The following is a 72,089-nucleotide window of genomic DNA, read 5'->3' on the forward strand; positions in this document are numbered from 1 at the left end:
TTTGTATTAAAATTTCATAATTCATGTTTTGTGTTTAATGTTTATGTTTAGTCAAAATTTTGAATAAATGTGATTATATTCTGCATAAAGATTATTTTAGTATGTTGTGCACCACTGAGTCCTAGTACTCAGCGATGACTTTTATTGCTATCGCAGATACAGAGACTAAAGGAGCAGCAGACTGAGCTGATAAGGTGTGAAGAGCTATCAGCTTAAAGTCTTCGGGTATAATTTATACCCTAACTGTAAATATTTCTTTTGATGTATATATTGCACATAAATGTATGGACATGTAAATGGGTCTACAAAAATTTGTATGAAGTTGGTAATAAAGTTTAGTTGTATTTCTTTTGATGTAAATTTTGTAAGAATGTATATAAATTATTTTGTCCCTAATTAAAAATGAGTGCAACTATTTTATTTAATTTGAATGAAATGGATTGCTAATATTTTGATGATCATTGAATAGTGGATTTGAAAATTGAAAGTTGATAAATGTGTTGAGAAATTGATTGGGATTGAGTATGAAATTGGAGTAGTGGTTGAGAAAAATTTTTAGAAGTGCTTTTTACAGGTATTTGAAGAACGGTTTTCTCAAAATACAGAGGAAACTCTGTCAAAATTTTTATAGAAATTGCAGAAAATTTAAATGGACAAAAATTTTTACTAGTATTTAAATTTGAATAAATGGTTTTTAATTCCTACCAAAATGCTCACCACTCATCAAAAATAAGAAAATTATTTTAAAATCCCTTGTAGGGTACTTAATAAGTTATCGGTAGGTGAAGTTCGGTAGTTCATTAGGTATTCTACGGGATCATGTTATGCCTTACGGAGGAGTAAGGTGTGACATTATGGGTTTTAAGATCTGTACAAACGATGTAGCCCTATGTCGAAGCTTTCCAACCATATAAATTTTAGGTCATTTTAACCTGTTTTGAGTGAGTTATGGCCAAAATACTGACTGCTGTTCAAATGGTCAATTTTCAGGTTTGCAAAGTCACTAATCCGGATTTGGTTAGTTTTCATGTCATTTTCTGGAAAGAATTTAGGTAGGCTTTCTTCATGAAAGTTGGCACATTTTGTGCTTAGTTTCACCTTCAATTGGCCTTATACCAATTAGAGTCACACAATTCCATTTATAGCCTAAAATACGTACTTCCCTTAACACATTTTTGAAGGATCAACCAATCACATATTCAACTAACCATACTTCACTTCGCAAACCTAATTCTGCATTTGTATCATACCACAACCATTCATTACTTTACATTATAGTCACTTTGGGCAGAATATAACCAAATGGCAATGCACCATTTACACTTCCATTTCACAATATCCAATTCTAAACAATATATCCACATAATACTCCTAACCAATACATATAACTTCCATCATCAAATTACATATATATTTACTACTATATCATATACATATGCTGCCACTTTTAGTACCATAATTCAACAAAATTTTCATGAATTTAAACACTTCCAATCTTCATCATGAGGCTACCTAAGTAACACATATACATCAAACTTCCATTTTAACTTTTGAAACCTACAATTCAAACTATATACATGGTAAATCAACTCCTATACATTTAAGCACTTAAATCAACACCTCAAAACACCATTTACATGAAGAAATAATTCATTAACATTGATATTCCATGGCTACTGAAAATGGTACTGATGTGAAACCTCAAGCAATCGGTAACTTGAAAACCCACATTCAAGAATTAAAGGAACAATATGGAAAGCACCAAATCAAGATGTATGAATTTGATTCTTTGAACCAGCACGATCAGATTGCTGTGTAATTCAAAGAAAATATCAAAAATGGGATTCTTGACCTAATTCATATGGAGAATGAATAAACCAAGAATATTATGCATATTAGACCTTGCAAGATAGAACTCTCAGCAAGCTAATGAGCTTCACAAGAACAAAGGCAATAGCCAATTTACTCACTAATGGAGCAGAAACAATCTTTCATTAATATTCAAAGTGTGTCCTCCACTCTCTCATTACACTTGTATTTATAGTCTCTTAGCTCTAAAGCTAAAGATAAAAATATCCCTACTTTAATAACAGCTGCAAGGAGCTTTAAGTCCAAACAAAAATTAATCTATCAAAAGATTGAAAACTCCTAACAAAAAGCAAATTTAATATAGCAGCAAATAAGGGCATTTAAGTCCAAAAGAGAGGTGGTTATAATAGTAAGGAATATTCTTTAAAAAAGGTGCCAGCAAATGCATGTACATGGTTTGGATCTGGTGCATGCATATCCGCAGGTTATTCCATATAACCTAATGCTCCACATGACACTTGGTCACTTTCAAGCTTAATTTTCACCAAATTTAATCATTTATAATTTTCTTCATGCCATTCCAACTTATAATCCTTGCTCCTTAAGATTTCACAAATTAAATTCTGAAGTGATTTAGCTCTAGCTCTAGTAATTGGACCTTGGATGACATCCTTTAGCGTGGATGTAGCTTGATTCTCATCATTTCCCTCTGCTTCAAAAGGATTCATCCTTGAATCTGTTCCTGCATCAACACAAGGAGATAAATCAGCAACATTAAAGGTGGCACTGACATTATACTCATCGAGCAAGTTTATTTTGTAGGCATTATCATTAATTTTGGTCAGCACTTGGAAAGGTCCATCACATCTTGGTTGTAATTTTGATTTCCTTAGAGAGGGAAACCTTTCTTTACGCAAGTGAACCCATACGCAATCTCTAGGTTGAAATGTAACTTTCTTCCTTCCTTTGTTGGCTTGACTAGCATATTTTTCATTTTCTTTTCCATTTGAAGCTTTGCTTGTTCATGGATTTTCTTCACCAATTCTGCTTTTCTTTTTCCATCTAAACTAGCAAGCTCGTTCACAGGCAAAGGTAAAAGATCCAAAGGAGTTGAAGGATTGAAACCATACACAATTTCAAATGGAGAATAGCCAATAGAAGAATGCACATTTCTGTTGTATGCAAATTCAACAAGTGGAATGCAATCTTCCCATGACTTCAAATTTTGCTTAACCACAGCACTCAAAAGAGTAGTTAGTGTCCTATCTACTACTTCAGTTTGACCATCGGTTTGTAGGTAACAAGTGGTGGAAAATAACAACTTGGTGCCCAATTTTCCCCACAAAACCTTCCAAAAGTGACTAAGGAATTTAACATCCCTATCACTAACTAAACTCTTAGGTATGCCATGCAACCTAACAATATCTCTAAAGAATAAATTTGCAACATTTGTAGCATCATCAGTTTTATTGCATGGAATAAAATGTGCCATTTTTAAAAACCTATCAACAACAACAAAAATTGAATCATGGCCTTGTTTAGACCTAGGTAATCCTAACACAAAATCCATAGACAAATGAACCCAAGGATCACTAGGGGTAGGTAAAGGTGTATACAAACCTTGTGGCAAAACTCTAGATTTAGCCTTAGCACACACAATGCACCTAATACATACTCTTTCAACATCTCTTTTCATATTCGACCAATAAAAATGTTCCTTTAACACATCTAAAGTTTTGGCAACACCAAAATGACCCATTAATCCACCAGCAAGAGACTCATTTACAAGTAATTCACGCATGGAACTCTTAGGCACACACAATATATTTTCTCTAAACAAATATCCATCATGCTTATAAAACTTCTCAAAAGCATTCTTTTCACAAGCTGCATGCACTCTAGCAAAGTCATCATCTTCAGCATATAATTCTTTCACATATTCGAATCCCAATAACTTTGCATCAAGAAGGTTATACCTTCGAGATAAGGCATCAGCCACCACATTTTCTTTCCCATGTTTATATTGAATCACATATGGGAAGGTCTCAAGGAACTCAACCCATTTTGCATGACATCTACTCAACTTCTTTTGCCCCTTGATATGCTTCAATGACCATGATCTGTGTGGATGACAAATTGCTTTGGCCAAAGGTAATGTTGCCACGTTTCCAAGGGATGTACCAATGCATACAACTCCTTGTCATAAGTAGAATAGTTCAAAGCTACTCCATTAAGCTTCTCACCAAAGTATGCTATTGGTCTTTTATCCTGCATTAAAATGGCTCCAATACCTATACCTGATGCATCACACTCAATCTCAAAAGTCTTAGAAAAATTAGGCAAAGCTAACACAGGAGTGGAACATAACATGTCTTTAATTTTGTAAAAAGCATCATCTTGTTTCTATTCCCAAACAAAATTAACATTCTTTTTGACAAGATCATTCAATGGTGCTGCAATGGTACTGAAATTCTTAATAAATCTTCTATAGAAACTAGCTAGTCCATGGAAACTACGTACTTCAGATGCAGACTCTGGAATGGGCCAGTATTTAATAACTCTAATTTTTTATCATCGACTTCAACACTATTAGCACTAGGGACAAATCTTAAAAAGACAACCTTTTCCATGCAAAATAAACATTTCTTCAAGTTAGTATATAATTTTTCCTTTCTTAACACATCGAATACAGCTCTTAAATGATGCATATGCTCATTCATGTCTCTACTGTAAACCAATATATCATCAAAATAAATAACAACAAATTTTCCAATAAAAGCACGCAACACATGATTCATCAATCTCATAAAAGTGCTAGGAGCATTAGTTAGCCCAAAAGGCATCACTAACCACTCATATAGTCCATGTTTTATTTTAAATGCAGTCTTCTATTCATCATCTAGTTTCATGCGAATTTGATGATATCCGCTTTTCAAGTAAATTTTGGTAAAAACACAAGCACCATAAAGTTCATCCAACATATCATCCAATCTAGGTATAGGGTGGCGATATTTTACAGTGATTTTGTTGACCGCCCTACAATCCACACACATGCACCATGTGCCATCTTTCTTTGCTACCAAAAGTACGGGTACAGCACAAGGGCTTATACTTTTTCTCATATAACCCTTAGCTAGCAATTCCTTAACTTGCCTTTGTAATTCTTTGGTTTCTTCAGGGTTAGTTCTATAGGCTGGATGGTTGGGAATAACTACTCCAGGTACAAAATCAATCTAGTGCTCAATCCCTCGAATAGGTGGTAGTCCAATTGGCATCTCTTCGGGTAGCACATTCTCATATTCCTGCAAAAGGGAGACAACAACACTAGGCAAATTGGGGTCAAGGTCAGATGTGGATAAACAAGAGTCCTTAAACACAATTAATAACATTTGCTTGTTGGCAAACATGGCATTCCTCACATCTCTTCCTTTAGCATACAAGCTTAATTTTCTCTCCCCTCTTTCCACACAACTCTCCTTTTGCGCCGAAGATTCACCTTTTTCAAGAACTCTTGGAATGTTTTCTTTACTCTCTTTTCTTTCCTCACAACCACCCTTGTCTTGCTCACTCACAATATTTTCACTCAATTTCTTTTCACTCCTTCTTTTCTTCTCTACTCTCTTTTCGGCCACTCTTGATTTTACCTCACCCATTGCTTGCTTAAGCCTTGTTTGGTCTTCATAAATCTGTTTTGGTGTCATAGGTGCCAAAATGATTTTCCTTCCATTCATTTCAAAAGAATACCTATTTTTATAGCCATCGTGGATCACCTTTCTATCAAATTACCATGGTCGGCCAAGTAATAAATGGCCAGCTTGCATTGGAACCACGTAACACATAACTTCACCTTGATACTTTCCTATTGCAAAGGAAATCAGCACTTGTTTTGTTACTTTCACCTTACTGCATTCATTTAACCACTGCAATTTATACGGTCTAGGGTGTTTCAATGTCCTCAACCCTAATCTCTGCACCAAAATAGTACTAGCAACATTGGCACAACTTCCCCCATTAATGATGACACTACAAGCTTTGTCTTGGATAAGACACCTTGCATGGAAAATTGTTTCTCTTTGTAATTCATCACCAACATCCTCCTTTACTTGAGTATTTAATGCTCTCATAATCACTAGAGCACTTCCTTCAGCAGCATATTCTACCTCTGCATCCTCCTCCCCTGAAGATGTAGAATCACTCACAATTTCCTCTTCCATTTCTATCTCACCATTTTCTCTCATGACCATACTCTCTTATTAGGGCATTGAGAAGCTATGTGTCCACTGTCCAAACACCTAAAACACTTCACATCTCTATTTCGGGTAGTAGTTGCAATCTCCTCTCCTTTACTTTTTATAAATTTCTTCTCCACCTTCTTTTCCTTTTCCTCATTTTTCTTATATTTGCTAATAGCCTTTTCCCTATCCTCCTTCTTCCAGTTAGACTTCCAAGATGAAGTACCTGCGTTTCCTCCAAATTTTGACTTGCTTTTAAGTTGCCTTTCTACCTTTATAGCCATGTGGACCATATCCTTTAACTCAACAAAGTGATGTAACTCAACAATATGAGCAATCTCCTTGTTTAGCCCATTCAAGAATCTAGCTATGGTGGCTTCTCTATCCTCCTCTACATTTGCTCTAATCATAGCAATTTCCATTTCTTTATGATAATTTTCAACACTTTTAGAACCTTGAGTCAATCTTTGTAACCTATAATGTAGCTATCTATAGTAATGACTAGGAACAAATCTCCTTCTCATTATAGTTTTCATCTCACCCCAGGTTGCAATTGATTGCTCATAATTTCTCTTTCTACTAATCAACACTTGATCCCACCATACCCAAGCATAATCAGTAAATTCTACTGCTGCTAACTTTACTTTCTTCTCCTCTAAATAGTGATGACAATCAAAGACAGCTTCTACCTTTCTTTCCCATTCTAGATACACATCCGGATCATTTTTCCCTTGGAAAAAAGGGATGCTCATTTTAATACTTTTGATATTGTCATCTACCCTATTCCTCTCTCTTTTCTCTCTTCTTATCCTCCTATCCCCATTCCTCCTATCTTCAGCTCTTCTCTCATACCTACCCCTCCTAGGTCTTTCAACCTCAAAATCATAATTATCAACCTCATCTTCATCCGATTCAACTACTGGAGGTACAAGATCCCTCCTATTTGGCCTTCTCTCATTTTTCCTATCTCTTTGCTCCAATCTTTCCAACCTATCTATGATTCCATTACACACAACATTCATTCTTTCAAATTGTTGTCTAACAGCATGCATGTAGAATGGATTTTCACCTTCCCCCTCACTACCATCACCCCTTCTAGACATATTTTTAGACTTGTAAGAAAATGGTTAGTGTAAAGAAAACACCTCACTCACTCCCTTATGTGTTTTCACTTAATAGGGGACACTCCACTCGTGTTTAACTCAACAAGGCTTTTCCCCTCTTATGAACTCACCACTCTGTGCCTTTTACCTCTCTTGGCTATGTCCACAAGTTCTTATCAACTCAAGTAACTCAAACCAAGACTGTACTCATAAAAATTTAACACACAATAAAATTCTTGAATGTGACAGATCAAAACGAGTAATCAAGAAAGTAATAATGTGACTCAAGAAGTCAAGAAAAGAAAAGCTCAAGTATGGAAATGTAATACAATAAGGAATCAATAAAGAAGACACCAAAATAAAAGAGTAGTAAGCTAGAAAAGAGACAACCTAAAAAAGAGATATCAGGCTTTAGTTAGACAAGAGACAACCTAAAAAAGAGATATCAAGCTTAAATATCCAAGTTTGCCATCAACTTATCACAATTACCAGCAGTTCACACAATACACCAAGAATTGCGTAAATTTAGGATCACCAAGTAAACGAGTGTATTTTGATCTGAAATTGAGTAGGCAAATGCAACCCAATACTGACTAATTGCTGCTAGAATTTCAGGCTTTTCTTGATAGGTTTACTATGTAATCCAAATTTAAACGTGTCTGCCGCAAAATTTTGGTTCCCCACACAAATGAGTAAATTTTGAGCTGAGATTTAATTTGATAATAGCTCAAATGTGGCACAAATAACTTGTAAATTTTCAAGAATTTCTAGGCTGATTTGCTATGTGAACTTAATTTGATCAAGTTTGTCGCAAAATTTTGGTTCGCCACACAAATGGTTGAATTTTAAGCTGAAATTTAATTTGGGAACTACTGAAATGGGGTGTAAAGACCCGGTAAATTTTGAAAAATTTTTGGGTATATTTGCTATGTGAACTTAATTTGATCGATTTTGATACAAAATTTTGGTTCCCCGCACAAACGGTTGAATTTTAAGCTAAAATTTAATTTGGAAACTACTGAAGTGGGGTATAAACACCCTATAAATTTTAAGGAATTTCTGGATCTATTTGCTATGTGAACATAATTTGATCGGGTCAGCTGCAAAATTTTGATTTAACAGGCAAACAATATCAAACAACCCCCAAAATTTACACCAAGTGTCTTAAACACACCCAAATAATGTTGGTATAGTTTCAGGCCAAATAGCTAAGCCAAGCTCAATGACCCAAATAAGCTCTCATGCTTGATATCAAAATGAAGGAAGCAAAATAGATAGCTAGAATAATGGCTTTAGCTTGATTAACCCAAAACCTTAAGACAAACTCAACAAAACAAATTTTTAAACAAACAGATCATACTAAACCCCAAGAACCAATTTCGGTTAAGCATACAATGAACAAAAATGTGAATAACAGAAACACAATAAGAAGCAAATTAAGGTTTAGCAAGAAAGAACTAGGTGTAAGATGAAGAAGTAGAAGCAAATATGGAACTAGAGCCAAATAGCAAATATGAAAAAGGTAACAAACACAAAGTAAGCACAAAGAATAAGAAGGAAACAGAGAATCTACCTTGTTTGGACATCCCTTTGCTCTGATACCAAAACTGATGTGAACCCTCAAGCAATTGGTAACTTGAAAACCCACATTCAAGAATTAAAGGAACAATATGGAAAGCACAAAATCAAGATATATGAATTTGATTCTTTGAACCAGCACAATCAAATTGCTATGTAATTCAAAGAAAACATCAGAAATGGGATTCTTGACCTAATTCATATGGAGAATTAATAAACCAAGAATATTATGCACATTAAATCTTGTAAGATAGAAATCTCAGCAAGCTAATGAGCTTCACAAGAATAAAGGCAACAACCAATTTACTCACTAATGGAGCAGAAACAATCTTTCATTAATATTCAAAGTGTGTCCTCCACTCTCTCATTACACTTGTATTTATAGTCTCTTGGCTCCAAAGCTAAAGACAAAAATATCCCTACTTTAGTAACAGCTGCAAGGAGCTTTAAGTCCAAACAAAAATTAATCTACCAAAAGACTAAAAACTCCTAACAAAAAGGAAATTTAATACAGCAGCAAATAAGGGCATTTAAGTCCAAAAGAGAGGTGGTTATACAACAAGGAATATTCTTTCAAAAAGGTGCTAGCAGATGAATATACATGGGTTGGATCTGGTGCATGCATGTCCACAGGTTATTCCATGTATGTCACACCCTACTCCTCTGTAAGATGTAACATGATCCCGTAGTACACCTAATGAATTACCGTACTTCGCCTACCGATAACCCATTAGATATACTACAAGGGATTTTAAAACAATTTTCGTGAAATTTAAATCATCGATTAAAATCTAGTGTTATAAAATTTTTTTCAAAATTTCGGCAAAGTGCCAGCTGTGTTTTGAGAAAACAGTTCTTCAAACCTGAAAAGGAAAACACTCCCAATATGTTTTCTCAAATACAACTCCAATAAACTTTATTTCACCTCCAATTCAAATCTCAATAATCAAATCATAAAAGAAACATTTCATTAATTACAAAACTCAAAAATTAATATTACAAAACTATACAGGTAAATGAAATCTCAAATTTATATTACAATGATTTGCATTTAATTACATACCAAAATATTTTACAAGAGTTTTTATATAACTGCTCAAATAATTTACATACATATTATTACATGCATACATCAAAACCTATGCACATGGGTATACCTATGATATACCTAGAGCTGATCTGAATGTGTCTTCAAAGAAGCTTACTCAATTGCTCTATGCTTTTTTCACCTGCGACAACATACAAAGCTATCGCTGAGTGGTGAACTCAGTGGTGCATAACTATAATTTAAAACATAGTACAATATACATTGACAAAATTTACAGCAAATAATTTGAAAATCTGAATACTCATCAAATTCCAAAACTCAAAATATTCATTGCCAATAACATAAATCATTTGTATAAAATAACTTTGATCATGAATTTCAATTTATCAAATTACAACTAAACATTTAAGGTAATTCCAACAATTTATGGAAATAAAGATTAATTCAAATAAAATTAATTGTACATAAATCCCATTTGAAATCGAAATTCTTTACTATTCAATAACCATTCTTTATCTCGAAAATCATTCTTTATCTCAAAAGTCATTTTTTATCTCAAAAGCCATTCTTTATCTCAAAAACCATTCTTTATCTCATTAACTATGCAAGACTAATTTGAAAGGGCCATCTTCGGGGTGATTCTAACTCCCTATGGTCAGGGAGGTTGAATCAGATTCTAACTCCCTATGGTCGGGGAGGTCAAATCATCGTGCACAGTACACATCACAATAATGAATCTTCCGAAAGGGCTATAACATTAAAAAAAAAAAAAAAAAAAAAACTTAGATCTAATCTCTAATAAGAGGAGAATCTAAGCCTGTGCACGTACCCTGGTAATCAAAACACAACTAACTCTATTGTCTTCTCAACAAATAAGAGAGACGGGTAATAACCTAGTCAAGCATCTATAATGAGATATAAAACAATATCAGAATCCTTTTAGTGAGCATAAATCATAATACAATTCGATTCAAAGTCAATTCCAATATCCAATAATTTTTATGATCATCACAATTCAAATAATAAATTTGCATTTTTCCATGCAAATTGTCCATCACAATTCAAAACATGTTCTATCACAATTTTCCAAAACATAATTTATTCAATGCACAACAATGCTTAATACTTATGGAAATACCATTTCACAAAGCTAAATTCATACATTCTATAACAATTTCAATAATCATTGAATTAAATCCAATGCTTGTTAAAAATAATACATAAGAAAAATATGTTATTTAAGCATATGAAATATTTAGAACAAAATCAGTTAAAAACTAGTTGTGCACAAACCTGATTTGAGTCGCTCCTAGGTCTTGACTCAATGTTCTTTATGCTTCTCAATATCCTTATCAGCTGAAACACACAATTTAAAGTATTTCAGTACTCAGTTAAATTGTTTCTAACAATAAAATCCAATATCTAAATTTTCTTGGTACTATTCTCTTCAATTCATTTCATTAGTCAACCTATAATGTTGACCTTTGATGTACTCTAACTGAGTCAATTCTAATGTTACCAATATGTCACATTTTATAGCCCTTTAGTATTGGTATATGTTACCAAATTTATTTTCAAGTGTATTGCATTTTATTGCAATTTATCGGATATCGGTGCACGCAGGGCAAAATTTGAGTTCATTCTGAGTTGTGCAGACTAAGATATGGTCAATTTACCAATGCTGGACATAATGCACTAAAATGATAGGCTTAGGTCATTTTTTGGTCATTTTCACTTCGGCCAGTTTTAGTACCCGAACTTGTGCCAGCTATTTGGCTTAGTTTTGGACATTTTTGGGCTTTGGTATCTTCATAAGAATTTTAGATCTATGTCTAAACTATTCATAGTAAAAAGTTTAGGTTATTTGGACCTGTTTTGAGTAAGTTATGGTCAAAATATTTACTACTGCCCAAATGGTCAATTTTCAGGCTTTCAAGTCACTAATCCGGATTTGGTCATTTTTCAAGTCACCTTCTAGGCAGAATTTAGGTAAGCTTCCTTCATGAAAATTGACACTTTTTGTGCCTACTTTCACCTCCAATTAGTCTCATACCAATTGAAGTCACATAATTCCATTTACAACCTAAAATGTATATTGTCTTTACTAACCATACTTTGCATTGAAAATTGGCACTTCTAATGAACACCATTCACATTTCATTTTGGTCAATTGTCCAACCACAACTCAATTTGTCAATTTTTCCAGCAACAACTCAGTTTAATGAAATGAAATGTCCAACAATACTCAATTCACTAGAACATCCAGCAGTTATTCTATTTAAGTAAACATCCATTACACTCAATTCAATGAAATCAATATCCAACTCTTATACAAACTTCAAACCCTAATCCATTAATCAAAACCACTAATGTACATTCCATTAACTCATAATCAACATTAATATACATGAAATTAAAGCTCTCTTACATACATCAAAACTGCCCAATTGTACATATATTTCAAATTGCCATATTTAATTCACAACCTCACTTCAAATACCTAATTCAAGCATACGCATAACATTAAATTACCAATACATGTAATTGGCCTAATTAACTTCACTACCTATCAATTTAGTATAAGAAGAGCTCAAAATCTTTGACTCTCATGGCTTCCAAAAATTGAAAGTCCCACAACTCAACCATTTCTTCCATAAATCAACTCACCACAACACCAACATAAACTTTAACAAAGAAATAAAGAAAAATGGGACATGTACCTCAAATGGAACTTGTCAAACCTCTTCAAATCTCTCCTTTTTTGCTCCCAAAATGCTGCCCAAGATGTGTACTCCAATTTTAATGAAGGAACTTTAACAAATGGAAGCTTGGATCATGGTGAGAGAGAGCTCAAAGGTGGATGTTAATGGTGGATTTTGGGAAGAAATTTCATTCGGCCAAATGAAGTTATTTTGAGGAAGAACAAGATTCATGAAGTGTTAGTGGAAAAATCTGTCTTTATATAGTTTATATAATCCCACTTAGTGCTCCACTCATCCTAATTAAACATTATAATAACTAAGGTTTCCATTAATTGCAATTATGGCCTTAAATTCCCTTAAATTACATTTTATCTTTAATTTCATTTTCATTAAATTTTCAAAATGTAATACCACTTATTTTCATTGACATTTAGGTCAAAAGTCAACTCTAGGTGTTAATTGACCAAAATGCCCCTCCTCGGGTTGTACTCCCAATTTTTCGGTAACACCGATTTTTGTTGGTTTCTCGATTTCTCGTTTTTCTTTATACTAATTAGTTAATTTTTTTGACATTTCTAATGTCATTTACACTTCAATAGATGTTTATTTAAGTCTTAAAAATATTTCCTAGGGTTCCCCGTGGTCTAGGGCTAGTCAACGGTCCTCGCTGTAACTTCCCGGCGCGGTCACCCATCGCTACGGGGTTGGCTCGTTTAACCTAGTCACATTTCATTGCTCTTATTTTTCCTTTGTTTTTCTTGTATTTTCCTCTATTGTATTTCATCATTTCATGTCTTCTCACTAACATTTAAGTATAGTTCCAGGCATTTTAGTTGTTCGGACTGACACTGGTCATCGGAATAGTAGAACGCACTACCGAACATAGGGGTGTTACAATGTAACCTAATGCTCCACATGACACCTGGTCACTTCCAAGCTTAATTTTCATCAAATTTAATCCTTTATAATTTTCTTCATGCCATTCCAGCTTATAATCCTTTCTCTTTAAGATTTCACAAATTAAATTCTGAAGTGATTTAGCTCTAGCTCTAGTAATTGGACCTTGGATGAAATCCTTTGGCATGGATGTAGCTTGATTCTCATCAAGTACCTTCCAATAACTTATTAAAACCTCAAAGTTTCTTCACAAATCAACTCACCATAACACCCACACAAACTTTAACAAAGAAAGGATGAAGAAATGGTTACTTACCTCCTATGGACTTCCTCAAAACTCCACTAAATCTCTTCTTTCTTGTTCCCAAAATGTTGCCCAAGGTGTGTGTGCAAGCTTTAATGAAGAAACTGAAGAAACGGAAGCGTGAAAAACACAAGTTTATACCATTGAATTCAAAAATTTTCACCTAGGGTCACATGCATCATGCAAGATTTATTTTTATCTATTTGATTTCAATGATAAACAACATATTAAAACTCTTTTAATATGTTTTTGGATCTGTATTTTCCATTTAAGATTTTAAAATTAATCAGATTAATTTTAGAATCCTAGATTAAATCAAGAACGATTACACTAACCTCTTGATGCAATCGCAATGCCTGGCGCCTTTGATATTCGTCTTCAGGATACCAGATGTTGTCCCTCTAGCTTGTCCACACCAAGAACACCTATGGTAGCCCTTGAACAGCTTCTAAAGCCTTTTCTATTAATTAGAAATTCAAGTTCTGCCTTTTAAGAGATTAGAGATGTAAACAGGACACTAGAAACAATTTCTAGTGTTCTTAATTCAAGAGATTGATGGCTAATCTCTTTGAATTAATGAGAGATGAAGAAGAATAGAGGGAGGGCTGCAAAATGGCGTGACCAAGGAGTGTGGCTGCTAGTTATATTTTATTTTCTCATAACAACACTTAAATAGCTAGGTTAACACATTAAACCCTTGCCACATGTCACCCTTTGATTAGCTCTAGGTTTAAGTGACCCAATCACATTGTGCCAAGTGTCAAACCTATATGTAATCTTGATTTTAATCATCTTACATGATTAAAAAACATTTGGCAAGCTTATATGTTATGCTATGTGTCACCATCTCATGGTGCCACGTGTCACACTGCAAAATGACCAAAATGCCCCTGTGTCTTAATTTTGAGTTTTCAACCCAAAATAATTATTTTTCTTCTTCTAATTAATTTATATCAAATATAAATTAATTAATTAATCTTTATTAATTAATTTCTCATTAATTAAATTCATATTTAAACACTTTAAATATAAATTTAACTTATATTATACATCCAATAATCTAGATTTGGTTTCAAGTCATGCTAGGGACTTTGCAAACTAATTGCAAACCAAACCTATTTAATTAATCAATTAAACTCTTTAATTAATTAATTAAATCATATTTAATTAGGTGATAACTTGTGTATGTGTGTGACTTACTAGGCTCATCACTAATTAGCAATGAGACATGATATCAACTCTTAATATCATCAGAACTCTTTCTTACCATAAATGATTTCTCTAAATCATTTTATGAACCTCATAGACCATGGTTAACACCTAGCATAGCATGCCATGGCCACCCAATTAGTAATAAGGTTTACCTTAAATGAACCTATAATCATATGTTACCATGCACTAGAATCTCTCTGTTACAAAATCCCAACTCAAGCTGGAGTCATGGTTTATGTCAAACTCCATTTGCTATGAATATTATGTTCTCTTTTAATTCCAGTTCTTGATCAAAAAGATTTTCTCATCAGAAACTCTTTTCTGAATAAATCTATCTGTCCTGGCCAGGAATGTAACACCCTCTCGATAACCACTCCGTACATCCTACTGTTTCGGTGACCGGTGTCGGTCCGGACAGCTAGAACGTCCGGAAAAATATTTAAACTAAAGTCAGGAACCCTAATTAACTCAAATATTAATAAGAAAAATTTAGTAAAAATTTTAGAAATAAAATACAATCGAAACAACGAGCCTATGCCCAAGCGATGGGTCACCGGAGGGAAGTTGCGGTTCTCGCAACGAGGAGCCCTAGACCCGGGGGAAAAATTATAAAATAATTTTTAGGACTCCAGAGAAGGGTAATTGAGGTTCCCATGGCATTAGAATGCCAAGAAAATACCTAGAAAAATTTTTCAATCAGATGCACGATTTTGACCCGTTAAGCCAAACGGAGGGCATTTTGGTCATTTCGCCTTCCGAGGTGATTTTTGGCCGACTTGTCCAGTTGAGTAAATAATTAATATGACATAAAATATGAAGAAATATTGCTAGAAATTAAATTGAAAATGAGTAGTGGAGGAAAGAAAAGAAAAATGCAACAAATGCAAATTATGACCTCAAAGTGATGTCATTAAGGAAATGTGGACCAATCACAAATAAGCCATCCTTTGACTAACAAGTTAAAGAGATAAATGAAGACTAATGAGGACCAAAAATCAGCTGCTCTTCTTCTCCTTCTTCTCCACCAAAAACGTGAACCCTTCCTTCCACCCTCCATTGGAGCTCAATCAAGCAAGCTTGATTTCCTACCTTGTCTCACCATAAAATCCTAACCTAGCTTCACTAAAACTTGCCCTAGCACCTTGCTAAAGCCTTTGGCAGCCAAGAAAAGCCAAGAAAGTGAAGGAATTTCTTGGGAAAATTCTGCCCAAACAAGGTTAGTGCATATATACAATTAAAGCTTTTTAAATTCTATGTTAGAGACTTGGAATAAGTAGGAATTTATAACTAAAATGAATGAAATCTATGTCTATCCATGCCCTAAGTTTTGGCAGCCCTATTGAATGAAAAGGTATGAGTGTTTTGATGGACTTAAAGTGGACTAGATATCAAGATTAAACTATGTATGCATGTGATTATTGAAAGAGATAGTTAATTAAAGCATGTTGTGAAAAATTCATATGGAAATTAGGGTTTGGAAAGGTGAAAGTGTGAATTGGCTTAGGAAATTGTTAGGGCACATTGTAATGGTCAATTAGTGACCATTTTAGATATGTTGACCATAAATGGGACTGAAAAATGCTATGGCAAAGTGAGGTGAAATCGCCTATGGACAGAAAGATAGGACTGAAAGTTCAGTCCCTTTGCACTGCCATAACTTGGGCTGTGCTTGTCCAATTGATGTTTGGCCAATTGGACATGAAACTAGGCTTATAATGGCACATTTTTGCTGAAGAAACCATGCCCGAAAGACCAAAGCAAAAGGGTCAAAACTCAGCCACAATCCGAACCACAATCGCTCTGCAGAATTTGACCAAATGAAGCCATAAGTCACTGTATATTTGGTCAATTGGTCTGAAATTTTTACAGCAACAAGTTAAGACATAGACAAACAACTTTCATGAAGGAACCTACCCCAAATTATGGCCAGAACCCAGTCAACCAAGTGACTCAAGTCACTTTGTTCATGCAATCGTAGATATGGTAAAATTCTGCAGACTGCATATCCGAACAGCCTGGGTTTTTGAGCCATATCTGGAGCTACAAAACTCCAAATGGAGTGATTCAAAAAAGGAAATTCAACTAGACAAAATAAGGAACAACTTTTATGTTTTACATTTCTTCAAATTCCAAGAGTAACAGTGTCCAATGGAACAGTGAAGTTATGGTACAAAATCTGAAAAATCTGCTCCTTTGGTTTAATGCTTAGAAATGGTAAAAACACTTAATGCCAACAAGTTTTAAACACCAAATGTGGTATGTTGGGAGTGCCAAAGTTGATGTACACATTTTTATTCTAAAAGTCAACATTTTTGTTGACCAATGATGAATAGTAACACCAAAAAAAAAATTGAAATTCACAATTGACAAATTTAAGAGTTTCAAATGCCCTAGTATACCTAACAAGATTGGTTTGGATAGTTTGGCATGCCAATAGGGTTCAGTTAGCGATCGCACATGGCAAAAATGCCATTTTGTGATTTCATGGCTTTTAGCCATTCTGACTTTGCATTGAGACTTGGCCTTGTGCCTGATATTATTTACAGCTTGTTAGCTGTTCTGTTGCACACCGGGAGATGCATATGTGACCGATGGTGTGACGGCCCGAGGTACTAGGTACCCAGCGCCAGTTTACCTGTTATCCAGTCCAGTCGTCTAGTGTAGGTTACTTGGGGCAACCAAATGAATAAAAGTGAACAGAGTTAATGAATTAATGAATATACCAAAATCAAACAAAGAAAGCATACACTTTGCATACACATTTATTTTCTTGCCAATTTCTTCTATTATATTATTGCACCACTAAGCATTATTGCTTAGCGCGTTGCTTTTGCCACGCGTAGGTACTGGAGATTCCGACCGTGAGCCCAGTAGACCACAGACTGGGTGAGTCCATCTGATAGTTCTGCTCAGTGTCCGTGTCACCTCACTACCTACAGTGCATCGGTAGGGCACTAGGTGTCATTTTGTCATTTTGATATTTTGTAGCAGATTTGTATTTTCTCATAAATACTTGAACTCATGTAATATATTTTGATGTTTATGTAAATAATGAAAGTTATGACTATGAATGCAAGATTTGAGCATGTATTTATTTCTTGTATATGAGAAATGGATGTTGAGAAATGAAAAGGTTGTTGAAACCTGAAACTGAAAAATTGTTCAAATCTTGATATTGAGTTTTGTGATGATATTGAAGTTGAGAATGAATGAATTTGTTTATTGGAAGTGTTTTTAACGAGTTCAAGAACGGTTTTCTCCATTTTTAGCCGGTACTCCGCCGGATTTTCTTTAAAATTTTCGGAACCTTAAATGAATAATACTTTTGATAAATGGCTTAAACAAATTGTATTTCATAAATTATATGCAAAAGTATGATATAAATTAATTGAGGAATATTAGAGTGTGCCGGTACACCGTGTGGCATTACTTACTCTGTATATCTTGTACGGGTAAGGGGTGTCACATTTAGTGGTATCAGAGCACGGTTTAGGCGTTTCTGGGCCTAGATTGAGTCCATACAATGCATTGCATTTGTAAGAGTCGAGGTGACACTAACGCAGATCTGTTTATCTTTCTTATTTTGAATAGGATATGGATCCTTCATCTCAGAGGGCAGTCGAGGAGGAAGTGGAGAGTCATGCTCCACCGTAGTACCGAGACTGGGGCATGAGAGAATCGCTCACTTGACTCAAGCAGAGCCTGCTCAGCCTCCACAGGCCATGTTCCAACAAATGGCCGACTTCTTTAGGCAGATGGCTGGGGTAATGCCAGCACCACCACCACCACCACCACCAGCTCCACAGCAGAAATCACACCTGGAAAGGTTAAGGAAGTTTGGAGCTGTGGACTTCTATGGCAAGAGAGAAGATGACTCTGTTGCAGCCGAGAATTGGTTGAACAGAACGAGCAGAGTACTAAAACAACTTCACTGCACTCCAGAGCAAAACCTGGAAGCTGCCATCTCTTTACTGCAAGACGATGCTTATGAGTGGTGGGACACTGTGTCCAGTGAAGTGCAGCCAGAAGCTGTAACTTGGGACTTCTTCCTCTCTGAGTTCAAGAAGAAATATGTGGGTACTGTATACCTAGAAGAGAGAAGAAGGGAATTCATTAATCTGAGGCAAAGGCAGTTGTCAGTGGCCGAGTATGAGAAGGAGTTTGTTCGATTAAGCCGTTATGGAAGGGAGATAGTCCCTAATGAAGCTGAAAGATGTAAGAGATTTGAAGAGGGACTAAATGACAACATCAAGATCCAGCTCACTGCCTTGGGAATCACAGAATTTACCAAGTTAGTGGAAGCTGCAATAAAGGTGGAAAAAGTAAGAATTAGTGAGTGGACTAGAAGGGAGAGACAGCAGAAGAGGGGACCGGGTCAGTCTAGTTCAGCTCCTGCATCAGGGAAGAAGTTCAAGGGTCCTCCTGCACAGAGTTCGGGTCAGCCACAGGCCGTGGTCACCTCAGGGCCCAGGCCACAGTTCACCCCTAGGAGAGGTCAGTCCACACCATCAGTGGGCAGCTCTCCAGGGATGGGGTTCAGGGGACCAGCCCCGGCATCTTCTGCATGTCCACACTGTCAGAAATGGCATAAGGGGGAGTGTTGGAGAATGACTGGTGCTTGCTTGAGGTGTGGGTCAACAAAGCATCAGTTGAGAAACTGTCCACGCAGAACCATTACAGCTGCTCCAACACAAGCGCATGCACTGCTCTGCACCACCAAGGGGTAGAAGGTCTGGTAAATCTGAAGTTGTGGGACCATCACAGAGGCCTGCATCTGAGCCAGCAGAGAGGCCAGATAACAGGCCACCTGCCAGAAATTATGCCCTGAGAGCTCAGGAGGAGCAAAATGCCCCGGACGTCATCAGGGGTACGTTCTCCCTCTACAATACTCCTGTGCATGCATTGGTCGATCCAGGATCCACTCATTCATACATCTGCATCAATCTACCCGTAGAAAGGGGGATACTGGTTGGGGAAAGTGACCAAGACATTCTGGTCACTAATCCATTGGGTCACAGTGTGGTAGTGAACAAGGTATACAAGGGTTGCCCGTTAAGGATTCAGGGGTATGAATTCTTGGCAGACCTGATTGAGTTACCCTTCCATGAGTTTGACGTGATTTTGGGAATGGACCGTTGTCACGCCATCGTGCAATAGTTGATTGCAAATTGAAGAGGATTTCTAAAAACTTCGTGAGGGTAATGAGATCACGCTTGTGGGGAAAGGATGATTTCTTGTCCAATGTCATCTCACCATCAAAGAAGAATGATGAGAAAAGGTCGTGAAGCCTACCTAGCACATGTGGTGGATACTAGGCGTGCTAAGCCAAACCCGAGTGACATACCCACAGTGAGAGACTTCCTGCAGGTATTTCCTGAAGAGTTACCTAGTTTGCCACCAGAAAGGGAAGTCGAATTTGCTATTGAGACACTGCCGGGTACAGCACCCATTTCCATTGCTCCTTATAGGATGGCACCCACTGAATTGAGGGAGTTGAAAACTCAGTTGCAAGAGTTGCTTGATAAGGGGTTCATACGCCCCAGTGTGTCACCATGGGGAGCTCCAGTGCTGTTTGTAAAGAAGAAGGATGGGACTTTGAGGCTATGTATTGATTACCGGCAGTTGAATAAAGTGACTGTGAAGAACAAGTATCCGTTGCCTAGAATTGATGATCTGTTTGATCAGTTGAAGGGAGCAGGAGTATTTTCTAAGATTGATCTCAGATCAGGGTATCATCAGTTGAGGGTGAAGGATGTAGATGTGCCCAAGACTGCATTCAGGACCCGATACGGGCATTATGAGTTTATAGTGATGCCCTTTGGCCTAACAAATGCACCAGCAGCATTCATGGACCTTATGAACCGTATCTTTCATCCACACTTAGATCGGTTCGTAGTGGTCTTTATTGATGATATTTTGGTGTATTCCAAGACTAGGGAAGAACATGATGAGCATTTGAGGATTGTTCTGCAAACCCTGAAAGAAAAGGAGTTGTATGCTAAGTTGTCCAAGTGTGACTTTGGTGAGTGAAATTGCATTCCTTGGACACATAGTGTCACCGATGGGATTAGGTGGATCCCAAGAAAATAGAAGCGATGATGGAATGGAAGCCTCCGTAAATACAACCGAGGTCGAAGCTTCTTGGGGCTAGCTGGGTATTACGTAAGATTTGTGAAGGATTTTCCTAATAGCCGCTCCAATGACCAAGTTGTTACACAAGAATGTCAGATTTGACTGGAATGACAAGTGTCACACAAGTTTTGAGAAATTGAAGGCTATGTTGACAGAGGCACCAGCAGCACACAAACAAGGTCGTGAAGGACTTTGTGGTCTATAGTGATGCCTCACATAATGGGTTAAGGTGTGTATTAATGCAAGAGGGGAAGGTGGTCGCCTATGCCTCCAGGCAGTTGAGGCCACACGAATGTAACTACCCTACCCATGATCTAGAGCTTGCAGAATTATCTTCGTGATCAAGATATGGAGGCATTACTTGTATGGTGAAAAGTGCTACATTTACACAGACCACAAGAGCCTGAAATATTTGCCAACCCAGAAGGAGCTCAACCTTAGACAGAGGCGATGGATTGAGTTCCTGAAGGACTATGACTGTGTAATTGATTACCATCCTGGGAAGGCAAATGTAGTTGCTGATGCTTTGAGCAGGAAATCCATGACAGCCTTGAGATCATTGAATGCCCGTCTATCTTTGGTTCGTGATGGAGCTATCTTGGCTGAGTTGCAAGTGAGGCCAAACCTGCTACAGCAGATTTTAGATAGGCAAAAGGCAGATGAAAAGTTAATGGCTATTATGAGCAAGATCCCAGGGGGAAAAGCAGTTGACTATGGGGTGAAAGCAGATGGGTGTCTGTATTACAAAGGAAGACTGTGTGTACCAGATGATGGGGAATTGAAGACCAGTATTCTAAAAGAGGCACACACGGTGTATATGCTATGCACCTGTGAAGTACAAAGATGTATCATGATCCAAACTCCAGATTGGTGGCACGGCATGAAGAGAGATATCGGTGACTATGTGACTAAATGCTTGACATGTCGCAAGTCAAGGCGAACATCAAGTTCCATCGGGTTTGCTACACCAATACGCATACCGAATGGAAATGGGATCGGTCACCATGGATTTTGTAAGTGGTCCGCCTCTCACCCGGAGGAAACATGATGCAGATGGGTAATAGTGGATAGATTGACAAAGTCAAGACACTTTCTCGCGATTAGGACCGACTACTCACTAGAGAGGTTAGCGGTGTATATCGGTGAGATAGTTAGATCGCATGGAATCCCACTTTCCATCATATCGATCGAGACCCAAGGTTTACATCGAGATTTTGGAAGAAATTGCATGAATCCTTGGGTACACAACTCCATTTCAAAGATAAAGATTCCATCCTCGCACGGATGGGCAATCGAAAAGAGTAATCCGTAAACAATTGAAACCCATGAAATTGATACAAATATTGAACTGAAATGATAACAATAACGTGAAATACTTGTCGTGTCCTTGAGGATATCTTTGAGGAGTTGTGTCATTGAGTTTGAGGAAGTTGGGATAGATACCTCCCAATGGCAGAATTTGCATACAACAATAGCTACCAAGCTAGTATTCAAATGGCCCCTTATGAAGCACTGTATGGGAGAAAATGTAGAACTCAAGTGTGCTGGACTGAATTGGGAGAAGACAAACTGGTAGGGCTGACACTGTGAAACAGCCGAGGAAAAAGTGAAAATAATCAAAGCCAACTTGAAGGTTGCCTCAGACAGACAGAAATCTTATGTCGACCTGAAGAGAAAAGAAATAGAATATGTGGTTGGCGACAAAGTATTCCTCAAGGTGTCACCATGGAAGAAGGTATTGAGGTTTGGAAGAAAAGGTAAGTTGAGCCCTAGGTTCATTGGCCCATATGGAGTCATTGAACGTGTGGGTCCAGTGGCCTATAGGCTAGCTTTACCACCAGAGCTGGACAAGATCCACAATGTGTTCCATGTATCCATGCTCGTAAGATACCGCTGCACCCTTCACATGTCATCTCCAGAGAAGAAATTGAAATACAACCGGATTTGACATATGAAAAAGAACCTCTATGAATCTTGGCTCGGGAAGTGAAAGAGTTGAGGAACAAACAGATTCCACTGGTGAAAGTGCTTTGGAGGCACCACAACACCGAGGAGGCAACTTGGGAAAGTGAAGAAACGATGAGGCAACAGTTCCCTCAACTGTTTGCATCAGGTAAATTTCGAGGACGAAATTTAAATTAGAGGGGAAGAGTTGTAACACCCTCCCGATAACCACTCCGTCCATCCTACTGTTCCGGTGACCGGTGTCGGTCCGGACAGCTAGAACGTCCGGAAAAATATTTAAACTAAAGTCAGGAACCCTAATTAACTCAAATATTAATAAGAAAAATTTAGTAAAAATTTTAGAAATAAAATACAACTGAGTCAAACGAGCCGGTGCCCAAGCGATGGGTCACCGGAGGGAAGTTGCGGTTCTCGCAACGAGGAGCCCTAGACCCGGGGGAAAAATTATAAAATAATTTTTAGGACTCCAGAGAAGGGTAATTGAGGTTCCCATGGCATTAGAATGCCAAGAAAATACCTAGAAAAATTTTTCAATCGGTACAGACGATTTTGACCCGTTAAGCCAAACGGAGGGCATTTTGGTCATTTCGCCTTCCGAGGTGATTTTTGGCCGACTTGTCCAGTTGAGTAAATAATTAATATGACATAAAATATGAAGAAATATTGCTAGAAATTAAATTGAAAATGAGTAGTGGAGGAAAGAAAAGAAAAATGCAACAAATGCAAATTATGACCTCAAAGTGATGTCATTAAGGAAATGTGGACCAATCACAAATAAGCCATCCTTTGACTAACAAGTTAAAGAGATAAATGAAGACTAATGAGGACCAAAAATCAGCTGCTCTTCTTCTCCTTCTTCTCCACCAAAAACGTGAACCCTTCCTTCCACCCTCCATGGAGCTCAATCAAGCAAGCTTGATTTCCTACCTTGTCTCACCATAAAATCATAACCTAGCTTCACTAAAACTTGCCCTAGCACCTTGCTAAAGCCTTTGGCAGCCAAGAAAAGCCAAGAAAGTGAAGGAATTGCTTAGGAAAATTCTGCCCAAACAAGGTTAGTGCATATATACAATTAAAGCTTTTTAAATTCTATGTTAGAGACTTGGAATAAGTAGGAATTTATAACTAAAATGAACGAAATCTATGTCTATCCATGCCCTAAGTTTTGGCAGCCCTATTGAATGAAAAGGTATGAGTGTTTTGATGGACTTAAAGTGGACTAGATATCAAGATTAAACTATGTATGCATGTGATTATTGAAAGAGATAGTTAATTAAAGCATGTTGTGAAAAATTCATATGGAAATTAGGGTTTGGAAAGGTGAAAGTGTGAATTGGCTTAGGAAATTGTTAGGGCACATTGTAATGGTCAATTAGTGACCATTTTAGATATGTTGACTATAAATGGGACTGAAAAATGCTATGGCAAAGTGAGGTGAAATCTGCCCTATGGACAGCAGCATAGGGACTGAAATTTCAGTCCCTTTGCACTGCCATAACTTGGGCTGTGCTTGTCCAATTGATGTTTGGCCAATTGGACATGAAACTAGGCTTATAATGGCACATTTTTGCTGAAGAAACCATGCCCGAAAGACCAAAGCAAAAGGGTCAAAACTCAGCCACAATCCGGAACCCTGAAACTGCCTCTGCAGAATTTGACCAAATGAACAGTAACTGTTCATTTGGCCATAAGTCACTGTATATTTGGTCAATTGGTCTGAAATTTTTACAGCAACAAGTTAAGACATAGACAAACAACTTTCATGAAGGAACCTACCCCAAATTATGGCCAGAACCCAGTCAACCAAGTGACTCAAGTCACTGTTCATGCACTGTAGATATGGTAAAATTCTGCAGACTGCATATCCGGACAGCCTGGGTTTTTGAGCCATATCTGAGCTAAAAAACTCATAATGGAGTGATTCAAAAAAGGAAATTCAACTAGAAAAAATAAGGAACAACTTTTATGTTTTACATTTCTTCAAATTCCAACAGTAACAGTGTCCAATGGAACAGTGAAGTTATGGTACAAAATCTGAAAAATCTGCTCCTTTGGTTTAATGCTTAGAAATGGTAAAAACACTTAATGCCAACAAGTTTTAAACACCAAATGTGGTATGTTGGGAGTGCCAAAGTTGATGTACACATTTTTATTCTAAAAGTCAACATTTTTGTTGACCAATGATGAATAGTAACACCAAAAAAAAATTGAAATTCACAATTGACAAATTTAAGAGTTTCAAATGCCCTAGTATACCTAACAAGATTGGTTTGGATAGTTTGGCATGCCAATAGGGTTCAGTTAGCAGTACTGCACATGGCAAAAATGCCATTCTGTGATTTCATGGCTTTTAGCCATTCTGACTTTGCATTGAGACTTGGCCTTGTGCCTGATATTATTTACAGCTTGTTAGCTGTTCTGTTGCACACCAGGAGATGCATATGTGACCGATGGTGTGACGGCCCGAGGTACTAGGTACCCAGCGCCAGTTTACCCGTTATCCAGTCCAGTCGTCTAGTGTAGGTTACTTGGGGCAACCAAATGAATAAAAGTGAACAGAGTTAATGAATTAATGAATATACCAAAATCAAACAAAGAAAGCATACACTTTGCATACACATTTATTTTCTTGCCAATTTCTTCTATTATATTATTGCACCACTAAGCATTATTGCTTAGCGCGTTGCTTTTGCCACGCGTAGGTACTGGAGATTCCGACCGTGAGCCCAGTAGACCACAGACTGGGTGAGTCCATCTGACAGTTCTGCTTAGTGTCCGTGTCACCTCACTACCTACAGTGCATCGGTAGGGCACTAGGTGTCATTTTGTCATTTTGATATTTTGTAGCAGATTTGTATTTTCTCATAAATACTTGAACTCATGTAATATATTTTGATGTTTATGTAAATAATGAAAGTTATGACTATGAATGCAAGATTTGAGCATGTATTTATTTCTTGTATATGAGAAATGGATGTTGAGAAATGAAAAGGTTGTTGAAACCTGAAACTGAAAAATTGTTCAAATCTTGATATTGAGTTTTGTGATGATATTGAAGTTGAGAATGAATGAATTTGTTTATTGGAAGTGTTTTTAACAGGTTCCGAAGAACGGTTTTCTCCATTTTTAGCCGGTACTCCGCCGGATTTTCTTTAAAATTTTCGGAACCTTAAATGAATAATACTTTTGATAAATGGCTTAAACAAATTGTATTTCATAAATTATATGCAAAAGTATGATATAAATTAATTGAGGAATATTAGAGTGTGCCGGTACACCGTGTGGCATTACTTACTCGGGTATACTGTACACGGGTAAGGGGTGTCACAAGGAACTTGAAACATCAAGAACATTTAAATGAACATAGGATTTTATCTCTATTTACTTAAAGGAACAGATTCCATCTTGATCAACACCTACCTCCATATATAACTAGTAGGAGCTAACACATGCCCATATACCCATACACAGTACAAGTATGAAAGTAGTATCAAACTCAAACTACCTATATACAAGATAACTGTGCTATCTCAGGTCTAAAGATTATATGCACTGATATGATTTATGACAAAACATTGACAAGAGTAAACTTCATGTACTTGTCATAAGTGTCACTGGTTCGGCCTACTTATCATTTATAAGTTCCTATCATGTTTGTTATATGGCATGAGACTCACCATTCCATCTTATTTATATCTCATATAAATAACTTGGGAACAAAGATGAATACAATCTTTCTGGATAAGTCATGTCCTTATTATGAAGTATCCTCGATTGTGAACCTATTTATGATACTTCGTGCTAGAAATATTGTCACTCATATTCTTAACAACTTAAGAATAATATTTCTAACAAAATATCAATGGACCTTTTCTATTACACATAAATATATTATGTAAACGGAAAAGTGAAAATGCCTTTTATTAATAAAAATATGTACAAGATACATACTAAATGATATGCTCTAGGGCATACTACTAACAATCTCCCACTAGCACTAGGGCCATTCATTACAATATCTTAGACCTATCTTCTCAAGATGTCGGTCTAACTGAGTCTGTGACATAGGCTTAGTGAATGGATCAGCTGATGCTATTTTCTGCATGGCTACATCGCCTCGCCCAACTATTTCTCTGATAATGTGGTAGCGCCTTTCTATGTGTTTGGATTTCTGGTGAGACCTTGGTTCCTTAGCCTGTATGACTGCTCCATTATTGTCACAGTGTAGTTGAACTGCTGACTCAATGGAAGGAACTACTGTAAGTTCTGTCACGAACTTCTTTATCCAAATAGCTTCCTTTGCAGCATATGATGTAGCAATATACTCAGCCTCTATAGTGGAATCTGCAGTCGTGCTCTGTTTGGAACTCTTCCAACTGACTGCACCTCCATTACAAATGAACACATATCCAGAGGTAGACTTTCTATCATCGATATCTGATTGGAAATCAGAATCAGTATAACCATCCAATTGCAAGTCTCCACCTCCATAAATCAAGAATAAATCCTTAGTTCTTCTCAAGCACTTAAGAATATTCTTGACAGCTATCCAGTGTTCCAAACCTGGATTGGATTGATACCTGCTAGTCAAACTAACAGCATATGCGATATCCGGCCTAGTACACAACATTGCATACATTAAACTTCCAATAGCCGAAGCATATGGAATCCTGGCCATCTTATCTCTTTCTTCAGGTGTCTTTGGAGACATCTCTTTAGAAAGATGGATACCATGTCTCACTGGTAACAATCCTCTCTTGGAATCAAGCATGTTAAATGTCACACCTTACCCCTCTGTAAGGCATAACATGATCCCGTAGAATAACTAATGAACTACCGAACTTCACCTACCGATAACTCATTAAGTACCCTACAAGGGATTTTAAAACAATTTTCTTATCTTTGACAAGTGGTGAGCATTTCTAATAAGTATTTAAAACATTTAGTTGAAATTAAAACTAATTAATATTTTTGGCCATTTTAGTTTTCCGCAAATCTTATAAAAATTTTGACAGAGTTTCCTCTGTATTTTGAGAAAACCGTTCTTCAAATACCTAAAATAAAAGCACTTCCAATAATTATCTAACCACTGCTTCAAATTCATACTCAATCTCAACCAATTTCTCAAAATTCACAAGTTCAAAAATTCTCAAAATACTGTCCATCAATATCATTTATTCATATTCCATTCAAGATAAACAATTTATATATTCATCATACTAAAATTTACATTCAAAAAGTCCAAATTAAAATTTTTTTACAACTTTTATACAAACTTTGTACAAGCTGCTCAAGACCCATGTACATGTCCATACATTTATGTGCAATATATACATCAAAAGAAATATTTACAGTTAGGGTATAAATTATACCCAAAAACTTTAGGCTGGTAGCTTCTCACACCTCAAGACTCATCACGCTTCCTCTAGTCTCTCAGACTGCGACAAAGAATAAAGCTATCGCTGAGTACTAGGACTCAGTGGTGCACAATATACTAAAATAATCTTTATGCAAAACTTAAAGCACATTCATTCAAAAATTTGGCTAAACATGAAAATTAAATACAATCATGCATTGTAAGATTTTACATGTAAATCAAGTTCATTTCAAAGTATCAAAACACATTTCATAAAACCCACAGTTAGATCACGCCATTCGAAACAAATAGAATCTCAATAGCCAGAGGCTAAAGAGAAATCATATCACAAGGCTAGCTAGCTCAAATATATGGATATCCATTCACATCCTCTTCTACTGGCACACCTCAACACTTCTCCAGAGAAAGAATCAAAATTCGAAACTAATTACCCCTACTAGTCGTGTTAGTGAGGTGTTCAAATATGTGGTCATGACACTGTGGTTTCAAAACTTATCTTAATAATTTGCTAAACATTGTCTTTTCAAATATACATAATAACTTTCAATAATTTAGATCAAACATCATAAAAATGCCATAATCCAACATTTCATATTATTCAAAACGATATGCAAAAGATGATTATAAAAGTATATGTTGTGCACAAACCTCAAACGAGTCGCCTGTTGGCCTTGACTTGACTCCTCGGGTTCTGTCCCGGTATTCTTTTCCACTGAAACACGAAATTTTCCAATGTTTCAGTACTAAAACTTAAAATAAATCCAAAATAAACTTAACTTCACATTTACCTAGCTCTAACGTGTTAAATTCGATGTTCTCGAAATTTTGTGTTTCGAGTTACTATTCACTGCACTATTCAAGTCAAATTATTGACTTTCTAAGGCTTAATGGGTATGGGAACTCCAACTTCACCCACATACCACATTTTGGTCACCAAACTTGTTGGTTTTGGTCATTTGTTTAAAGCTTAGGTCATTTTGGCAAAATTGCCAATTTTCGGTTTTGATTCTCTGAAGTTGCACTGTTCCATTGGTCGATCTACTGTTGGAATTTGACAAAACTTCCTTCATAAAAAATGTTCCTTATTGTCTTAAGTGTATTCTCATTTTTGGATCACCTCAATCGGAGTTTTGTAGCTCAAGTTATGGCCAAAATAAGTTTACTGTTCACGTGTACTGTTCATACTGAGATTTTGGTGCTGGCAGATTTTTGGTCCAACTTTGGTTAATAATTTGATCAAGTTAAGTTCATAATTTGGTCTCACTTTCTTCATATGAAATGTTGTACTATGTCTTAGGTTTCCATCGGTTCAAGAATTGCCTAAATCCGAGTTTTCTAGATAGAGTTATAGCCATCCAAACATTGCTGCTCAATGAAAATTCTGCAGAATCTCAGTACAGTAAATTTAACTTTGCTCAATGATTTGAATGAGTTAATGGCATAATTTGGGGTGATGTTCTTCATGAAAGTTTTAGATCTATATCTCCTCTAACCCCTGGCCAAATTTCAGGTCAATTTGACCTGTCTAACTCGAGTTATGACCAAATGAACAGTTACTATTACTGTTCATTTGGTCAGTTTAGTGCAGTGGCAGCCTGCTATCAACTCACTTTGGTCAATTGTTTCACCAAGTTTTGGTCAGTTTTGGCCATGGTTCCTTAATGAAAATTGTGCTCTTTTATGTCTATTTTCATTCACAATTGGTGGCATATCAATTAGACTTGTAAAATTTGAGTTTTGGTCCTTCAGTGGTTTGGTCATGTCACAAGAAGATGACCATTGACCTACGAATTTGGTTTAGTTTTCTATCATTCCCACACAAGTTATTTGGTCATAATTGACCATTATTTCACTTCACAATAGGTCCAAGATATCATTTATGCATTTCTTCAAAATTTTGCCTCAAAACCCTAACATTCAAACCCTAGCTCTTCCATCTCATGCATTAAATCACAACTACTGCACTTAACCTTAACCATTCACTAATCAAAGCTTTTAAAATTATTCTAATGCATCAAATTCATGTAAATCATACTCCTCTCAAGCTGCCCAAATTTCAGTTTGGTCCTTCTCCCATGTTTTTATTTCATTTCATAACTTCTAAGCTCATGTCAACCATTGCATATGCATTTAAAGAAGTAATATAATGAGTTAACACACTAACCTTTCTTAAATCTTCAAAACCTTAACTTTTGTTCTTCTTTCTTTCTTTCTTTCTTGCTCAATTCTCTTCTCAAGTTGCCTAGATAAGCTTTAACTATGGTGGCTAATTTTTCTATGGTGAAATTTTATGATATACAAGCTCAAAATTGAGCTTTAATGGAGTTTGTGGAGATGGAGAGTTAAGAAAAAGAGAGATGAGAGAGGAGATGAAGGTTGATTTGAAATGAAGAAGAAAAAAAACCAATTTCTTTTCTTTTTATTTTGCTTATGGAAGACCACAAAGTCACAATTTAATAATTCATTTAAATAAATTCTTTTATGACATCACCTTTGACTTTTCTAACTTCTTTCTTTTCTTTTTTTTTTTCTATTTATTTTTTTCTATTAGTTCTTTAATTTAATTCTCGATTCCGAAATTTTCTTTTCTCTGATTTTATTTGACAGTTAGGTCAGGAGTCAGCTCTCGGGGTCAATTGACCAAATCACCCCTTGCCGGTTCATCCCGGTTTGCAAATAATCCAATATTTCTTCCGGTTCCCTGACCTAATTATTTGACTGACTTAACAGCTCTTTTTCGTGATTTTCTCTTTTCCACTGTGTTCATAAGGGTCCTAAGGACCGCAGCGTCACTTTTTACGGTTCGAAATTTGAGTTTAAAATGACTTCGCAGTCGTTCTCGAGGAGGTCGCTCATCGATGTGACTCTCGGCTCGTTTAACCTCTTATGTTCTGTTTTTCTTATTTGTAGTTAACTAATTAAACATTACTAATTATTTGTGTTTATGGCTTCTCATGTTGTCTTAAGTGTGGCCCTAATCCCATTAATTGTCCGGACCGACACCATCATCGGAACAGTGAAATATACCAGGCTATACAACGGGGGTGTTACAATTCTCCCCCCCTTAAATAAATTTCGTCTCGAAATTTTACCTGGTATCAATCTCTGAATTGCTGTGGGTGTTGTCTCCTCATGTCCTCCTCTCGTTCCCAAGTAGCTTCTTGGCCCGAATGATGGTTCCACAGCACTTTTACCAACAGTATCTGCTTATTCCGTAGCTGCTTCACCTCATAAGCCAGAATCTTTATGGGTTTTTCTTCATATGTGAGGTCTGGATTCACTTCAATTTCTTCTACTGGTAGTACATGAGATGGGTCTGATCGATACCTCCTCAACATAGACACATGGAAGACATTATGTATCTTCTCCAACTCTGGAGGTAGTGCCAACCGATATGCCAAAGGACCCACTCTTTCCAGAACCTCATATGGCCCGATAAAACGAGGACTCAGTTTCCCCTTTCTGCCGAATCTAATAATTCTCTTCCAAAGAGAAACTTTGAGGAAAACTTTCTCACCCACTGCATACTCAATATCCCTTCTTTTCAAATCAATATAGGACTTCTGACGGTCTGATGCAGTCTTAAGTCGATCTCGAATCACCCTGATTTTCTCTTCAGTTTGTTGAACAATTTCGGGTCCAATCATCTTTCTTTCACCCACGTCATCCCAACACAATGGGGTTCTACATTTCCTGCCATACAAAGCTTCATATGGAGGCATCCCAATGCTTGATTGGTAGCTGTTGTTGTAAGCAAACTCAATCAAAGGCAAGTGTGTATCCCAACTACCCTCGAACTCAATCACACAAGCCCGTAGCATGTCCTCCAATATCTGAATTACCCTCTCAGACTGGCCATCTGTCTGTGGGTGGAATGCAGTACTGAAGTTCAATCTAGTTCCTAGGGCTCTCTGAAGACTACCCTAGAATCTAGAAGTGAACCTAGGATCTCTGTCTGATACAATGGATACTGGCACTCCATGCAGTCTCACAATCTCATCGATGTATAACTTGGCCAATCTTTCTAAACTGTAGTCCATCCGGATCGCGTAAAATGAGCAGATTTAGTCGATCACAACAATGACCCAAATCGCATCATGACTCTTCCGTGTCCTCGGAAGTCCCATCACAAAATCCATCGTTATTCTCTCCCATTTCCACTGCATCGGTAGTGGATGTAACAACCCATGGTACTTGATGCTCTGCCTTTACTTGCTGACAAGTTAGGCATTTGGATATAAACTCTGCCACATTCCTTTTCATACCCATCCACCAGTAATGCTCCTTTAGCCCTCTATACATTTTTGTGCCACCAGGATGCATGGCAAAAGGAGACTCATGTGCTTCCTTCAAAATGATCTTCCTCAATTCAACATCATTAGGAACACATATTCTACCCTGGTGTAGCAGTAGACCATCATCTCTGATTGAGAATTCTGGTTTCTTGCCCTGCTGGACTTCTTCCAACAATTTATGATACTTCTGATCATTCTGAGCAGCCATTCTAATCTGATCAATCAACACTGGCTGTACATGCCATGCAACTGCTGTCTGCCCATCATCACTAATCCCTAAGCTGGCATGCAATGATCTTAACTCATGTACCAAAGACAAAGGAGTAACCCGTAGACTTGCCATAGTCTTGCGACTTAAGGCTTCAGCCACAACATTATCTTTCCCTGGCTGATAGTCTATCAGACAATCATAGTCTTTTATCAACTCTAACCATCTCCTCTGTCTCAAATTTAGCTCTTTCTGGGTGCCCAAATACTTCAAACTCTTATGATCTGTGTAGATGTAACATTTCTCCCCATACAAATAATGTCTCCAGATCTTAAGAGCAAACACAATGGCTGCAAGCTCCAAATCATGTGTCGGATAATTCCTCTCATGCGGTATTAGCTGGCGTGATGCATAGGCAATGACATTTCGATCTTGCATCAACACACAACCTAACCCGTTGTGAGAAGCATCATCAGAATCAGATATTCTTTACCCGGTGTGGGTAAAGTTAGGACTGGAGCTTCAGTCAAACATCTCTTTAATTCATCAAAACTCTGCTGGCATTTATCCGTCCACTGAAATTTTACATCTTTTCTAAGCAGCTTGGTCAATGGAGATGCCAACATGGAGAAACCCTTCACAAATCTACGGTAGTATCCAGATAAACCCAGAAAACTGCGAATCTCTGTGACATTTCTGGGTAGCCTCCAATTAAGAACAGCTTCAATCTTACTTGGATCTACCTTGATGCCCTCTTCTGATACTACATGCCCCAAGAAAGATATTTCCTTCAGCCAAAATTCACACTTCGACAATTTGGCATATAGTTGTTTCTCCCTCAAAGTCTGCAGTACAATCCGCAAATGTCTATCATGCTCTTCTGCATTCCTCGAGTAGACCAATATATCATCAATGAATACCACAACAAACTGGTCGAGGTATGGTCTGAAGATAGTGTTCATCAGATCCATAAAAGCAGCCAGAGCATTAGTTAACCCAAATGGCATAACTAGGAACTCATAACGGCCATAGCGGGTTCTGAAGGCAGTTTTAGGAATACTTTGCTCTTGTACCTTCAGCTGATAATAACCTGATCTCAGGTCAATTTTGGAGAACACAGCTGCACCCCTCAACTGATCAAACAAGTCATCAATGCGGGGTAATGGATATCTATTCTTTATTGTCACCTTATTCAACTGCCGATAATCAATACACAAGCGGAGAGTGCCATCTTTCTTCTTTACAAACAACACTGGCGCTCCCCAAGGTGACACACTAGGGCGGATGAAGCCCTTGTCAAGCAATTCTTGCAATTGCACTTTCAACTCTTTCAATTCTGTTGGTGCCATTCTATATGGTGTTATGGAGATTGGGTCCACACCAGGCATAACATCAATCTCAAACTGCACCTCTCTTTCTGGAGGTAATCACGCAACTCATCAGAAATACATCCGAAAGTCACATACCGTAGGGATGTCCCTTAGTGCCGACTCCCACCGGGTGTCTATCACATGTGCCAAGTATGCTTCACACCCTTTCTCGATCATTCTTCCGCTAGTGCAGCCGAAATGATGTTTGATGGCGATAAATGCCTCTCCCTGTATTACCACATCACCGCATGCAGGGAGACCAAAAGTGATCTTTCGCCTACAAATAATCATAGCATGATGCACAGCTAACCAATCCATGCCCAAGATAATATCATACTCTCTTAAGGGCATTTCAATCAAGTCGACAGAAAACATGTCCTTGGATCACCAAAGGATGCTCTATAAATTCGTTGACCGGACTTCTTGTCCTAACGGAATAGTTACGAGCACTTCAAAACCCATTTGCACACATGAAACAGCAAGTGAACTAACTATGCTAGCACTAACATATGAATGGGTTGAACCCGGATCAAACAATACAAATACTTCTTTATCAGAGATAGAGAATGTACCAGCTACCACATCAGAAGTCTCAGCCTCTTCACGCTGTCTCATTGCGTAGATTCTGGTTGAAGCACTTCCTTGTCCTGACTGACCAATTGTGCCTCGATCACAGGCAAAGGCCTCTACCTGCCTCTTCCTCTACCAATGCATCAGTGAACCTCTGGGAGCAGGACTCTGAATAGATCCCTCGGCAGTAGTAGGAGTTGGACCATATCTCGGAGCACTAGTATAGTCTCTTGCTAAATGACCCTTGCCTCCGCAGTTAAAACAAGCTCCAGTGGCCCAATAACACTCCCCCCCCCCCCCCCATGAATCATGCCACAAGTCTCACAGGGGCGGGCAGATTGTGAACCCTCGCTGATCGGCCGGACCTAGGGGTCTCTGTCCGAAAATCTGCCTCTACTAAATCTTTCCACCCCGACTTCTGGGTCCACTAAACTTCTTTCTCTTCCAGGTAGCACCTACACTCTGTTCAACTGTTTTTTCCCGCTTGTCTTTTTCTGATTTATATAGTGAACCCTTCCACACTGCCCCTTCTGATTCTATCCTTTCTTCTTCCATGGCGTGTGAGATCAATTCAAGAAAATTCGATGTCTCAAACCCACAACTTGCATTCTCGCACTCTGCCTTAGCCCGGACTCAAACCTCTTGCATCTATCTCTGGGGGTGGAGACTAAGCTTCTAGCATAGTGGCTTAGCCTTGAGAAATCTCTCTCATACTCTGCTACAGTTCGGTTCCCTTGTTTCAAACTCAAAAATTCTTGCAGTTTCTGATCAACATATGCATCTGGGATGTATTTGTCTCGAACTCTCGATGAAATCATCCTAGGTCAAGATCGTGGTTTAGCCAAGCGTGGGGATGGTCTTCCACCATCATACGCAACCCCTTGCGATGGCGACGCAGTATTCAAATTTCAGTTCATCTTGGCGGCAGCCTTCTTAAATACTGGCCCATTCTTTCAAGCCATTGTTTCGCCTCCAAAGGGTCCATCAGACCCTTAAATTCTGCAGCCCCATACTTTAATAATTTATCATATTGTCCGGCCGAGGCGTGGTTGTGCCAGTGGTTGGGGTGGAGCTTGAGCAGCATACCCTGACCATTTGTTGAAACATTGTCGCCATCTGCCAGGTGAACTGCAGGCAGAAATTGCGGCATTTGTGGGGTCAGTGTCCGACCCACTGACATTAGGTAAAGCTGGGGCTTCCCCTTGTGCCTCAGCTTCAACAGACTGCTCAACTGAGCGATCCCCTTCTTCCATTTCAATCTGAAGTGAGGGTATCTCCTGAACAAGTAACACATGGAGATTTCCCTCCGTTAGTTCATATTCATGATGTAATGCACTGTATGTAACAATTATGGACATTGAGCAGTTGTACTTAACAAGAAAGACACAAATTTATATGTTAAAACATACTTCAAAAATTTGCTCTGATACCACTAAAACATGTCACACCTTACCCCTCTGTAAGGCATAACATGATCCCGTAGAATACCTAATGAACTACCGAACTTCACCTACCGATAACTCATTAAGTACCCTACAAGGGATTTTAAAACAATTTTCTTATCTTTGACAAGTGGTGAGCATTTCTAATAAGTATTTAAAACATTTAGTTGAAATTAAAACTAATTAATATTTTTGGCCATTTTAGTTTTCCGCAAATCTTATAAAAATTTTGACAGAGTTTCTCCGTATTTTGAGAAAACTGTTCTTAAAATACCAAATAAAAGCACTTCCAATAATTATCTAACCACTGCTTCAAATTCATACTCAATCTCAACCAATTTCTCAAAATTCACAAGTTCAAAAATTCTCAAAATACTGTCCATCAATATCATTTATTCATATTCCATTCAAGATAAACAATTTATATATTCATCATACTAAAATTTACATTCAAAAAGTCCAAATTAAAATTTTTTTACAACTTTTATACAAACTTTGTACAAGCTCAAGACCCATGTACATGTCCATACTTTTATGTGCAATATATACATCAAAAGAAATATTTACAGTTAGGGTATAAATTATACCCAAAACTTTAGGTGGTAGCTTCTCACACCTCAAAGAAATCACGCTTCCTCTAGTCTCAGATCTCATGACAAAGAATAAAGCTATCACGAGTACTAGGACTCAGTGGTGCACAATATACTAAAATAATCTTTATGCAAAACTTAAAGCACATTCATTCAAAAATTTGGCTAAACATGAAAATTAAATACAATCATGCATTGTAAGATTTTACATGTAAACCAAGTTCATTTCTAAGTATCAAAACACATTTCATAAAACCCACAGTTAGATCACGCCATTCGAAACAAATAGAATCTCAATAACCAGAGGCTAAAGAGAAATCATATCACAAGGCTAGCTAGCTCAAATATATGGATATCCATTCACATCCTCTTTTACTGGCACACCTCAACACTTCTCCAGAGAAGGAATCAAAATTCGAAACTAATTACCCCCACTAGTCGTGCTAGTGAGGTGTTCAAATATGTGGTTATGACACTGTGGTTTCAACACTTATCTTAACAATTTGCTAAACATTGTCTTTTCAAATATACATAATAACTTTCAATAATTTAGATCAAACATCATAAAAATGCCATAATCCAATATTTCATATTATTCAAAACGATATGCAAAAGATGATTATAAAAGTATATGTTGTGCACAAACCTCAAACGAGTCGCCTGTTGGCCTTGACTTGACTCCTCGGGTTCTGTCCCGGTATTCTTTTCCACTGAAACATGAAATTTTCCAATGTTTCAGTACTAAAACTTAAAATAAATCCAAAATAAACTTAGCTTCACATTTACCTAGCTCTAACGAGTTAAATTCGACGTTCTCGAAATTTTGTGTTTTGGGTTACTATTCACTGCACTATTCAAGTCAAATTATTGACTTTCTAAGGCTTAATGGGTATGGGAACTCCAACTTCACCCACATACCACATTTTGGTCACCAAACTTGTTGGTTTTGGTCATTTGTTTAAAGCTTAGGTCATTTTGGCAAAATTGCCTATTTTCGGTTTTGGTTCTCCGAAGTTGCACTGTTCCATTGGTCGATCTACTGTTGGAATTTGACAAAACTTCCTTCATAGAAAATGTTCCTTATTGTCTTAAGTGTATTCTCATTTTTCGATCACCTCAATCGGAGTTTTGTAGCTCAAGTTATGGCCAAAATAAGTTTACTATTCACGTATACTGTTCATAATGAGATTTTGGTGCTGGCAGATTTTTGGTCCAACTTTGGTTAATAATTTGATCAAGTTAAGTTCATAATTTGGTCTCACTTTCTTCATATGAAATGTTGTACTGTGTCTTAGGTTTCCATCGGTTCAAGAATTGCCTAAATCCGAGTTTTCTAGATAGAGTTATAGCCATCCAAACATTGCTGCTCAATGAAAATTCTGCAGAATCTCAGTACAGTAAATTTAACTTTGCTCAATGATTTGAATGAGTTAATGGCATAATTTGGGGTGATGTTCTTCATGAAAGTTTTAGATCTATATCTCCTCTAACCCCTGGCCAAATTTCAGGCCAATTTGACCTGTCTAACTCGAGTTATGACCAAATGAACAGTTACTGTTACTGTTCATTTGGTTAGTTTAACTCACTTTGGTCAATTGTTTCACCAAGTTTTGGTCAGTTTTTGGCCATGGTTCCTTAATGAAAATTGTGCTCTTTTATGTCTATTTTCATCCACAATTGGTGGCATATCAATTAGACTTGTAAAATTTGAGTTTTGGTCCTTCAAAGTGGGTTTGGTCATGCTGCCAGCAGCATTACCATTGACCTACGAATTTGGTTTAGTTTTCTATCATTCCCACACAAGTTATTTGGTCATAATTGACCATTATTTCACTTCACAATAGGTCCAGGATATCATTTATGCATTTCTCCAAAATTTTGCCTCAAAACCCTAACATTCAAACCCTAGCTCTTCCATCTCATGCATTAAATCACAACTAGTGCACTTAACCTTAACCATTCACTAATCAAAGCTTTTAAACTTATTCTAATGCATCAAATTCATGTAAATCATACTCCTCTCAAGCTGCCCAAATTTCAGTTTGGTCCTTCTCCCATGTTTTTATTTCATTTCATAACTTCTAATCTCATGTCAACCATTGCATATGCATTTAAAGAAGTAATATAATTAGTTAACACACTAACCTTTCTTAAATCTTCAAAACCCTAACTTTTGTTCTTCTTTCTTTCTTTCTTTCTTGCTCAATCCTCTTCTCAAGTTGCCTAGATAAGCTTTAACTATGGTGGCTAATTTTTCTATGGTGAAATTTTATGATATAGCTCAAAATTGAGCTTTAATGGAGTTTGTGGAGATGGAGAGTTAAGAAAAAGAGAGAGATGAGAGAGGAGATGAAGGTTGACGGAAATGAAGAAGAAAAAAAACCAATTTCTTTTCTTTTTATTTTGCTTATGGAAGACCACAAAGTCACAATTTAATAATTCATTTAAATAAATTCTTTTATGACATCACCTTTGACTTTTCTAACTTCTTTCTTTTCTTTCTTTTTTTTTCTATTTGTTTTTTTCTATTAGTTCTTTAATTTAATTCTCGATTCCAAAATTTTCTTTTCTCCGATTTTATTTGACAGTTAGGTCAGGAGTCAGCTCTCGGGGTCAATTGACCAAATCGCCCCTCGCCGGTTCATCCCGGTTTGCAAATAATCCAATATTTCTTCCGGTTCACTGACCTAATTATTTGACTGACTTAACAGCTCTTTTTCGTGATTTTCTCTTTTCCACTGTGTTCATAAGGGTCCTAAGGACCGCAGCGTCACTTTTTACGGTTCGAAATTTGAGTTTAAAATGACTTCGCAGTCGTTCTCGAGGAGGTCACTCATCGCTGTGACTCTCGGCTCGTTTAACCTCTTATGTTCTGTTTTTCTTATTTGTAGTTAACTAATTAAACATTACTAATTATTTGTGTTTATGGCTTCTCATGTTGTCTTAAGTGTGGCCCTAATCCCATTAATTGTCCGGACCGACACCGGTCATCGGAACAGTGAAATATACCAGGCTATACAACGGGGGTGTTACATTAAACCTCTTTAACACCTTTTCTAAGTATAGACTTTGGGATAAACCAATTATTCTTTTCGCTCTATCTCTATAGATGCAAATTCCAAGAATATAGGTTGCCTCCCCTAAGTCTTTCATGGAGAATGTATTTGACAACCATACCTTTATAGTCATCAACATACCTGCGTCATTACCCATCAACAGTATGTCATCCACATATAAGACAAGGAAAGTGATAGCACTGTCACTAACCTTCTTATATACACATGGCTCATCCTCATTTTTGATAAAACCAAAGAATTTAATGGCTTCATCAAAACGGATTTTCCAACTCCTCGAAGCTTGTTTCAACCCATAAATGGATCGCTTTAGCTTGCATACCTTGGAACTATCTTGGGATTCAAATCCCCTAGGTTGTTCCATGAAAATGTTTTCTTCAATGTATCCATTGAGAAAAGCTGTTTTGACATCCATCTGCCAAATCTCATAATCATAGTATGCAACTATTGCTAATAAAATCCTAATTGATTTAAGCATGGCAACAGGCGAGAAAGTCTCCTCATAGTCGATTCCTTGCCTTTGGCGAAACCCTTTCGCTACTAGCCTTGCCTTATAGGTCTCTACCTTTCCATCAGAACCAATTTTCTTTTTGAAAACCCATTTGTTCCCTATAGGTATAATACATTCAGGTGGGTCAACAAGATCCCAAACTTGATTCTTATACATGGAATCAATCTCGGATTTCATAGCATCAATCCATTTTGAAGAGTCTATATCTGATATAGCTTCTTCATAGGTAAGTGGATCATCTCCATGATCTACTTCTTCATGAGTAGACAACTCTTATTCTTCTTCATGAAGAAAACCATATCTCACTAGTGGGTGAGATACCCTGGTTGTTCTACGAGGAACAGCTGTAGATGTTTCATCAACGGGTATTGGTTGACTAGATGGATCTATATCCATCTGATCTATTGGTTGGTCAGAATTCTCCAATTCTAACTCTATTTGCCTTCCTTTGCCTCCTTCTTGAACAAACTGTTGTTCAAGAAATGTGGCATCTCTACTTATCACAACCTTTTGTGAAGTAGGCAAATAAAAATAATATCCAAAACTATCTTTTGGATATCCAACAAATCGACCTTTTTCTGATCTGGTCTCCAATTTATCAGTGTTCAGTTTTTTGATATAAGCTGGACAACCCCAAATCTTAACATGCTTAAGACTTGGTTTTCTTCCATGCCATATCTCATAAGGTGTGGAAGAAACTGATTTTGATGGAATCCTATTCAGAATATACAAAACTGATTCTAATGCAAATCCCCAAAGAAGATTGGCATATCAAGATAGCTCATCATACTACGTACCATATCCAATAGGGTATGATTTCTCCTTCAGATACACCATTCATTGTGGCGTTCTGGAGGAGTCGGTGAGAAACAATGCCATGCTCTCTCAAGTATTCATCAAATTCGATTACTCAAATATTCACCTCCACGATCTGATCGAAGAGCTTTAATATTCTTTCCTGTTTGATTTTCTACTTCAGATTTAAATTCTTTGAACTTTTCAAAAGATTCATGTTTGTATTTCATCAAATACAAATACCCAAACCTTGATTTATCATTAGTAAAGGTAATAAAATAATGAAAACCCCCTCTAGCCATTTCTTTAAATGGACCACATACATCACTATGTATTAGCTCCAAAATATTTTCAGCTCTTAGCCCTTGTCCAACAAAGGGTGATCTAGTCATTTTACCCTGAAGGCAAGATTCACAAGTTGGAGTAGGCTCAGAGCCCAATAAGGATAGAATCCCCATTTTCTCCAATTTTGCAATCCTATCTTCTGCAATATGACATAATCTTAAGTGCCAAATATATTTTGAACTTGAGTTGGTTTTCACCATGGCATTGCATTCTTTTAGATCACTTGCATTCAATTTGTGTTTGTCATTATTATCCAAATAATAAAGACCATCATTCATATAACCCGAATCAACATATTTATTTCCAAAATAAATATTGCAAACATCATCAGTGAACTGAAATTCATAGCCATTTCTAGTCAAACTAGATATGGAAATGATGTTCTTAAAAGCATCAGGTACATATAAAATATTATCCAAACACAAAACATGTCCAAACATGTAAAAAGATTTAGATCCTATGGCTAAAGCTTCAAGCTTGAGCCATTGCCAATCCGACTCTAATATCTTGAGAACGCAAGTCGCATCTTGCTTGCTAGTTCCTACATATCATTAGAAATGTGAGAACTAGCACCAAGATCTAAAACCCAAGTCGTAGATGAACTATGAGTATCATCGAATCTAAATAACAAGATATGGACATACCTTAGAAGGTGTATCCTTCTTGTCCTTCAGAGAAGCAAGATACTCGAGGCGGTTCCTTTTCCAGTGCCCATCTTTTTGGCGGTGGAAACACTTTCCTTTGCTTCCATCACTTTAGTCTTCCTTTCTGCTTAGCTATTTTCTTGGAAGGACCGTGAATCGAGGTTTCTTTTTCTTATTGCCCTTCTTCTTGTTGGACTTTCCAGCAGAAGAAGATGCAACAAAGCTACCTCTTTCCCTTTATTGCACAGTATATTCTTTTGGGCAATAACCAGATGTTGAGTAAACCAGCTAAGGTGCATTCTTGTTTAGTCATATGGAAATTTGTCACAAAATTCCCAAAAGACTCGTGAAGGATCAAGGATCAAATCCGTCTGTAGTTCGAAATCCATGTTGAAGTCAAGATGTTCCAACCGCTCAATCACCGAATCATCTTGTGGACATGATCCCCAACATTCATCCCTTAAACATCCTCATACGGAATAGCCGTCTAGATATCTCATACCTAGCATTCTGCTGTGCTCACCATACAACTCTTGTAGGTGAAGGAGGATCTCACTCGCACTCTGCATGTTCTCATGTTGCTTCTGTAACTCATTACTCATGGAAGCAAGCATGTAACACTTAGCTCTCATATCATGCTCCTTCCACTTGTCCAAAGTATCATGTTCCTCTTGTGTGGCCTCTGGAGGTAAGGGACCAGGAACATTTGAATCTAGAACATATCCTATATGTTCAAGGTTCAGGACAAGCTTCAAATTTCTTAGCCAATCGCATGATTTGGTCCTGTCAACCTATTGTGATCAAGTATGCTTGCAAGGATATTGGATGGTGGTGGTTGTTTTGTGCTCATTTTTATCAGAAAATTAACTGCAGAAAATAACCAGATTAATTAGTAAATGTATCATGTAATTAACCAAAATGATTATGGTCTTTTAATCAAATTGGTCCTCCCACTAACTTAGCGAATCCTACACTTCCAAAGTAGGAAACGGAAATCCTAGTTAGATGGATTTCTAGTGGGTGATTGAATTCTTATAATTCTATTGATCATCCTCAGGTACATCCATTATTGGAATTACAATAAACTATAAGTGAGCAACTCCTTGCCCATCACATCTCATATGAGGTTTAATCCTTTACCTAGCCCCTAATGCTCAAAATCTCAGGTACATCCATTATTGACTTATCTTGCATTAGTTAAGTTGATCCCATTGAGCCAGTAATTATGTAAATAATGTTAATGTCCTCAGGTACATCCAATATTGGCCACCAAACCATTTATATATTTACAACATCTCATGCTTAACAATTATTCTTAAGAAAATCTCTTAAATTAATTGCATCTCATGTAACTATTTAAAATTTCTTAAAATAATTGCCCCAATGGAGGGCCTATGTTATAATTACTTTAATTATAGCATATCCAACTTAATCATTTGTTTGAAAGATTTTATGGTCATTCTAATTACTATTAAGGTCTCACTTTGCACATTATCCATTTAGCATGCATATATCATATAATTGCATACATTTCCATACATCTCATACATTCATGGATAAGCAGTAAATATGGTATGATCATGGACTTTCTAAGGGATTCAATTCTGAGCCACCAAGAATTGAATCAGGGCATTCCTAGGTGCATTTCATTCATTCATTTTACAAGAGTTGCTGAAGGAGTACATAATCAACACTTGATCTTGAATTCCTCCCACTAGTCCCACCAATGCTCTTGACCTCCTTGAACTTCTTGCAATCCAATATTACATAGTAATCCTTGGCATACTAAGGCGAATTTACAAGTGTAACACCCTCCCCGTAGCAACTCCGTACATTATACTGTTCCGGTGACCGGTGTCGGTTCGGACAGCTAGAACGTCCGGAAAAAATATTTAAACTAAAGTCGGGAATCATAATTAACTCAAATATTAATAAGAAAAATTTAGTAAAAAAATTTTAGAAATAAAATACAACCAAGTAAAACGAGCCGGTGCCCAAGCGATGGGTAACCGGAGGGAAGTTGCGGTTCTCGCAACGAGGAGCCCTAGACCCGGGGGAAAAATTATAAAATAATTTTTGGGACTCCAGAGAAGGGTCATTGAGGTTCCTATGGCATTAGAATGCCAAGAAAATACCTAGAAAAAATTTTCAATCGGTACAGACAATTTTGACCCGTTAAGCCGAACGGAGGGCATTTTGGTCATTTCGCCTTCAGAGGTGATTTTTGGCCGACTTGTCCAGTTGAGTAAATAATTAATATGACATAAAATATGAAGAAACATTGCTAGAAATTAAATTGAAACTTGATAGAAAAGAAAAGAAAGAAAAAGGAGCTTAATTGGGGATTATGATGTCATGCTTAGGTAATTAAAAGTGTATTGGCCAATCAAATTTAAGCAAGTCCATTAAAATGAAATAAAAATGGGTAATGAGGCAGAATTCTAGAGACCCAAAACCAGCTCCCTCTCTTCTTCTTCACGCCACTCACTCACTCTTACCCATTCCACCATTAACAACCTTTCATCCTTCATCTTTCTTAGTTTTCTTCCACTAAAAACCCTAACTACCAACACAAAAATTCATTCTATCATCTTGGTGATTATTGTGGGAGCAAAAAGAAAAGGAAATCAAGACTTTGAGGAAGGGAAAAACTCTGCCACTTGAGGTTAGTGCATTTATATCTTAAAAACTCATTATTTTCATGGTTTGGGACTTGAAACTAGTAAGGATTGTGATTTAAATTAACAAAAACTTATGTGTATAACATCTTGAATTTTGGCTGCCCTAGCTATGGAATAGGGGGAAGTGTTTTGATGAGCTTAGAGTGGAATAGAAACCATGTTGAAGTGATAAACATATGAGCAATGCATTGGTAGCTACTAAGATACATGGCATAAACCATGAATTTGAATTAGGGTTTGGAAAGGTGAAAATGTGACTTGGCTTAGGAAATTATTAGAGAGCATTTTAATGGTCAATTAGTGACCATTTTAGGTAATTTGACCAACAAATGGATAGAAAAATGAGATTGCAAAGTGAGGATTGCAGGCTGCCCTAGGACAGCAGCATAGGGACTGAAAATTCAGTCCCTTTGCACTGCCATAACTTGGGCTGTGTTAGTCCAATTGGTGTTTGGCCAATTGGACATGAAACTAGGCTTATAATGGCACATTTTTGCTGAAGAAACCATGCCCAAAAGACCAAAGCAAGAGGACCAAAACTTGGCCCCAATCCGGATCCCCTGCAACAGCCCCTACAGAAATGACCAAATGAACAGTAACTGTTCATTTGGCCATAACTCACTGTAGATTTGGTCAATTGAGCTGAAATTTTTACAGAAACAAGTTAAGACATAGACAAAAAACTTTTATGAAGAAACCTACCCCAAATTATGACCAGAACCTAACCCAAATGGCAGTCACGATTCATCGTTCAAACCTGCAACTCTGCAGATTTTCATTTGAGCAGTAATGTTTGGATGGCTATAACTCTCTCTAGAAAACTCGGATTTAGGCGATTCTTGAACCGATGGAAACCTAAGGCATGGTAGAACATTTCATATGAAGAAAGTTAGACCAAATTATGAACTTAACTTGGTCAAATTACTGACCAAAGTTGGACCAAAATCTGCCAAAACCCAAAATCTCAGCAGGAACAGTACACGTGAACAGTAAACTTATTTTGGCCATAACTTGAGCTACAAAACTCCAAATTGAGTGATTCAAAAAATGAAATTCAACTAGAAAAAATAAGGAACATTTTCTATGAAGGAAGTTTTGTCAAATTCCAACAGTAAATCGACCAATGAAACAGTGCAACTTCGGAGCACCAAAACCGAAAATTGGCAATTTTGCCAAAATGACCTAAGCTTTGAGAAAGTGACCAAAACCAACAAGTTTTAAATGAAAAATGTAGTATGTTTGAAGTGCCAAAGTCAATGTACATATTTTCTATGCAAAAGTCAACATTTTAGTTGACTAATGAAGTGAATAGTGACATGAAAACTTGAAATAAGCTTGGAAATGGATTTGGTAATTAATTCCAACAAGTTTTAAATGCAAAATGTGGTACATTGGGAGTGTTAAAACCAATGCACCTATGATCTATGCAAAAGTCAACTTTTTGTTGACTATTGAAGTGAATAGTGACATAAAAACTTGAAATTCAAAAATTGAAGAATTCAAAAGTATCAAATGCCCTAGTAGGCCTAATGTGATTGGTTTGGATAGGTTGGCATGCCAATAGGGTTACGATAGCGATCGCGTATGATGTATGGCTTCAATGCCATTCTGTGATGTGATAGAATATGGCTATACTGATTATTATGTTTTAATTGTATTTATGCCTTATTGCTTATATGTCTTATTAGCCATTCTTTTTTCACAAATTGAGAAACATTGTGACCGATTGTGTGACTTCAAGAGGTACCTGGTACCCATTTCTATTTTACCCATTTATCCAGTCCGGTAAATTTGTATCGGTTACTTGGGCATGGAAAAGTATAACTGTAATTGAACTGATTGTTAAAGAAAATACGAAAATTAAATATCAGAAATGATTACGATAGAATACAAAGAAACTCAAGATCATGAAGAAAATAAATAATCAAAATGCATGAAGAAGTTAATATCATAAAACGTAATTAGCCCTCGACTAAACATTAAGTTGGTAATTATTCAGTTCTTATGAACACAATGGCTAAGAAATTATGATTTTTATTTGCATATTATTTCTTTCTATTTTATTATTTGCACCACTAAGCTTTATGCTTAGCGCGTCGCTTTGCAACGCTGTAGGTATCAAGATACCGATCGAGAGCCGTAGACCACGATTGGGTAAGTCCATCCTGTAGTTCTCGCATAGTGTCCGTCACCTCACAGACAAGCATTGCATTGGTAGGACACTAGGTGTCATTTTGGTATTTTGTAATTGATCTTATTTTCTCATGTGTAAATGAACTTATGAAATGTAATTTGATGCCCATGTAAATAATGAGAATTGTGTTTGTAAATGAAAAAGTGAATGTTTATCTGTGATATATATATGATTATCACATGAAATGAATGATTGAGAAATGAATGTGAACTGAAAAATATTGAGATTTTGATAAATGGAGTTGAGATGAATGAATAAGAATATAGGAAGTGTTTTTCACAGGTTCCGAAGAATGGTTTTCTCCATTTTTAGCCGGTACTCTGCCGGATTTTCTTTAAAAATTTTCGGAACCTCAAATAAATTACAATTTCAATAAATGAATTATATTTCACAAATTATTTTCAAAACTACGATAAAAATGAATTAAGATAAAATAGAGTGCTCCGGCACACTGAGTGGCATAACTTGCTCGGCTACACTGTAGTCGGGTAAGGGGTGTCACAACAAGAACTTAAATAAATGAAATTACAACCCAAAAATTTAACACCCTCCCGATAACCACTCCGTACATCCTACTGTTCCGGTGACCAGTGTCGGTCCGGACAGCTAGAATGTCCGGAAAAATATTCAAACTAAAGTCAGGAACCATAATTAACTCAAATATTAACAAGAAAAATTTAGTAAAAAATTTTAGAAATAAAATACAATCAAGTTAAACGAGCCGGTGCCCTAGCGATGGGTAACCGGAGGGAACGAGGAGCCCTAGACCCGGGGGAAAAATTATAAAATAATTTTTGGGACTCCAGAGAAGGGTAATTGAGGTTCCCATGGCATTAGAATGCCAAGAAAATACCTAGAAAAATTTTTCAATCGGTACAGACGATTTTGACCCGTTAAGCCAAACGGAGGGCATTTTGGTCATTTCGCCTTTAGAGGTGATTTTTGGCCGACTTGTCCAGTTGAGTAAATAATTAATATGACATAAAATATGAAGAAATATTGCTAGAAATTAAATTGAAAATGAGTAGTGGAGGAAAGAAAAGAAAAATGCAACAAATGCAAATTATGACCTCAAAGTGATGTCATTTAAAATGTCTAACCAATCACCATTAAGCCATCCATTGACTAATTAAGAAAAGGACTAAATGAAGACTAAATAACCAAAAGAAAATTTCAGCAGCCACCCCTTCCTTATGCAGCCGAAACCCTAGTCTCCATAGCCACCTCCATGAAAGCTCCTTCAACCTTCAATTCTCTCCTTCATTTCACCCTAAAACCCTAGTTTCCTTTCACTAAAATTTGCCCTAGCACCTTGCTAAAGCCTTTGGCAGCCAACAAGAGGGAAGAAAGTAAAGTTTAGGGCTTTGGAAATTCTGCCCAATCAAGGTTAGTGCATATATGTAGTTAAAATACATTAATTCCATGATTTAGGCTTGTAATGAACTAGAAAATGTGAAATAATGAAACAAATTCAATGTGTATCTCCACCAAAGAATTCGGCAGCCCTAATAGAGGAAGGGTTTTTAATGTTTTTAATGGACTTAGCATGAGTTGGAGATTGTATTTAAGTTATATATTTACATATATGTTGAACTAGGGTGCTAATTGAGGGTTTATGGGTAAAGTGCATTGGACATTAGGGTTTTGAGGCATGAAAATGTGACTTGGCTTATTAAACTGTTAAAGAACAATATAATGGTCAATAAGTGACCATTTGATGTATGTTGAACACAATTTGGACTGAAAAATGGTATGGTAAACTCAAGGTGTAAACTGCCCTAGGACAGCAGCAGAGGGACTGAAAATTCAGTCCCTTTGCACTGCCATCGTCTAGTGTAGGTTACTTGGGGCAACTAAATGAATAAAAGTGGACAAAGTAAATGATATACAAATACCAAACAAATAAAACCTATACATTCACTACACATTTAATTTCTTGCTATTTTCTTTTATTATATTATTGCACCACTAAGCATTATTGCTTAGCGCATTGCTTTTGCCACGCGTAGGTACTGGAGATACAGATCGCGAGCCCAGTAGACCACGTGATCGGGTGAGTCCATCCCGCACTCGCACAAGTGTCCGTGTCACCTCAACTTCTGCAGTGCATTGGTAGGACACTAAGTGTCATTTTGATATTTTGTAGCTAATTTTACTTTCTCATATGTATTTGAACTTATGTAATGTATTCTGACGTTCATGTAAATAATGGAAGTTATGACTATGAATGCAAAATTTGAGCAATTATTTATTGTTTGTATATGAGTATTATGAGAAATGGATGTTTGAGAAATGAAAAGGCTATTGAGAACTGAAATTGAGAAATATTGTTGAGATTTTGGATATTGGAGTTTGAGATGATTGAACATAAATTTTGGAAGTGTTTTTAACAGGTTCCGAAGAACTGTTTTCTCCATTTTTAGCCGGTACTCCGCCGGATTTTCTTTAAAATTTTCGGAACCTCAAATAAATAATAATTTTGATAAATGGCTTAAATAAAGTATATTTCACAAATTATATTCAAAAGCATGGTATAAAATAATTAAGGTATATTAGAGTGTGCCGGTACATTGTGTGGCATTACTTACTCGGGTATACTGTACACGGGTAAGGGGTGTCACATTTAGTGGTATCAGAGCACGGTTTAGGCGTTTCTGGGCCTAGATTGAGTCCATACCATGCATTGCATTTGTAAGAGTTGAGGTGACACTAACGCAGATCTGTTTATCTTTCTTATTTTGAATAGGATATGGACCCTTCATCTCAGAGAGCCGTTGAGGAGGAAGTGGAGAGTCATGCTCCACCTGCAGCAGCTGAGACTGGGGGCATGAGAGAATCTGCTCCACCAGCTCAAGCGAGCTCAGCCTCCACAGGCCATGTTTCAACAAATGGCCGACTTCTTTAGACAAATGGCCGGGGTAATGCCAGCACCACCACCACCACCACCAGCTCCACAGCAGAAATCACACTTGGAGAGGCTAAAAAAGTTTGGAGCTGTGGATTTCTATGGCAAGAGAGAAGATGACTCTGTTGCAGCCGAGAATTGGTTGAACAGAACAGGCAGAGTACTAAAACAACTCCATTGCACTCTAGAGCAAAACCTAGAAGCTGCCATCTCTTTGCTGCAAGATGATGCATATGAGTGGTGGGACACTGTGTCCAGTGAAGTGCAGCCAGAAACTGCAACTTGGGATTTCTTTCTCTCTGAATTCAAGAAGAAGTATGTGGGTACTGTATATTTGGAAGAGAGAAGAAGGGAATTCATTAACCTGAGGCAGAGACAGCTGTCAGTGGCCGAATATGAGAAGGAATTCGTAAGATTGAGCCGCTATGGAAGGGAGATAGTCCCTAATGAAGCTGAAAGGTGTAAGAGATTTGAAGAGGGACTAAATGACAACATCAAGATCCAGCTCATTGCCTTGGGAATCACAGAATTTACCAAGTTAGTGGAAGCGGCAATAAAGGTTGAAAAAGTAAGAATTAGTGAGTGGACTAGAAGAGAGAGACAGCAGAAGAGGGGACCGGGTCAGTCGAGTTCAGCTCCTGCATCAGGGAAGAAGTTCAAGGGTCCTCCTGCACAGAGTTCACTCACCCACGTGGTCGTGGTCACCTCGGGGCCTGTGCCACGCTCACCCCTAGGAGAGGTCACCCACACCATCGGTGGGCGCTCTCTCCAGGGATGGGGTTCAGGGGACCAGCCCCAACATCCTCTGCATGTCTGCATTGCCTGAAATGGCACAAGGGGGAATGTTGGAGAGTAACTGGTGCCTGCTTAAGATGTGGGTCGACAGAGCATCAGCTGAGAAACTGTCCACGCAGAACTACTACAGCTGCTCCAACATAAGCAGACAGACCTGCCCCTGCACCACAGAGAGGTAGAAAATCTAGTAAATCTGAAGTTGTGGGACCATCTCAAAGGCCTGCATCTGAGCCAGCAGAGAGGCCAGACAGCAGACCACCTGCCAGAGCTTATGCCTTGAGAGCTCAGGAGGAGCAAGATGCCCCGGACGTCATCAGGGGTACGTTCTTCCTCTACACTACACCTGTGCATGCATTTGTGGATCCAGGATCCACTCATTCATATATCTGCATAAATCTACCCGTAGAAAGGGGGATACTAGTAGGGGAGAGTGACCAAGACATTCTGGTCACTAATCCATTGGGCCACAGTGTAGTGGTGAACAAGGTATACAAGGGTTGCCCGTTAACGATTCAAGGGTATGAATTCTCGGCAGACCTAATTGAGTTGCCCTTCCATGAGTTTGACGTGATTTTGGGAATGGACTGGTTGTCACGTCAGCAGCCAATAGTTGATTGCAAATTGAAGAGAATTTCTTTGAAAACTTCTGAGGGCAATGAGATCACTATTGTGGGTGAAAGGACAGATTTCTTGTCCAATGTCATCTCAGCCACAGTTGCAAGAAGAATGATGAGAAAAGGCTGTGAAGCCTACCTAGCACATGTGGTGGATACTAGGCAGGCTAAGCCAAACCTGAGTGACATACCCATAGTGAGAGATTCCAGCAGGTATTTCTGAAGAATTGCACAGTTTGCCACGAGAAAGGAAGTTGAATTTGCTATTGAGACAACTGCCGTACAACACCCATTTCCATTACTCCTTATAGGATGGCACCCAGAATTGAGGAGTTGAAAACTTCGTTGCAAGGATTCTTTGGATAAGGGGTTCATACGCCCAGATGTGTCACCATGGGGAGCTCAGTCTTTGTTCGTGAAAAAGAAGGATGGGACTTTGAGACTTTGTATTGATTACTGGCGGTTGAATAAAGTGGTATGAAGAACAAGTATCCGTTGCCTAGAATTGATGATCTGTTTGATCGGTTGAAGGAAGCGAGTATTTTCTAAGATTGATCTCGGATCGGGTATCATCGGTGAGGTGAAGGATGTAGATGTGCCCAAGATCGCATTCAGACCCGTGCGGGCATTATGAGTTTCTCGTGATGCCCTTTGGCCTAACAAATGCACCAAAGCATTCATGGACCTTATGAACCGTATCTTCCATCCATACGGATCGGTTTGTAGTGGTTTTTATTGATGATATTCGTGTACTCCAAGACCAGGAAGAACATGATGAGCATTTGAGGTTGTTCGCAAACCACGAGAGAAAAGGAGCTGTATGCTAAGTTGTCCAAGTGTGACTTTTGGCTGAATGAAATTGCATTCCTTGGACACATAGTGTCAGCTGATGGGATTAGGGTGGATCCCAAGAAAATAGAAGCAGTGATGGAATGGAAGCCTCCCAGAAACACAACTGAGGTCAGAAGCTTCTTGGGGCTAGCTGGGTATTCTGAGAAGATTTGTGAAGGATTTTCCCTAATAGCTGCTCCAATGATAAAGATGTTACACAAGAATGTCAGATTTGACTTGAATGACAAGTGTCAGACCAGTTTTGAGAAATTGAAGGCTATGTTGACAGAGGCACCAGTGTTAACACAGCCAGTGTCCGGAAAGGACTTTGTGATCTATAGTGATGCCTCACATAATGGGTTAGGGTGTGTATTGATGCAAGAGGGGAAAGTGATCGCCTATGCTTCCAGACAGCTAAGGCCACATGAACAGAACTACCCTACCCATGATCTAGAGCTTGCAGCAATTATCTTCGCCGAAGATATGGAGGCATTATTTGTATGGTGAAAAGTGCTACGTTTACAGACCACAAGAGCCTAAAATATTTGCCAACCTGAAGGAGCTCAACCTTAGACAGGCGATGGATTGAGTTCTGAAGGACTATGACTGTAATTGATTACCATCACGGGAAGGCAAATGTAGTTCTTGATGCTTTGAGCAGAAAATCCATGGACCTTGAGATCATTGAATGCCCGTCTATCTTTGGTTCGTGATGGAGCTATCTTGGTGAGTTGCAAGTGAGGCCAAACCTCTGCACAGATTTTAGATGGGCAGAAGGTAGATGAGAAGCTAATGGCTATTATGAGCAAAATCCCAGAGGGAAAAGCAACTGACTATGGGGTGAAAGCTGATGGGTGTCTGTACTACAAAGAAAGACTGTGTGTACCAGATGATGGGGAATTGAAAGCCAATATTCTAAAAGAGGCACACACCAGTGTGTATGCTATGCACCCAGGAAGTACAAAGATGTATCATGATCTAAAGCTTCAATATTGGTGGCCTGGTATAAAGAAGGACATAGCTGATTATGTGACTAAATGCTTGACATGTCAGCAAGTCAAGGCAGAACATCAAGTTCCATCAGGTTTGCTACAGCCTATACGCATACCTGAGTGGAAATGGGATCGGGTCACCATGGATTTTGTAAGTGGGCTACCTCTCACCCGGAAGAAATATGATGCAGCATGGGTGATAGTTGATAGATTGACAAAGTCAGCACACTTTACGCGATTAGGGTGACTACTCACTGGAGAAGTTAGCAGAATTGTATATCAGTGAGATAGTTAGACTGCATGGAATTCCACTTTCCATCATATCTGATCGAGACCCAAGGTTTACATCGAGATTTTGGAAGAAGTTACATGAGTCCTTGGGTACACAACTCCATTTCAAAGATGACTTTCCATCCTCGAGACGGATGGGCAATCGTAAAGAGTAATCCTGTAAACAATTGAAACCCATGAAATTGATACAAATATAGAACTGAAATGATAATAATAACATGAAATACTTGTCAGATCCTTGAGGATATGCTGAGGAGTTGTGTCATTGAGTTTGAGGGAAGTTGGGATAGATACCTCCCACTGGCAGAATTTGCATACAACAATAGCTACCAAGCTAGTATCCAAATGGCTCCGTATCAAGCGCTGTATGGGAGAAAATGTAGAACTCGAGTGTCTTTGGTGAATTGGGCGAAGACAAACTGGTAGGGCCAGACCTGGTGAAACAGGCTGAGGAAAAGGTAAAATCAATCAAAGCCAATCTCAAGTTTGCCTCAGACAGACATAAATCTTATGCCGACCTGAAGAGAAAAGAAATAGAATATGGGGTTGGCGACAAAGTGTTCCTCAAGGTGTCACCATGGAAGAAAGTGTTGAGGTTTGGAAGGAAAGATAAGTTAAGCCCTAGGTTCATTGGCCCATATGAAGTTATTGAACGTGTGGGTCCAGTGGCCTATAGGCTAGCTTTACCACCAGAGCTGGACAAGATCCACAATGTGTTCCATGTATCCATGCTCAGAAGATACCGCTCAGATCCTTCACATGTCATCTCCAGAGAAGAAATTGAAATACAGCCGGATTTGACATACGAAGAAGAACCTCTACAGATCTTGGCTCGGGAAGTGAAAGAGTTGAGAAACAAGCAAATTCCATTGGTGAAAGTGCTTTGGAGGCACCAATCCGAGGAGGCAACTTGGGAAAGTGAAGAGTCGATGAAGCAACAGTTCCCTCAACTGTTTTCATCAGGTAAATTTTGAGGACGAAATTTAAATTAGAGGGGAAGAGTTGTAACACCCTCCCGATAACCACTCCGTACATCCTACTTTATTCGGTGGCCAGGTGTCGATCGGACAGCTAGAATGTCCGAAAAATATTCAAACTAAAGTCAGAACCATAATTAACTCAAATATTAACAAGAAAAATTTAGTAAAAATTTAGAAATAAAATACAATCAAGTTAAACGCAGTGGTGCCCTAGCGATGGGTAGCAGGAGGGAAGTTGCGGTTCTATAACGAGGAGCCCTAGACCCGGGGGAAAATTTATAAAATAATTTTTGGGACTCCAGAGAAGGGTAATTGAGGTTCCCATGGCATTAGAATGCCAAGAAAATACCTAGAAAAAATTTTCAATCGGTACAGACGATTTTGACCCGTTAAGCCAAACGGAGGGCATTTTGGTCATTTCGCCTTCAGAGGTGATTTTTGGCCGACTTGTCCAGTTGAGTAAATAATTAATATGACATAAAATATGAAGAAATATTGCTATAAATTAAATTGAAAATGAGTAGTGGAGGAAAGAAAAGAAAAATGCAACAAATGCAAATTATGACCTCAAAGTGATGTCATTTAAAATGTCTAACCAATCACCATTAAGCCATCCATTGACTAATTAATAAAAGGACTAAATGAAGACTAAATAACCAAAAGAAAATTTCAGCAGTCACCCCTTCCTTATGCAGCCGAAACCCTAGTCTCCATAGCCACCTCCATGAAAGCTCCTTCAACCTTCAATTCTCTCCTTCATTTCACCCTAAAACCCTAGTTTTCTTTCACTAAAATTTGCCCTAGCACCTTGCTAAAGCCTTTGGCAGCCAACAAGAGGGAAGAAAGTAAAGTTTAGGGCTTTGGAAATTCTGCCCAATCAAGGTTAGTGCATATATGTAGTTAAAATACATTAATTCCATGATTTAGGCTTGTAATGAACTAGAAAATGTGAAATAATGAAACAAATTCAATGTGTATCTCCACCAAAGAATTCGGCAGCCCTAATAGAGGAAGGGTTTTGAATGTTTTTAATGGACTTAGCATGAGTTGGAGATTGTATTTAAGTTATATATTTACATATATGTTGAACTAGGGTGCTAATTGAGGGTTTATGGGTAAAGTGCATTGGACATTAGGGTTTTGAGGCATGAAAATGTGACTTGGCTTATTAAACTGTTAAAGAACAATCTAATGGTCAATAAGTGACCATTTTAGGTATGTTGAACACAATTTGGACTGAAAAATGGTATGGTAAACTCAAGGTGTAAAGCGCCTAGGGCAGTGAGAGGGATGAAAATTTAGTCCCTTTGCACTGCCATAACTTGGGCTGTGTTAGTCCAATTTATGTTTGGCCAATTGGACATGAAACTAGGCTTATAATGGCACATTTTTGCTGAAGAAACCATGCCCAAAAGACCAAAGCAAAAGGACCAAAACTCAGCCCCAATCCGGATACCCTGCACTGAATTCTGCAGAATTGACCAAATGAACAGTAACTGTTCATTTGGCCATAACGCACTGTAGATTTGGTCAATTGACCTGAAATTTTTACAGCAACAAGTTAAGACATAGAAAAACAACTTTCATGAAGGAACCTACCCCAAATTATGGCCAGAACCTAACCCAAATGGCAGTGGCAATCACTGTTCATGTTACTGTAGATATGGTAATTTCTGCAAAATGCAAATCCGGCCAGCTGTGGTTTTTGGACCATATTTGGAGCTACAAAACTCCAAATGGAGTGATTCAAAAAAGGAAGTCCAACTAGACAAAATAAGGAACAACTTTCATGTTTTTCATTTCTTCAAATTCCCACTGCAACAGGGCCCAATGGAACAGTAAAGTTGGGTCTCCAAAACTGAAATTTCTGCCCTTTTAGATTTAAGTTGAGAAATGAAAATGGCAATCAATTCCAACAAGTTTTAATTACAAAATGTGGTATGTTTGGGGTGTTAAAACTAATACACCTATTTTCTATCCAAAAGTCAACATTTTTGTTGACCAATGAGGTGAATAGTAACACCAAAACTTGAAATTTACAAATTGAAGAATTTAAAAGTTTTAAATGCCCTAGTATACCTAACAAGATTGGTTTGGATAGTTTGGCATGCCAATAGGGTTCAGTTAGCAGTACTGCACATGGCAATATGCCATTCCGTGATTTCATGGCTTTTAGCCATTCTGACCTTGTATTGAGCTTGGCCTTGTGCCTGATATATTTACAGCTTGTTAGCCGCTACATTTGCACTGGGAGATACATATGTGACCGATGGTGTGACGGCCCGAGGTACTTGATACCCAGTGCCAGTTTACCCGTTTATCCAGTCCAGTCGTCTAGTGTAGGTTACTTGGGGCAACCAAATGAATAAAAGTGGACAAAGTAAATGATATACAAATACCAAACAAATAAAACATATACATTCACTACACATTTAATTTCTTGCTTTTTTTTATTATATTATTGCACCACTAAGCATTATTGCTTAGCGCGTTGCTTTTGCCACGCGTAGGTACTGGAGATACAGATCGCGAGCCACAGTAGACCCACGGTGGGTGAGTCCATCCTGCGATTACGCACGATGTCCGTGTCACCTCAACTTCTGCAGTGCATTGGTAGGACATTAGGTGTCATTTTGATATTTTGTAGCTAATTTTACTTTCTCATATGTATTTGAACTTATGTAATGTATTCTGACGTTCATGTAAATAATGGAAGTTATGACTATGAATGCAAAATTTGAGCAATTATTTATTGTTTGTATATGAGTATTATGAGAAATGGATGTTTGAGAAATGAAAAGGCTATTGAGAACTGAAATTGAGAAATATTGTTGAGATTTTGGATATTGGAGTTTGAGATGATTGAACATAAATATTGGAAGTGTTTTTAACAGGTTTCGAAGAACTGTTTTCTCCATTTTTAACCGGTACTCCGCCGGATTTTCTTTAAAATTTTCGGAACCTCAAATAAATAATAATTTTGATAAATGGCTTAAATAAAGTATATTTCACAAATTATATTCAAAAGCATGGTATAAAATAATTAAGGTATATTAGAGTGTGCCGGTACATCGTGTGCCATTACTTACTCGGGTATACTGTACACGGGTAAGGGGTGTCACAAAAAATTATTACAAACTTAATAATACATGCCCAAAATAAATTAAAATAAATTAATTAATTTACAATCCCAAAGAAACATAAAAGAAATAAATCCAATCACATTGGTCTTTTACAGTCCATGATCATCCATCATGCATATCACTATTTAACAATTAAATAAAACATACATACTTAAATTAAATTGAATATCTCATATTCAACTTAAAAATCTAGATTTGAATATGATTCAAATAAATTTAAAAATTCATATTTGAATCTCATTCAAACAAATTTAAAAATTCAGATTTGAATCACATTCAAACAACTTAAAAAATTCAGATTTGAATCACATTCAAACATTTTTTAAAAAAATCAGATTTGAATCACATTCAAACATTTTTAAAAAAATCAGATCTGAATTTTATTCAATCAATTTTAAAAAATCAGATTTAAATATGATTCAAACAACTTTAAAAATTCAGATTTGAATCACATTCAAACAACTTTTAAAATTCAGATTTGAATCACATTCAAATAATTTTTAAAATTTTTGATTTGAATCATAATTTAATTGTGTGATTAAAAATCCTAATTAAACATTTTAATTAGTCATATGATGAACCTTTCATCATGCAACAATTGCAGAATTTAATAACAACCATGCGCACCATGATCTTCCAAAGCCATGCGTACCATGTTGGAGTTCATCAAGCATGCCGCCACACCTTTTGATCCAACCAGCAATGGATCAATCATCTCATGATCAAATCACACAATTAAATCATATATAAACAATATAAATGGCAAATATAGTGGCTCTGATACCAATTGAAGGAACGGAAGCGTGAAAAACACAAGTTTATACCATTGAATTCAAAAATTTTCACCTAGGGTCACATGCATCATGCAATATTTATTTTTATCTATTTGATTTCAATGATAAACAACATATTAAAACTCTTTTAATATGTTTTTGGATCTGTATTTTCCATTTAAGATTTTAAAATTAATCAGATTAATTTAAGAACCCTAGATTAAATCAAGTACGATTACACTAACCTCTTGATGCACTGCAGCGTGTCTGCGCCTTTGAGATTCGTCCTCAGGACACCAAATGTTGTCCCTCTAGCTTGTCCACACCAAGAACACCTATGACAGCCCTTGAACAGCTTCTAAAGCCTTTTCTATTAATTAGAAATTTAAGTTCTGCCTTTTAAGAGATTAGAGATGTAAACAGGACACTAGAAATAATTTCTAGTATTCTTAATTCAAGAGATTGATGGCTAATCTCTTTGAATTGATGAGAGATGAAGAAGAATAGAGGGAGGGCTGCAAAATGGCGTGACCAAGTAGTGTGGCTGCTGGTTATATTTTATTTTCTCATAACAACACTTAAATAGCTAGGTTAACACATTAAATCCTTGCCACATGTCACCCTTTGATTAGCTCTAGGTTTAAGTGACCCAATCACATTGTGCCAAGTGTCAAACCTATATGTAATCTTGATTTTAATCATCTTACATGATTAAAAAACATTTGGCAAGTTTATGTGTTATGCCATGTGTCACCATCTCATGGTGCCACGTGTCACACTGCAAAATGACCAAAATGCCCCTGTGTCTTAATTTTGAGTTCTCAACCCAAAATAATTATTTTTCTTCTTCCAATTAATTTATATCAAATATAAATTAATTAATTATTCTCTATTAATTAATTTCTCATTAATTAAATTCATATTTAAACACTTTAAATATAAATTTAACTTATATTATACATCCAATAATCTAGATTTGGTTTCAAGTCATGCTAGGGACTTTGCAAACTAATTGCAAACCAAACCTATTTAATTAATCAATTAAACTCTTTAATTAATTAATTAATTAAATCATATTTAATTAGGTGATAACTTGTGTATGTGTGTGACTTACTAGGCTCATCACTAATTGGCAATGAGACATGATATCAACTCTTAATATCATCAGAACTCTTTCTTACCATAAATGATTTCTCTAAATCATTTCATGAACCTCATAGACCATGGTTAACACCTAGCATAGCATGCCATGGCCACCCAATTAGTAATAAGGTTTACCTTAAATGAACCTATAATCATATGTTACCATGTACTAGAATCTCTCTGTTACAAAATCCCAACTCAAGCTGGAGTCATGGTTTATGTCAAACTCCATTTGCTATGAATATTATGTTCTCTTTTAATTCCACTTCTTGATTAAAAAGATTTTCTCATCAGAAACTCTTTTCTGAATAAATCTATCTGTCCTGGCCAGGAACTTGAAACATCAAGAACAATTAAATGAACATAGGATTTTATCTCTATTTACTTAGAGGAACAGATTCCATCTTGATCAACACCTACCTCCATATATAACTAGTACGAGCCAACACATGCCCATATACCCATACACAGTACAAGTATGAAAGCGAGATCAAACTCAAACTACCTATATACAAGATAATCTGTGCTATCTCGGTCTAAAGATTATATGCATCGATATGATTTATGACAAAACATTGATAAGAGTAAACTCCATGTGCTTGTCATAAGTGTCACCGGTTTCCCTACTTATCATTTATAAGTGCCTATCATGTTTTTTATATGGCATGAGACTCACCATTCCATCTTATTTATATCTCATATAAATAACTTGGGAACAAACATGAATACAATCTTTCTGGATAAGTCATGTCCTTATTATGAAGTATCCTCGATTGTGAACCTATTTATGATACTTCGTGCTAGAAATATTGTCACTCATATTCTTAACAACTTAAGAATAATATTTCTAACAAAATATCAATGGACCTTTTCTATTACACATAAATATATTATGTAAATGGAAAAGTGGAAATGCCTTTTATTAATAAAAATATGTACAAGATACATACTAAATGATATGCTCTAGGGCATACTACTAACAGAAACTATGGTGAAATGAGGGCCTGAACATGGTTGCATGGTGGTTGAAGTGAGGTTGGCCATGGAGTTTCCATGGGCTGGTTTCGGCTAGTTTGTTTGTGAGGTTGAAGATGCCATATTTTCTATCCCAATATGCTATATTATATGTCCCCTAATTCCCCTTAGTGAAGCACTAACTTAGTTTAAAAGTTTAATTAATTAAAGTTTCTTAATTTTGAAAATTTGCCACCACACTTTCACTATTTATAATATGTATCACACTTTAATTTTTTTTTATGTCATTTTCAAAGTTTAATATCATTTATTTTTAATGAACATTTAGGTCAAAAGGCAACTCTGGGTGTCAAATAACCAAAATGCCCCTCTTCGAGTTGCATTTCAAATTTTTCGGTGCTACCGATTAACTTCTTGACCTGCCAATTTCTTTAATTTTCGTTTTTATTTATATTGACTTACTAAATTTTCTTTGACATTCCCAGTGTCAATTACACCTCAATAAATGTTTATTTAAGTCTTAAAAATATTTCCCAAGGTTTCCCACAGTCCAGGGCTAGTCAACGGTCCTCGCCGCAATTTCTCGGTGCGGCGACCCATCACTACTATTTTTGGCTCGTTTAACTTAGTTACATTTTATTGCTCTTATTTTTCCTTTGTTTTTCTTATATTTTTTCTCTAGTGTATTTCATTGTTTTATATCTCCTCACTAATATTTAAGTATAATTCCAAGCATTCTAGCTGTTCGAACAGACACTGGTCACCAAAACAGTAGAATGCACTATCGAATATAGGGGTGTTACAGAAAGAGCTTTGGGGGACTGAGTAACAAAAAATCTAGTAGAGGAAGATCTTTAGGGCAAAGGCCACCTAGATCCAACAAGCAGATACCCAGGAGTTCATTTCCTATTCGTCTCTAAGAGACATGTGGCAAGACCCATGGAGGGGTATGCTACAAGGCCATAGGTGCCTATTATAACTGTGGTGGTATAGGGCACTTTGTTAAAGATTGTACCAGTGCCTACAGATCTGGGCCATCTACCACCACTGAAGGATCAGTCCAAGGTTCTACCACTGAAGGATCAGTAACAAAGGCAGAGGTAGAGACAGGGGCAGTACTTCTAGTAGTCAAGGCACTGTGAATCAACTAGAGCAGAGTGGTACACCAGCCAGGGTGTACACTATACTCCAGAGGGACGAGGTCGAGACTTCAAATGTAGTAGCCGATACATTCTCCATCTTTTATATAAATGTTTATGTGTTGTTTAATCCTGGCTCCACACACTTGTATGTTAGTGCTAGTATTGTTTGCTTTGCTGCTATGCCTTGCTTGAAAATGGACTTTGATGTGCTAGTGACTAGTCCATTGGGCCAAAAGGTTAGGGTGAGCAGACTGTATAATGATTGTCCATTAGTGATCCAAGGACATTCTTTCCTTTCCAATCTGATTGAAATGCCCTTCAGAGATTATGATATCGTCTTAGGCACGGATTGGCTAACCAAGCATCATGCTATGATTGACTGTAGACTGAAGACAATCACTTTTGGTCTCCTCCAGTATGAAGATGTGGCAATACACGGGGAGAGGCAGTTATTGCCATCAAATCTCATTTCGGCTGCATTTGTTAGAAAAATGATTTAGAAGGGATGTGAAGCATATTTGGCTCATGTGATAGACAACCAAGTAGGGAGTCCAGAATTGAGGGATATTCCTACTGTATGTGATTTTTTGGATGTCTTTCTTGAATAATTGCTAGGATTACCTCCTGAAAGACAGGTGCAGTTTGAAATAGAGGTTATGCCTAGTGTGGAACCAGTCTCTATTACTTCTTATAGGATGGCACCTGCTGAGTTGAAAGAGTTGAAGATGCAGTCACAAGAGTTGCTTGAGAAGGGTTTCATCTGCCCTAGTGTGTCACCTTGGGAAGCACCAGTTTTGTTTGTCAAGAAGAAGGATGGTACTCTCCATCTGTGCATTGACTACAGACAGTTGAACAAGGTGATAATAAAAAATAGATATCCTCAGCCATGGATTGATGATTTATTTGATCAGCTAAAAGATGCAGCTATATTCTCTAAAATTAATTTGAGTTCGGCTTATTATCAGTTGAGGGTGCAAGAGTAGAGTATACCTAAAACTGCCTTTAGAACTTGGTATGGCCACTATGAGTCTCTGGTGATGCCATTCGGGTTGACTAATGCTCCAGCTGCTTTTATGGACCTAATGAACACTATCTTCAAGCCATATTTAGATCAATTTGTTGTGGTGTTTATTGATGACATTTTTGTGTGCTCGAAAAATGCAGTGGAGCATGATAAGCACTTGAGGATAGTATTGCAAACTTTAAGGGAGAAATAATTATATGCCAAATTGTCTAAATGTGAATTTTGCCTGAAGGAAATTGCCTTTTTAGGGCACATTGTATCAGCTGAGGGTGTCAAGGTGGATCTTAGTAAGGTAGAAGCTATTCTTAATTGGAAGCCGCCCAAAAATGTCACAGAAGTTTGAAGTTTCCTTGGTTTGGCTGGTTATTACTATAGATTTGCGGACGGATTCTCCATGTTAGCATCTTCACTGACCAAGTTGCTTCAGAAAGATATGAAATTTTAGTGGATTGATCAGTGTTAGAAAAGTTTTGATGAGTTAAAATGGTGTTTGACTGAAGCTCCAGTCCTGACTTTACCTACTTTGGGTAAAGAATACATCATATACAGTGATGCTTCTCACAATGGTTTAGGATGTGTGCTGAAGCAAGATAGAAATGTCATTGCCTATGCTTTATGCTAGCCTAAGCCATATGAGAGGAATTATCATACACATGACTTGGAGCTAGCGACAATAGTCCTTGCCTTGAAAATGTAACACTCCTCACCCGTCTACAGTGTAACCGAGCGAGGTGTGCTACATTCGATGTCGGAGCACCCTATCTTATCTTATTTTATTATTTTAGTAATTTTGAATTAATTTAATTTAATATCAATTATTTTTCTATGGAGAAACCAGCGGAGTTTCCCCTATTTTATTAAATATTGACCTGTTTGAAAATTTAATAATATTTTACAATAAAAATCTCATCAGTTATTCTCATAACCATCTCATAATTCACATACTCATTTGCATATCTCAATTTCATATTCATTTTCATGCATTTCAATTCATGCACAATTTATATATATAAATTCTCAAGTTTCATTAATTTACATGATTTACAGACTGATTACATAAATTCATAATTTACATGATCTACAAATTAATTACAGTTTCATAATCTATATTTCGACATAAAATTCATAGTTTACGTTACAGATAATAACTAATTATAATGTACAAAATACATAATATAATCTATATGGGCCCTATCTATATGCATTGCTGAGGAGGTGACAACCTTTGACACTCTGCAGATCCGGACTCCAAAATTTCTGTTTATTATCCTCTGGGCTTTAACTTCAGTACTTGCGCGAGGAAATAAATTTTTCGCGCTAAACATTGCTGCTTAGTGGTGCAATAATATAGCAAGAAAATAATATACAATTAAATGTAGAAATAAACCATAGTTCAAAACATTTAGATTTATAATTAATTTAGTTTCTAATATTAACTGTCCTCTATCCTGCCATGTTCTTCTTTGGAGGTGCTCATGTAACACCCCTATGTTCGGTGGTGCGTTATGCTGCTCTGGTGACCAGTGTTGTCCGGACAGCTAGGATGCCTAGAATTACACTTCGATATGAGTGAGAAGACATAAAATAATGAAATACAAGAAAAGAAAATACAAGAAAAACAAAGGAAAAATAATAGCAAAGAAATGTGATCAAGTTAAGCGAGCTGGGAACCCTAGCGATGGGTGACCGCACCGGGAAGTCACGGCGTGGACCGTTGACTAGCCTTGGACTGCAGGGAACCCTGAAAAACATTTTTTAGGACTTAAATAGACCCTTATTGAAGAATAAATATCATTAGAAAGATCAAAGAAAAATTAAATAATTAGTACAAAGAAAATGGAGAAATCGAAAAACAGACAAAACCCGGTGTTATCGAAAAATCGGGAATGCAACCCGAACAGGGGCATTATGGTCATTTGACATCCCAAATTGTCTTTTGACCTCAATGTATACTAAAAATAAATAATATTACACTTAGAAAATAAAATGAAAAATTAAATTGAGGGTACCTAATACAAATAGCCAAAATGGAGTGAAAAATGTGTAAATAACACATGTAAACATATTATATGAATTAATCTAAGTAAGTGGACCACTAAAGGAATAAATTAAAGATAATGGGGCAGGTGTACACTCATCTTACCATCTGCAATTCATCTTCCTCATTTGGATTCAAAGTTGCCGAATTGAAGGATGAGAGGAAACCACCATTGCCGTTTTGCATGAGCTCTCCTAACTCCTCCATTTCAACTCCAATCACTTAGGTTCCTTCATGAAAAATTGTCTACACATCACAAGGAAGAGTTTGATACCAAATTTAAGAACTTTAATCAAGGTTTAACAAGTTCCAACTATAAGGTAAGTTAGCATTTTTGAAGATAGCTTTGTTAAACTTTGTGTGCATGTTATGGGTGTTGAATTTGTGAAGAAAATTTTTAAGTTTGAAGAGTTATTAAGATGTTCATTTTGGACAGCCATGGAGTCACGTAATTGATGAAATAATTGTGTATATATTTGATGAGAAATGTTGTTGGTTATGGTGATTTAATATCCTAATAAATTACTTCATATGTATATAGTGATTTTTGCACTTGGATGGAAATTGATGAATTGTGGGATACTTTGGTGTTGAGGAAATTTTCGGCAGCCTTGAGATTCTTGGATAAATGTATATGTTCATGAAGGTATTGGCAGAATATTGACCTTGAGAATTGATGGATATGTGTAAAGATTGATTGTGTAAAGTGTATGTAAGAATTAGTGATGTTTAGGTGTGTATGTGATTGTATTTAGACTTTGTAAATGTGAGCTTTAATTGGTGTATTAAGGATGTTTGTAATCTGCCCAAAGTGATGTTAATGTAAAGTGGGATATGGTTTTGGTAATGAACCAAAACAAGAATGGTAAGGGAAGTGAACATATAGTAAGGTACATGTGTAATTGATGTGTGTTTAAGCATGGTAGTTAAGGGCAGTATGTATTTTAGTCAATAACTTTAATTGTGTAACCTCAATTGGTATGAGACCAATTGGAGGTGAAACTAGGCACAAAATGTGCCAACTTTCATTGAGAAAGCATACCAAAATTCTGCTTGCAAGGTGATATGAAAAATGACCAATTCGGATTGAGTACATTTGAGGCCTGAAATTTGACCAATTGGGCAGCAGTTAGTGTTTAGGCCATAACTCACTCAAAACAGGTCCAATTGACCTGAAATTTTAACCATGAATAGTTAAGACCCATACCTACAAGTCTTATGAAGACACCAAAGCCCAGAAATGACCAGAAGTAAGTCAAAAAGCTTGCACAAGTTCGGGTCCAAAAACTGGCCGAACCAAAGTTGACCAAATTGACCTAAAATTGACCTAATTTGATGCCATTTGACTAGCAATAGTGTAATGACCATAACTTGGTGTACATAACTCGGATTGACCTGAAATTTTGCCCCGCGTGCAATAAGACATAGATCTACAAGTTTGTAGTTTTGACCAAAACCCGAAAACTGAGAGAACTAGGTCGTCCGGCTAGGTCAAACTAGTATCCCGGAATCTAGCAACTTGCATTAAAATGCACTAAACAAGGAAATGAGTTTGGTAAAACATACCAACCCTAAAACCCTATCGAATGTGACATATTAATGACACTAAAACCTAATTTACCTAAAACGCATCGAGGGTCGGTATATTAGGTGATTGAGCAAATAATAGCCTTCAGTGAATTACTTATCGAACATTATCGTTAGAGACAGTTTAATTTAGTACTGAAACACTTCAAATTGTGTTTCTTAGTTACCAAAGACTCAGGAAAAGGGAAGGAAATACTGAGCCCAGAACCGAAGACAGTTATCAGAGGTTTGTGCACAACAACTATTTCTTTTGAATTATTTTCAATTGAAATAAATTATGACTATTTGCATTTTATTGTTTTAAGTTGTGAAATTGTGAAAAATGGTTTGAAAGATATTTGATGGATACTTATTGATTGAAAAACACTGTAATTGGTTTGAAACCACAGCTATCATGTACATTGATTGTATTCCTCGCTAGCTTGTCTAGTGGGATGAATTGAATTCCCTCTCTGGCTGAAGTGTTGAGGTGTGTGCCTGTTGAGGACGAATAGAATGAGTACTCATATTTTTGCTAGCTAGCTATGTTATTCCTTATTAGTCATTGACTTTTGGGATGAATTGAATACCTCATTAGCCATCGGCTTTTGGGATGAATTGAACTTGGGAACATGATTAAACCTGTGTGTGATTTATTGATATGTATTGTGAGATTGTGAAATGAATTTAAACTCTTATTGACATATACTGTCTTTTGAATTCAACCATGATCTGACTTATTGAAATTTATTGTGATATTGAGAAATGGAGTTTAAATTCTAGTTGACAATTATTGTTTTGAAATTAACTATGGTTTTAAGTATCCACTATTTACATGACTTATGAATTGTGATTTAAATTGTATTTGGTTAATGTTGTGCACCACTGAGACATTGTCTCAGCGATAGCTTTTTATTACTGTCGCAGGTAGACAGACAGACAGGGCAGCAGACTAGGCTGCTAGTACCTCCAGCGAGAGATTTTTCGGGTATAATAAGTATACCAGTATTTTGTATTTTGTAATGTAATGTATATTCACTGTATGTATATATTGTTGTTGGTTTTGAGCAGTTGTAAATAAAAATTGTACATTGAAGCTGTAAAATAATTATGAGTTATTTTGGCTTGTAAAAAAATTGTATTATATCTCTTTTATCTCAGTCTTTGAAAAATCACTGTGGATTTGAGTTGAGTAATGTGTTGTGTTGAGAAAAATGTTGGCGTTGAGATTTGGAAATCTATTAAAGTGTTTTTTTACAGGTTTTCTGAAGAACTGTTTTATCCAAAACACAGATGGCACTCTGCCAAAATTTTTACAGAAATTCCAAATAATCCAAATGAGTTAGCTGTTTCACTCAGTTCACAGAAGTTTTTAACACCTGTAAATAGTGCTCACCACTGTAAAAGAAGTAAGAAAAGTTTTTAAAATCCCTTGTAGTGTATTTAATGGATTATCAGTAGACGGAGTTGGTAATTCATTAGGTATACTACGGGATCATGTTATGACTTACACAGGGGTAGGGTGTGACAGCTCAGTTCAGAAGTTTGCATTAATAATGTACCAAATACGAATAATCTAAAATTGAAACTTATGCTTATATTCTTATGTAAGTCACATTTGTAATGTTATTTAAGTTATAATTCTTCTACTAGTCTTTTTATCACTTCCTTGATACTTTCTAAATTGTTACAATCATTTTGAAATATTTAAAATTGTTAGAACTAATTTAAATTACTTTAGACCCTTATAAGAAACAAATTTTTGGAGCTAATCTAATTTATTTCAGAACTTCTTACTCATTTATTTGCTTTTTAGCATTTTTAATTTCTAATATTCGTAACATATTTTAATAAATTAAACTGCCCAAGTAACCTACGATAAGCTGACTAAACTGGATAACGGCTCATTAGCACTGGACACTGCAGTGCCTCGGGCCGTCATACCATGGGACGCGGAACGTCAACCACGTATGCAGTCAGTATGGCTAAAAAGCCATGATAACACATAATCGGGCATAAAAGCCATGAGTGCGGGCATAAAGCCATGAATACAGGCATAAAGCCATGAATACGGGCATAAAGCCATGAATACAGGCATAAAGCCTTTCACAGTACTGCTAAAATAATACCCTATTGGCATGCCAATCTATCCAATTTGACACACGTGTCTAGGCAATACATGGGCACATAGTACCATTAAGAGTTTATATGTTTCATCATTTCATTATATTTTTTGTTTGTATTTTTATAGCATTCTAATTTTGTTTATAATGGAAACATAATTTCCAAATTCACATTTCTAAGTAATTTATGCATTCATCATAATATTCATACTAATTACAATTCACATTCATTTAATCTCATGTACCATTCACATTTCAAACATCTTTCCTTTCTCTCTTGATGGGAACCTAAATCCCAAATGACACTTTTATCACATTTATTCATTCAACAATCTATTCATGTAAAGTACATTTCATACTTCAAGTTGTATTGCTAATATATTATGAACTCCATTGGTGTTGGGAGTATAAGTCTCAACAATCCATCTAGGTTAATTTCATTTCATATTTAAGAGGTATCACTCATGTTTTATTAGACCTACTAGTAATGGGAATACAAATCTTAACTATATACTCACGTAACTTAAATGTTCATTAAGTCATTTAGGTGAATTACTATTTCTATTCCAAGTAATCCATGAACATTTCATGGATTCCAAATTTCATACCTTAATTTCCTCCACCAATTTAGTTCTTACACTTTGTGTCTTTGCATTACTATTCACATTACTATTTACTCAAATTGTTGACTTTTTAATACATAATATATTTATTAAACCTAAGTTTACCAAGATACCACATTTTGCATTTTATTTTTGTTGGTATTGATTTCTAATACCATTTCAAAGCTTATCTTATGTTATTCAAAATTTTCAGATTTCATACCCTAGGTTTACTGTTCTATTGGTCATTCGTACAGTAGGAATTTGACAAAATTGTCTTCATGAAAGTTGTTGCTTATTGTGTCTAGTTACATTTCTTTTTTAGAATCATGCCATTTGGAGTTTTGTAACTCAAGTTATGGTCATTTTACTATAACTGGCCAAATTGACCTCTACCCAGAATTTCTGGGTAATTTGGTTCTGCCAGATTTATTGACCTAAGTTTGGTTAGCAATTTGACTAGGTTATGATTAGAATTTGAATTTGTGTTCTCCATGAAAAATATAGGCCTATGTCTCAGATTTCTGTTGGTAAAATTTCAAATCAATTGGACTTTTCTACGCTGAGTTATGACCAAATGAATAAATACTATTCATTTGGTCATTTTTGCCCAAGCAGAATGCAAGTCACTCGGATTTGGTCAATTTTTAGGGCATCCTATGTTTAGTTTCTGGATAGAGTTCCTTCACCAAAATTGTGCCATTATGTGTCTAATTTCATGTCCAACTGACCTTGCACGAATTGAACCTATACAACCCAAGTTAAAACTGCCCAAACTTGCTGGACTCACATCCAGACTTGCAGGGTACATTGGACAGCATGCCTAACCTCCATTCCCTTGGCACTATTCACTCAATTTCCTACTCAAATATGGCCAAATGGTCACTAATTGACTATTACAACTTCTTTTCATCAATACATGAGCAAAACCCTAAGTTTGCTCCAAACCCTATCTTCCATACTCAACTTCCATGCAACCCATACTACATCAAACTATCCATCACATATATACATATCTCAAATCATTTCTAGGCAAGTTTAATATCAATTAAACTAAACTCATCATACCCTCATACATCAAAGCTGCTGAAAATTTAAGTTCCCATATACTTGATATTTTCTTCAATTTCATGTCATACTAACTTGATTTAGCATGCTTATAACACTTAAAAAAAAGAAGTAGGATGATTATAGCACTAACCCTTTTTTAGCAGAATTTTCCCAAACTTAAACTTCACTTTCTCTTCAATTCTTGGTAGCCAAACACTTCTACAAGGTGTGGGTGTAATTTTTAGTGAAGGGACTTAAGGGTTTTGGGGTAAGAATAGAGAGAAATTCAAGCTGGAAGGAAAGAAGAAATGGAGGAGTTTCATGGCCATGGTGGTGCTGCTGGTTTGATGGGAGAAAATGGTAGATTGTTGTTTCATTTAATCCCATTTTATCTCTTTTTAATAACTTTAAATATGCTTGTTGTGTTGTGATTGGTGGAGGGCTAACTAATGACATCATGTGATGTCATATTTCCCATTTAATTTATTTTCTTTTTTTTTTTCTTTTTTACTCATTTTTAATTTAATTTTTAGCAATATTTATTCATATTTTATGTTATAATAATTATTTACTTAACTGGACAAATCAGCCAAAAATCATCTCTGAAGACGAAATGACTAAAATGCCCTCTGTTTGGCTTAACAGACTAAAATTGTCTGTACCGATTGAAAAATTTTTCTAAACTTTTTCTTGGTATTCTAATGCCATAGAAACCTCAATGACTCTTCTCTGGAGTCTCTGAAATTATTTTATGAATTTTCTCTTGGGTCTAGGGCTCCTAGTTGCGAGAACCGCAACTTCCCACTGGGTTACCCATCACTAGGGCATCGGCTCATTTAACTCAGTTGTATTTTATTTCTAAAATTTTTCTTAAATTTTTCTTATTATTATTTGAGTTATTTATGGTTCCTTACTTTAGTTTAAATATTTTTCCAGACGTTCTAGCTATCTGGACCAACACCGGTCACTGAAACAGTAGAATATATGGAATTGTTACTGTGAGGGTGTTACAGAAAATTTGGAGACACTACTTGTATGGGGAGAAGTGTTACATCTACACAGATCACAAAAGCTTAAAATATTCAGGCACACAAAAGGAGTTGAATTTGAGGCAGAGGAGATAGTTAGAGCTGATAAAAGATTATGACTGCTTAATAGATTACCAGCCTGGGAAAACAAGTGTGGTAGCAAATACTTTAAGTCATATGACCATGGCTAGCTTAAGAGTTTCACCTGTGTCCATGGTGCACGATTTAAGGCCATTACATGCAAATTTGGAAATTGATGATGAGGGACGGATGATAGCTACTTAGCAAGTGAAGTCGATGTTGATTGATCAAATTAAAATGGCAGCTCAGAATGATGATAAGTATGCTAAATTGATGATAGAAGCTCGAGATGGTAAGAAATCAAACATTGCAGTGAATGATGAGGGCTTATCGTTACACCAGGGCAGAATGTGCATTCTTGATAATGTTGAATTGAGGCCAATCATTTTGAAGGAAGCACATGACTCGCCATTTTCTATGCACCCTAGTGGCACCAAAATGTATCAAAACATGAAAGAATACTATTGGTGGATAGGCATGAAGAAAGATATTGCAGAATATGTGGTCAAATGCCTAACTTGTCAGCAAGTAAATGTAAAACACTAAGTGCCAGTAGGGTTACTATAGCCATTACCGATACCCGATGTCACACCTTACCCCTCTGTAAGGCATAACATGATCCCATAGAATACCTAATGAACTATTGAACTTTACTTACCGATAACCCATTAATTACCCCACAAGGGATTTTAAAATCATTTTCTTACTTTTTGGAAGTGGTGAGCTTTCCTAATAGGTATTAAAAACATTTAATTGGAGTTTGAGAACTAGTTAAAATTTTTATCCATTTTTATTTGTCCGCAAATTTTAAAAAAATTTCGACAGAGCGCCGTCTGTATTTTAAGAAAACTGTTCTTCAAAAACATGTAAAAACACTTCCAATATCTCATTTTATCAAATCAAACACTACCACAA

Source organism: Hevea brasiliensis, chromosome 6 (assembly GCF_030052815.1).
Source record: "Hevea brasiliensis isolate MT/VB/25A 57/8 chromosome 6, ASM3005281v1, whole genome shotgun sequence".
In the NCBI taxonomy this organism is placed as follows: domain Eukaryota; kingdom Viridiplantae; phylum Streptophyta; class Magnoliopsida; order Malpighiales; family Euphorbiaceae; genus Hevea; species Hevea brasiliensis.